Source organism: Arachis hypogaea, chromosome 19 (genome assembly GCF_003086295.3).
Source record: "Arachis hypogaea cultivar Tifrunner chromosome 19, arahy.Tifrunner.gnm2.J5K5, whole genome shotgun sequence".
Lineage (NCBI taxonomy): Eukaryota > Viridiplantae > Streptophyta > Magnoliopsida > Fabales > Fabaceae > Arachis > Arachis hypogaea.
Window position 1 is genome coordinate 131,215,946 of NC_092054.1, and position 72,089 is coordinate 131,288,034.

At 33.6% G+C, this 72,089-nt stretch overlaps 1 protein-coding gene across 3 annotated transcripts; it reads left to right on the forward strand.

Annotated features, from left to right (window-relative positions):
- The first annotated feature begins 20,878 nt into the window (after positions 1–20,878).
- On the forward strand, positions 20,879–33,248 carry LOC112775605 (TNF receptor-associated factor homolog 1b). 3 transcript variants are annotated; one of them, XM_025819355.3, is made up of 13 exons: positions 20,879–22,150; positions 22,862–23,085; positions 23,535–23,646; positions 25,143–25,231; positions 25,404–25,472; positions 25,555–25,687; positions 26,651–26,809; positions 27,413–27,761; positions 28,196–28,308; positions 29,407–29,557; positions 29,823–30,295; positions 30,381–30,582; positions 31,618–33,248. In XM_025819355.3, exons 2-13 carry the CDS (start codon positions 22,908–22,910, stop codon positions 33,004–33,006), a joined length of 3,417 nt encoding a protein of 1,138 aa, XP_025675140.1. In that variant the 5' UTR covers positions 20,879–22,150; positions 22,862–22,907; the 3' UTR covers positions 33,007–33,248. The 3 variants fall into 3 exon arrangements, with proteins under 3 accessions (XP_025675140.1, XP_025675141.1, XP_072084864.1); XM_025819356.3 differs by having other exon boundaries at positions 21,981–22,150; positions 22,905–23,085; XM_072228763.1 differs by having other exon boundaries at positions 22,006–22,150; positions 22,862–23,148.
- The last annotated feature ends 38,841 nt before the right edge of the window (positions 33,249–72,089 follow it).

A 72,089-nucleotide genomic window follows, 5' to 3' on the forward strand; every position in this document is an offset into this window, starting at 1 on the left:
TGTTTGGCTCCTCATCACCACTTTCTGAAGGGTCATTATCTATGATTTGGGTAAAACCATTATAAACATCCTCTATCATTTCTACCATATCATCACCCTTAAAAGTTTCTTCTATACAAATAGTTTCTCCAATAGGAATGGGTGAGTTTAATAATTCCCCATGACAAAACCAAGCGTCATATGATGGCATAATACCATTAACTACAAGGTGATCATAAGCCATTGCCCGATCCACTAAATAGTGTAACACACATTTCTTACAGGAACAAGCAATTGATTCTCCATTATTATGATGAAAGGTATGGTTTAAAAACTTTTCTAATTCCTCTAGATACTCTTCACTAATTCTATCACATTGCATCCGTCTTCTATTTCTATAATTGTCCATGATCCTTCTATAGATATTTTATATCCTAATTAAAATGAATAAATTAAAAATATATAAGCATCAAACATCAAAGAGCAGGAAATAAGGTAACTAGTCTCTAACATAGGCAAATAGAAAAGCTAGTTAATTATTACTGACCTTAAAATTGGCAAAAATCTGAATTGTGACTGCTCAACTTTGGCATAAGCTGTAAGTACAATTTTTGGTTTTTCTTTTTAATTAAGCTGGGGATTTTTTCTCATTTCTTTCTTTTTCTTTTACTCTTCAATCTACAAATAATTAAATCAAGCAAGTTAAGACATGATTAAATAAGAAAATGGGTTCAAGACTCAGCACAAACACTCCAAATAATCTATAGAAATCAGCATAGAAGTAGAAAATAACATAGGTAAATAGAAATCATCATTTTACAAATAAGTATGTGTTGAACGAATACTGAGCAACAATGTATAGAAAGAATGTTGGCTTCCTAGAAAATATTCTCAAAACAATGCCGAAATGAGGATAGCTTACCAAAAGTTATTAAAGTTGAAGTATAAAAGTAAACAATTTATCATAAATTTTACTAAAAGGTATACTTTAAATATAAATATATAACTTCAAAGGGGTCAATCTGAACCCAACCCCCTCAATAATTTCATATAAAAAAAACCATACAAATAAAGAGGAGAGAGAAGTCAGACCAAAATCAATTAAGCATCATTCGTTAGTTTAATAGATTATTAGGGGGAAAAAGTTAAAATCACCTAATAAATTGATATATATGGTCCAAGTAATAAAATTTTCAAAATTGATACTTATTACCTTTTTTAGTTACAAAAATTTACCCTTACTTTTGGACAAGAAGGATTAGAACATTCTTATTATAATTATTTTTTAGTTATATTTCTATATATTGTATCTAACCATATGCTATACATTATATATATCATTGATAAACTCCATTTTTAGGGTTTATCTTGTGTTGAATTTAGAGGGTTTTGTCAACTTTTCTCCCATTTAGTCACTAAAATAGCATGATTTTGTAAATTCTCCTTTAATTATGCTTAAGAGTGAAAACATGTTTTTTATGTCTTAAAATAGCTAAATTTAATTCACCTTGATTCCATTAGATGCCTTGATATGTTTGTTAAATGATTTCAGGTTTAGTAGGAGGCAAAGATTGGATTGAGGGAATGAAGAAAAAGAGCATGTAGAAATGGAGAACTCATGAAGAAATGAAGGAATCGCAAAGTTGTCAATCCTGACCTCTTCGCACTTAATTGATCATCACTTGAGCTATAGAGATCCAAATGAGATGGTTCTAGTTGCGTTAGAAAGTTAACATCCGGGGCTTCAAAATGATATAAAATTTGTCATAGTTGCCTGCGTTTAGAGATGCGTACACGTGATGTACGCGTACGCGTGGGAAGCTGCACGTGACTTACTAAAGGCAACTCGTGGCCAGCAATTTCTGAAGTATTTTGGGCCCAATCTAACTCATTTCTGATGCTATTTAACCCAAGGATTGAAGAGGGATGAACCAAGTAGTTAGTTAATTAGTTTTAGTTTAGTTTTCAAGAGGCTTTAGTTAGTTTCTAGAGAGAGAAGCTCTCACTTCTCTGTAGATTAGGGTTCTTAGTTTTAGATCTAGATCTACTTCTTCTTCTCTTCTAGTTTTCCTTTTCCATCTTTAATTGTTCTCTTGTAGTTGTAGAATTCTTCTTCTCTTGTAGTTCTCTTGTAGTTCTTTGTATTGTTAGTTGTAGTTTATGAACTTTTTGTAGATCTACATTTCTTCTTCAATGCAATTGGTAAGTTCTTTGTTGTTTCATAATTGTTTTGCCTCTCTATTGTTAATCTCTTGCTCTTGTAGTTGTAGATTCCTTTAATTCTTGCAATTAATAATGTTTGCCTTTATTGCCTTCTATGTGTTTGTTAAAATATTTCTTCTAGTTATGAGGTAGATTTTGTTCCTCTTGGCTTTGGTTGAATAATTGGTGACTCTTGAGTTATCTAATTTCTTTGTTGATTGATAATTGGAAGTTGCTAATTGACTTGAATGTCACTAAAGCTAGTCTTTCATCTAGATTTGGCTAGGACTTGTGATATCAAGTTAATTCCTCCACTTGACTTTTTTTCATAGTTAGAGGTTAACTAAGTGGGATCAATACACAATTCTCATCTCAATTGATGATGATAACTAGGATAGGACTTCTAGTTCTCATACCTTGCCAAGAGTTCTCTTAGTTGTTAGTCTATTTCTTTTGCCATTTACAATTCTTGTTTCTTATCTCAAAAACCCCAAAAATACTTCATAGCCAATAACAAGAATACTTTATTGCACTTCCGAGGGAGAACGACCCGAGGTTTGAATACTTTTGTTATTTTCATTGGGGTTTGTTTTAGTGACAACCAAATTTTTGATTGAAGGAATTGTTTGTTGGTTTAGAACTATGCTTGCAACGAAATTTTATTTGTGAAATTCTAAACCACACACACAATTTTTCTCTCATCAATCATCATGTTGATTAATACAATTTCTCATTAAGTGTATCTCCGACTTAACACTATAATTTATCTAAAAGACATAATAAATACTGGTGTAATATTATTCATTTGTATTTGGAAATACACCTAAACTCTTTTTTTCCTAAAAATCTTTAATATATTGGTTTATTCTATTTGTGATATAATGTTAGTGTATAAAAGTTTACTCTAATATTTGATTTAATTCTTCTATATTTGTATATGCTAGTCGGTAACTAGTAATTCAAATGTTATATATATATATTAAAAAAATTACGGTAGCTAATGGAGTAGTGAAGAGAGTAGAGATTTCAGTATATATTGTTGACAACTGTTACAACCTTCCTAATACAATAAGAACTTCACATTAGAAGAGAGCAAAAATTTCAGTATATAGTAGATCATCAAGATTACAATATAAAACACTTTCAACAAAATATAAACTTAGTAAAACCAATAATACCAATTCTTGTAAGCTACTAGTATTAAAGTACACAATCAATATTCAATCCTTATCACTCGTTTTAACTGACTAATTAGACATTCCAATTATAAAAGTTTGGCTCCAGCCATCTCAACCTTATTGGATGGCAAAAGCATAGTCTTTATTCTGTCTCTTTCTTTCTCGTTAAGTTCCTAAATTCCAATAATCATTCTTGATCTCTCACTCAATTACCACTTTTCTCTTCTTTTTCTCTCTCTTTTTTGATCTTGAAGGTATTTTCTACCCCTAACACCGTAGCTATTAAGAGAACCTAATAACAATTGCTTACTAAAGGATTTAAAGCTTGGTTCTTAGCTTGGAGAGAAGTTCACTTACAACTGCACCCAATCTTTATTAATTACTCACTCACTCTTTGTTGGGCATTCAATTTGGCATATACAAACTAAGAGTAGCATCACATCCCTTAAACATGCCTGCCCAACAAATATGGGGATCAATCAATAAATTGTTTCTTCCCTGAATGAATTTTAGTCACACTATATCAAAAATTACCTGTTCCTGTAAAGCCTCTCTCAGATGAGATACAAGGCTAGCTCTAGATGATTCTATAGCTGTTAGTTGCTCAATGCAGTCCCTAAGTATGGCATTATGTCCCTGGAGTTCATCCACTACTGCAGATTCATAGAATTGCCCTACACATTAAAGATTAAATAAGTAAGGGATATTCAAATAAGATGAAATCAACAAGACTCCCATTAAACACATTACCTAATAGTCTACTTACATTACAACTAATACACAAGCTGTTTGGATGAATTGGTGATTTGACAAAGTTAAATCAACTAATAATCTACTTACATTACAATTCTATTTATCTTATAGAAAAATCAATTATTTTTATTTATAATTGTTTAAGTACCATAACTTGGCACTTTGCCAAAGAATAGTAAAGTGGCATAATTCATACTAAAAGAAAGCTGAAGAGTCAAAGGCAAAGCATTCCCATAAGGCATTTATCGATTTATTGTCTTGAGGCAAGATGTATCAATACCTCACTGAAAAAGATTGTGGACATTCTCCTTATAAATTGATTATTCGTGCAAAGCACTCGTAGTAAAAATTAAATGTTACATTTTAAAAAATAAAAATAACCTCCCTTACCTACTAGCTCTAAAGAGTACCAAAGACAGACATCTTGCTAATTTCTTAACAATCTAACTATTCACCTCTTTTAGCATCACACATAGCATGTTAGATAGTTGAGTTTTTGGTCTTTTAAAGTTATCAAAATTGAGCAGAATAGCAGAAAGGATACCTCACCTTGAGATCCTAACCCAAAAGACAAAACCAGGGATCTTAGAGAAGGGTAGCACCATAAATAGAAATTGGTGTTTATCCCTTCTAGTGGCTCACCTACTACCTTCAACCTCTCCAAACATAATTAGACTACATAAACTAAGCACTACATCCACATAGTATAAGTTCCAAACTAACAATATTCATACTTAAAAAATAATGAATCAAGAATAATGACTTAACCAAACACTTGGCAACACTAAAAAAGTAACAATACATCAAAGAAATGACAAAGTTGAATGAACACACATTAAAACCAAGAAAAATCCGCTAGATTTCTAACCTAAAACACTCAAACCAAGCTCGTAAGCTAAAAACACACATCCAAAGGCACATTAATCAGGCATCATCTGAATTGCAGATTCCTTAAATTGAAAATAAAAATAAACCAAATGACAGTTCAATTGACGACACATAGCTTCAGTTGCACACACAAGAATTAGCATTAATAGCAAAAAACTAAATTCGAAACTTAAGAACTGGAACCGCAAGATCTAAAATAGTGAAAATAATGTAAGAGAATGAAATGAAGCAGTTGTAAGAGAGAGCACAGTAGATCGAAGCTGCGAACGAGTCAACTCAACGATACCTGAAGGAGTAGATCGGAGCTGCAAGAAGGATCTGAGTCAAAGAGCGAGTTTGTAAGCCCTAAATTGAAAACCAGAGAGAAAGATAAAAAGTGATGGGTATGAGCCTTTGCTTGATCTGAACTGCGGTAGCGAGGGCGGCAGCGACAGCGACGGCTACGACGAGCTTCGGCGGTAAGCTTAGGCTCTCTTCTCTAAGACCTCTTTCTTTGGATCTCTTCATGCACAGTAAATCCCCTTTCTATGGATTGTAATTTCTCTGAATCTCTTATTTCTTTAATTTAGATAAAAAATATCTTAATAAAAATAATACTAGCCATAATTCTATGGCCACTAAAACTTTTTTATTAAAAAGGTAGTGATAGTAATAATAATTGTCATTACAATATAATTTTAATAAGAATGATATTGGCCGTAATTTTATGGCCACTAAAAATTTTTTACTAAAAAATATTTTTTTTGTATTTATTAATGGCAATAATAACAATTGCCATTGTAATATATAGTAATAATGGTAAATATATAATTGCCGCAAAAAGATAACTTGAATTAAGAAATTAGTGGCTATTATATTATTGCCACTAAAAGTTTGTCGTTAAAACATATTTTTCTTGTAGTGTATAAATAGTTGCACCTAATCGCTCCAATGCTTGCACTTGTGTTTGAATTATCGAAAACCCGTATGAGATGTAATAGTCAGTCTCAGCCTCATTATTCCGCAACAAATGCATCCACTGACAGAAGTGATGGAGAAATTCCTTAATGCTATAGCAAGATTTTACAAACCTAATAACTTGTGAATGTAGTGCCTCACACCTTGATGTAGTTCTCAACCTGGCAAAGAACTTGCCTCTCATATGAGTTGTGGCCACATATCTTTAATCCCATAAGTGTTATCGACCTACTCCATGTCATTAACCCCAAAACTATTAACCATTGACGCCCACCACTCCTCAAACTCAACAATCTCATAATCGCCAAGCATACATTTCCAAAATTATTGGGTAAACCTGGGGTTGGAGACATTGGCTGTGGCATTTCTTAGCAAATGCCATCCGCACAACCTATGGTGCACATCTAAAAAGACCCTTTCAATTGCAAGTTTCATAGCCTTAGCACCGTCAATTATCACAACATCTGGTCGTTTACCATTCATTGCTTCCACGAATCTCTGTAATAGCCATATGTAAGTTCCTTCTCCTTCATATGCCATAATTGCACTACCAAAAACTATTGTTGGAAAGTGATGGTTGACTCCTGAGAAAACTACCATCAGAAACTTGTACTTGTTTTTCTTGTAAGTTGCATCAGAAGCCATAACATCACCAAATTCTTCAAAGTCAACACAACTCTTCCCGTCCATTCAGATTAGGTGTCGAAACACACCATTGTTATCCACCTTGTAGCTCCAGTAAAACTTTGGATCTAATTTCTTCCGCTTCTTTAGATACTTCAATGTTTTGGTCACATCATCTTTTTTATTTGGTTGTACATGTTTTTTCTTCGAAATCTAACATTCTTAAAACCAACAGATTGCTCTGCAAAATGCATATATATTTGGGTTGTGGAAATTTCAGCATCTTTTACGTCGTTCATTCTTCGAATCTTCATCAGTCATTCTCCTTTGCGATCTCAACATCTAGCTCAAAGTTGGGGGCATTAACTCATGATTATGTTCATTTTGAAATAATGTTTTATACCACCAGTCCCTACCAACATCTATGTGGACTCGCATTTGTGCTACACACCCACACCTAGTCTCTGGCTTTAGAGCTCTCTTCCTATTTGTTTCATCGACCCCTCTAAAAATACGAAATCCTTGTCTCGAACACAGAAATATTTGCCAGAGTATGCCTTGTCAATCTCACTTCACCCGACCTTGAACTTCTGAAAATCCATTGACCCTCCCAAATGCATTGTAAAAGGCCTAGGTAACATCAAAGTCTGAAAATACATACTTATTAGCCATATTCACGCTCAAACTTACGAAATTAACCCGACCGATACTTCATGTACTATTCAATAACAGGTTTTCAACATCATTGCCATCACTATCAACTAACAATTCCTCCATTTCCTGAAAGACATTAAACAATAATAGACCTCAACATTCTAAACATAATTTCAAACATTAATAAATCTCAACATCCTAAATGTTGGAACAATCCAGCTAAAAAGATGTACCTCGGCTGAAACATTTTCTATTTGATTATGCGATGACTCTCCAATCATATCAACCATTTTATCAAATGCTATATTTATGCATACTATTATAAAAAAATATTTATATTTACGAAATGATAAAAGATTTGACATATTCACAACTATGAAAATAAGTATCATATGACAAAAATAGGCATAAGACATCAATAAATGAAATCCAACATTCTCTTCTTCAAATACAAAAATAATAAAAGATAAAACAATTACAAATAAATCACAATGATATATCACAAATAATAAATTTTTACCAACACAACAGTCACACTTCCAAAGTACAACAACCAAGTCACACAAATAGCATAATAACAAAGCATAAAAACAACATTCAAGAGTCTATATTACTATAAAACACATTCCCATGTTGCTTTCCTTTCTTCCTAGCACTCTACTAGAGATTTGAATGCTACTCCACTTTCATACTATTATTAGCTTCTTGCAATGACTGGAATAATAAAATTATTATTCTAGTAAATATTTCGAAAAAAAGAAGCTTTGTATTATTCAATATTATTGTATTTTTCAAGTTTAAAATACTATTATAATGAAATGACTTGAAAAAAGAAGAAAGAAATAAAAAAGTAACATAACACAAGTTCTTAAACTTTAAACCAAAATATGACTCCGAAATAATAACAATATAACTACATCAAAAAGAAAAAACTAACTCTATTTTTATTTTTCAAATTTTGAATGTAGAGTAGATAACCAACAATAAATTTAGCAATGTCACATAACTAAAGACGTGGTGGAACAAAAGTTTTACTTAATGAGAAAAATCTTAAATGTCACAAGAATCCAACATAAAGAGTAAAATACATTTTTTATATAACTTAAATGTTAGAGACATCTAAGGGAAAGAATAAAAAAGGTTATGAAAATGAAAAATTTGTAACAAAAATGCTAGAAAAATCCAAGTTTAATACAAGAGGTATTAGTTTATTAAAGAGATAAAGAACAAGGTTCTGAAAATCGAACCGGTCATCGAACCGCTCTAGCTACTGGTTCACTGGTTCATAGGTTCAATCGGTTCGACCGTAGTTAGACCGAAAAAACCGTTTTATAATAAAATAATAAATAAAATATAAATAAACACATGAAAATATAATTATAGTCTAATGTAAACTTTAAAATATCATTTAAATTAAAAGTACTACATAAACCAGAATATTATAATCTCATTCAAATACAAATTCAAAAGTCAAAAAACAAAACAACCAATCAAACATAACATAGCAACATCAAAATAATCCAAATTTATCATCAATCATCAAAATCCTCCATAACTTGCTGCAGATTTGCGTCATTGATATCATCACCTTCATTTCCACTACTTGGACCAGAAAAAGCAAGTGGTGCAGCATAAAATGTACTACTACTACCACCACCACCACCTTGATCTAAATCAGCATCAATCTCATCTAACAAAATATAACACATTATCAATAAATTAAAGATCAAAATATAATGCTTTGTCATTTTGTTAATAATTAAATAAACATTGAAGAACCAACTAGAAATATTATATTGAATCCATCTATACAATGATTCCCATAAGGAATGGGGAATGATAAGGAATTTCATTAAGGAAAGAACTGGAAATGGAGAAAATACCTTCCTCCTTTCAGATGTCAATTGTGGGAGAGTCAACCTTATAACTTCACCATCATTATTTGGAGTCATACCAACATCAGAGCTAACTATGGCTTTCTCAATAGCCTTCAAGCTGAATGACAATACAAAGGACCAGGAGTTCATTAAGAAATACTCTACACACAACATATACATGTGATTGAAGAATGCCTCAAATGAGATTGTATGCACTAATAAGCACTTCTCGCTCAAAACTAATATAATAAAATCTACAGAGTGTACATGAAGTAACAAAGACACATAGACCATAACAAAAATCCCTTTACTGTTACAATAACATGGATAAGATCAAATTAATGTTTTTGATCTAATTCAACAATAATCAATCATTATCCTTTATCATGGATAACTGCACAACATACCTTGATTTGTCATATGGCTGTACCATAAGAGAACTGGCATCAGGGGTGCTAATTTGAGCAATGCTCTTTAAGCTAACTGGACTTCCATAGTATTCCACCTAGAAACATGTTATAAAATTGCTCATCTACAGAAAGAAACTATTGATGAATACATTGATATCTAGTTCATCGTATAAATAATGCATTATGGTATAAGCAATGTGGTGGGTTGGATCAAAAGTACAAGTTGCCAATTTGGTGTGGCAGTTTCCTCAATGTAGGTTCCGTAGAATTGTTAGCAATACTAAATAACAATGTGACAAGCAGATGAAGTACAAATGAAAAGTAGTCCACCAATCCAAGTCAAATGTTGGAGAAAAAATGAGAAATGAGATTGATCAATCAGAGTTCACAGTTTCAGAGTTCAATAGTTCATCATGTCACAAAATCAAAGAGCTACTCAATGAACAGAGTTCACAGTATCAGAGTTCATCACAGTATCAGAGACTCAGAGTTCATCATGCAATAGTTATTCAGCCTTTCAATCAAACAATCATAAGTTCATAACCAATTAAAAGTTTAAAACAACAATTACAGTTAAAAAAAAACTTTTAAAGAGAGCAGAGATTGTAGTATCGTTGTGAAAAATCCAACTCAACCGGGGTTAGTCAAGGGGGAAGATGGGGAAGATGAATGTACTTACCTGCTCAATCAATTAAGGAACGAACTAGATCCTTCAAGACAGAGCACAGAGCGGGACAAAGAGCACGACGGTGGGGCTAACGCGGTGGACAGAGGCGGCGTGGGGGACAGTGGCTGCGCGATGGAGGAACAAGGCGAGACCCGTTGCAGCGACGACGGTGGCTTCGAAGTTCGAACAGCGACGACGATGACCGGCAAGCAAGGCGGTGGCTCGACGGAGCAGGTGTGGGAGTGAGGGAGGAGCTCGAGTTGGAGAGGAAGGAGAAGGAGGGTCGCGTGAGTGAGAGAGTGGCAGAGTGCTTCGTTTGGATTTTGGGGAGAGGTTCACGTAGTTAGGGTTTCCCGTTTCCCACAATCATCGAAACGGCGCCGTTTGGTGAACTTTCTTGAAAACTGGCCGGGTTCCGGTTCGGTTTGACCTACCGGTTCTCGGCCGGTTCGACGGTTCAATAGCGATTTTTGAATTTAGCGGTTATGGCTTCTAACCGAACTGTCTTACTCATCGGTTAACAGTTCAACCGGTTCGACCGACCGATTCGAACCGGTTTTCAGAACCTTGATAAAGAAAGAAGAGCTCCTAGAATTACAATTCTACAAAATTGCTAATTATATATTATAGAAGAGCTCCTAGCATTACAAGGGGTATTAGTTTATTATATCACTATATGAGTTTTCTTTCAATAGATTAGAAATTTGCGAATGCACATACCAAGAAAGTTGGGACTTGTCTTGCCACAAATTTGTAACAACTCAATAAACAGTAAATCGGATAAGCCCTCAATCTTAGTTGTTCCTTTATATCTATAAAAAATTGTATAAAAATGTTATAGAAATTATAAAAAAGAATTAGACTTGACAATCTAACGTTAGCCTTATACAAATTTTGAGCAAGCAAGATACTAGTTTGAACACTCCCATATCACAAGAAAATCAACCATTCAAAGTTTCATAATCATTAATTGATCAAGAAAGAAGAGCTCCTGTTAACACAATGCTATAAAATTTCTGATTATAAATTATAGATTATAGAAAAAACCCTAGAATTACAATCGTAGAATTGCGAAAGGTATTGGTTTATGGCATTACTAGAATTTTATTTTAATACATTATATATTTGTAATAGTACATACCAAGAAATTTGTGCCACTGCCACAAAGTTGCAACAACTCAAACAACAAATATGAAAAGTCATCAATCTTCAATTGTCCGGCTATTCCTTCGTGCCTATAGAAAAATTATATAAAAATTTTTATAGAAATTATAAAACTAAATCAAACTTGACAATTTAATGTTAACTTCATAAAAAAATGAAAAATATGAGCAACCAAAAGACCAGTTTGAACAAGACATATTCACACTCTCATACCAAAAGAAAATCATAATTTAAAATTTTATAACCAATAAATGATAAAGAAAGAGGAGCTTCTAGCATCACAATTCTACAAAATTACTTATTCTACACTATAGAAGAGCTCCTAGCATCACAATGGGTATTAGTTTATTGTATCACTATATGGGTTCTCTTTCAATGGATTAGAAATTTGGGAATGCACATACCAAGAAAGTTGGGACATGTTTTGCCACAAATTTGTAACAACTCAACAAATAGTAAATTGGAGAAGCCCTCAATCTTAGTTGTTCCTTTTATGTCTATAGAAAAATTGTATAAAAATGTTATAAAAATTATAGAAATTGAATTAGACTTGACAATCTAACATTAACCCTATACAATTTTTGAGCAAGCAAAATACTAGTTTTAACACTCCTATATCACAAGAAATTAACCATTCAAAGTTTCATAATCATTAATTGATAAAGAAAGAAGAGCTCCTATGAACACAATGTTACAAAATTTCTGATTAAAAATTATAGATTATAGAAGAAACCCTAGCATTGCAATCATAGAATTGCGAGAGGTATTGATTTATGGTATTATTAGGATTCTATTTTAATACATTATATATTTGCAATAGTACGTACCAAGAAATTTGTGTCACGCTCTGCCACAAAGTTGTTACAACTCAAACAACAAATCTGAAAAGCCCTCAATCTTCAATTGCCCGGTTATTCCTTTATGCTTGTAGAAAAATTATATAATTTTTTTAACGAAAATTATATAACTAAATCAAACTTGACAATCTAATGTTAACTTCATAAAACAATTCTGAGTAACCAAGAAACCAGTTTGAACAAGACATATTCACACTCTCATACCAAAAGAAAATCACAATTTAAAATTCCATAATCAATAAACAATAAAGAAAGAAGAGCTCCTAGCATCACACTATTACAAAATTGTTGATTACAAATTATAGATAATAGATTATAAATTACAAAATATAGATTATAAAAGAACTCCTACCATTATAATTCTAACCTTACAAGAGGTATTAGTTTATTCTATCACTACTTGAGTTCTCTTTTAATAGATTACAAATTTGTGATTGGAAATACTAACAAAGTTAAACACACTATGCACAAAGTTGCAACAACTTAACAAAGCACAATCGAAAGCAAAATCCAAAAGATAACAATAAAAAAGATAATAATTATTATACAAATAAAATTAAAAACATAGACATGTCAAACAACAATGGAAGAAAAAAAACCAACAGTACGACTTGAGAATGATATAGGTAGCCGCATCAAACTCAACAACGAGACAGAGAAAAATAAAAGACTAACGTCACAGCAACAAACAAGAAGAGGCGACACTAATAGAAAGAGAGTAGCATAAATGGATAAAAACCTAAGAATAACCTATGTAACCATTTTTTTCTTTTTGTTGGGTTTTTGATTGTCCCATGCCCAAAAATATACCCTTTTTCTATTAGTCCCGAAACATATGGAATTTGCCAATTTCGTAAAGAAAGAAGAAAACTGAATATTTATCTTTTTCATAATAGTCGTGTAATCAATAATAAATGGGAGACAACTGGAGAGGATTTGGAGCATGAGCCTTCCACCGAAAATTATAGTGGAGCTAAGGAGAGACTCCGACACATCAAACTAGGTTTCTTAGCAACCGTTCCAATTTGGGGATGGTGGAGAAAGGTACCTAGGGAATCAAGGTGTCTTTGTGTCTCCGGCATAGGTCTAATGGAGTCGGTTGGCCATGGACGTCGTCATGTAAGAACCATGATGGCTTCATGGAGACAGGGTTTTTCTCCAGAATCGGTTTTACATTTGGAGTTAACCGGCCAATAATGGTGACGGACAGGTGTCTCCCTCTTTCATGGCAACGATTTCTCGGACTTGGAAGGTCATTCATGGCAGAGGCGAAAGGGGGTGGGTTCAAGAGCGTCTAAATCTGTCGCCGGCTAGAACAATAGTGGAAGCACCGCCAGCAAACAGTGAAGATGTTTGAAGACATCACATCGGCAATAACAGAGTAATGGAGGAGTTCTATCAAGTTTTCCTGAGTACTTTTATGGTGTAAAGGTCGTACTATGTTGAATGAGGAGATTAGTTTTTTTTCTTTTTGTTTGGTCTATGCCAATTTGTTTGTTCAGCCCATGACAAAAAAAGAAGAAAATAATAACAATGGTAAATAAATTTAATTTACCTGATAACTTTTGATAGTAGGTTAACTTTTAATTTAAAGAGTGCTGCACTCTCTAGTTTGTCTGTAATGCACTAGCTTTCGTTATTAAATATTAAATTAGGATGATTATACAAAGAGAGAGCGCTCTGTCACAGTAAATTTTAGAAAGTTAGATTTAACGACGTTTGTCACGGCCTTGGACATACTCCAACGCTACCGTGCCGGCACTCGGACTTACTCAACCTCTTGAGCTAAGATTAAGTCAGCCTAACCCTCAATATTTAGCAAGAAAGCTAAGATCACAAGAGAAAGGAAGCTTTGGTGGAAAGAAAACTTTATTATTCAAGTGTTTGTTACAAATGATTCACATATAGGTTATTCTCTCGCAAGATCTTAAACATGGTTCGTAAGTGTTCTACATGTTTCTCCAAAGTATTGCTATAGACAACAATATCATCCAGGTAGACCACTACAAATCGATCAAGATAAGAACAAAAGATCTCGTTTATCAAGGTACAAAAAGTCGCAGGAGCATTCGTTAAGCCAAAAGGCATCACCAACCACTCATACGATCCATACCTCGTGACACATGTAGTCTTAGACTCATCACCATTGGCAATCCTCACTTGGTGATATCCTGACCTCAAATCCAGCTTTGAGAACCACTTTGCTCTACCAAGTTGATCAAACAAATCAGCTATCAAAGGAATAGGGTATTTGTTCTTGATGGTTACCTTGTTAAGTGCTCGATAGTCGATGCATAGTCTCAACAAACCATCATGCTTCTTTTAGAATAAGATTGGTGTACCATAAGGTGCCTTCGATGGACGGATGAACCCAGCATCTAGCAAATCCTTCAGTTGCTTCTTCAACTCCTCAAGTTCTGGCGGTGCCATCCTATAAGGTGTTAAGGCAGGCAGCTTTGCTCCTGACTCCAATTCAATCTTGTGGTCCACCTTCCTCCTAGGTGGTAGCTATTTTGGCAACTCGGAAGACATCACATCTTTATTTTCTTCAAGAACTTTCTTGATTTCAGGAGGAACGTCTTCTCTTTCAGATGTTGACTCCTCTTTTAATAGAGCCAAATATGTAATCTCTCCTTTCTTAAACCCTTTTCTTGAGTTGCATAGCAGAGAGTATCGGTGATCCTCCAGCTTTAGAGACTGTAGGGACCATGCATGGAGACCCTTATTCCATGACGCATACTATGTCGTAGTATGGCATAGGTATTATATTTGTCTTCCTTTGTAAATCAATCCCGATGACTATTTTGAAATCGTCCATGGGTGCTACTGAGAAATCCACAAGACCCTTCCAAGAATCAAGAGTCATCTCAACCCCTTTTGCTACTCCCTTAAGAGGTTCACCCTCGGTATTCACGGGTTTGAACCAGCCATTCCTTTCGGTAATCTTCAACCCAAGCCTCATTGCTTCATCAGGCGTGATGAAGTTGTATGTAGCACCAGTGTCGATCATAGCCATGACAGGTTTTTCATTGATAAAGGCTTTGACATACATCAAGCCTTTCTTTTCTGCGGTGCTTGCCTCTTTGCCCTTTACAGCATTCATGAGTTAGATAGATCCAACACACTCATTTACTTGAGTTTGGACCTCTCGTTCCTTAGCGATAGATGCCAGAGTCCCTAGCTTGGGACAGTCCTTCATTTGGTGTGGTCCCTTGCACATGAAGCATCCTCCTTTGGGAACAAAAGCCTTCTTCTTTTCCTTGTACTCTTTCTTTGAAGAGTATTTGATTGCGGAATTTATACCCACAAACAAACCGGCAAGTGCACCGGATCGTACCAAGTAATACCTCAGGTGAGTGAGGGTCAATCCCACGAGGATTGAAGGACTAAGCAACAATGGTTGATTAATAAGCTTAGTTAGACAAGCAGAAAATAGTGTTTTGGTGTTCAAAAGACATTAAACAATATAAAGAATATTAAATGAGCAAGTAAATAAGTTGGGAATAAAATATGGAGAAGGCAGTTAAGGCTTTAGAGTTATCTATTTTCCGGATTGATTTTTCTTATTAATTTATTTTAATCATGCAAGATTTAATTCATGGCAAACTATATGTGACTAGACCCTAATTCCTTAGACCTTCCTAGTCTCCTCTAAAATTCATCAACTGCCAATTCCTTGGTCAATTAATTCCAATTAGAGGGTGAAACTTAATTCTAGTTTATATGCCACATAAATCCTAATCACCCAAATATAAGAGGATTATATGTCACGTATCCCGTTAAATCCAGATAATTAAAATTTAGGAGAATTTGTTTTCAAGCTATTGTTCAAGTAAAGAGCTTTTCCAAGTTATATAAAAACTCAATTAGAAAGAGGGTCATACTTCCGTTCCACCCAAATTCATAAGATAAAGAACGAAAACAATTCTTGAAATATAAATCAATACATAAATTAAAATAAAGAAAACAATAGAATCAATCTATACAAATAGACAGAGCTCCTAACCTTAACAGTGGAAGTTTAGTTGCTCATGGTTCAGAGAGAAAAATAAGGATTCTGATAAAATATATTTTGGTAGTTTGGAATGGAATAATGTTGTGTTGGAACTCCCCTGTTGGAATCCCCTTTTATATCTAATCCTAATTAATTTAAAATCTATCTTCTAAAACTAAAATAATATCTTTTCCTATTTTTAATAAAAAATAAAGTTTAAATCAGAATTAATTAAAGCAATTAGCATGTCTTCAATTGATGGATGGGGACCACTTGCTTCGTAGGGTCCACGCCTAACTTGGAGTGGGCATAACCATTCTTGTGTGAATCTCCCTTAAGTCTCTGCTATCCCCTGGCTCTAGTCTGTGTTTCTGGACCGAAATGGGTCAAAACTTGGCCTGAAATCGCCCTCAGCATTTTCTGCATTTTTTGCATGCCGCGCATGTCACGCGTACGCGTCAGTCACGCGTACGCGTCGATGGTCTTTTTCGTGTGTCACGCGTACGCGTCAGGTACGCACACGCGTCGCTGAGCAACTTCGCTTTTCACGCGCACGCGTCAGTCACGCATACGCGTCGCTCCTTGCTGGTCAGCTCCTTGGTTTCTTCTCTTTCTCTGCAAAAACTCCATCAAATTCATCCGAATGCTACCTAAAATAAACAAAATTGCACAAGACTCAAAGTAGCATCCATAATGGCTGAAAGATAATAAATTCTTGATAAAACTTAACAAATTAAATGCAAATTCACTAGGAAAAGATAGGAAAGATGCTCACACATCAGTATTTCCCTTCCTTCTTGGTTGAGAAACTCTTCCCCTTGTCTCCCCCACCTTTAATAGAACTAGGTTTAGAGGAAGACTTAGTTTTAGAGTCTCCTCTATGATACTCAGTGAGTGATTCGGCCACCACGATGGCCTCATCGACATCCTTAACATTACTTCTTTGTAGTTCTTGCTTTGCCCAAGGTTGGAGTCCATCAATGAAGAAGAACAATGCATCCTCTGATGCAAAGTTGGGGATTTGAAGTGTGAGAGTAGTGAACTCCTTTACATAGTCGCTAATTATACTCTTGTGCTTCAACTCCCTCAATTTCTTTCTTGCTTCATAGACCACATTCTCAGGAAAGAATTGTCTTTTCAACTCTCTTTTAAAATCTTCTCATGTGGCTATATTGCAAGTACCCTTTTCCATATCTACGCACTTTCTCCTCCACCACAAAGTAGCATTATCAGAAAGGTAGAGAGCTGCAGTGCGTACCTTTATTGCTTCTTCGACCACCCCTTGGCCTTCAAAGTACATCTTCATTTGCCATAGGAAGTTCTCCACCTCTCGAGCGTCCCTCATGCCCTTGAACTCCTTTGGCTTTAGGAGATCAATCTTTGTCGTCTCCCTTATAATGGTTGGTCGAGATTTTGCCTCCTCGAACCAAACTCGAACTTCCTCAAATAGCTTCAAGGAATTCTCAAGTTTCTTTTCGATTTGGAGCATGCTTTCTTTAAAAGTATCTAGTTCTCCTAACACGTGAGCCTCGAGGGTCTCCTTGTCATGTTTTATCCTTTGGAAGAGCTCATCCATAGAGGATAGAATATTCTCCAACATAGAAACTCTCTCTTCTAAGAAGTTAGAGTCCTTACCTCTAGGCTCACTTGAAGAACGGGCCTTCTTGCCTCCCCATTGAGAAGAAATAGCGTCCCTTCCCCTTTAAGACTCAACATGCTCCATGGTTACACTAGAAGCCATACCCACAAACCACTTGTGCTCCCTCTCGAACCTTGCTCTGATATTAAATTGTCACGACCTTGGACACACTCCAACGCTACTGTGCCGACACTCGGACTTACTCAACCTCTTGAGCTAAGACCAAGTCAGCCTAACCCTCAGTATTTAGCAAGAAAGCTAAGAACACAAGAGAACACAAGAGAAAGGAAGCTTTGGTGGAAAGAACACTTTATTACTCAAATATTATTACAAATGACTCACAACGATTCACACACTAACTCTCACCCCCCTATTTATAGCCATCTACCTCCTCAATGGATGGTTAGGATTAAATATAATCATCTAGAACCTTCAATACAAATATCTATCATATCACAACTTTATAAACACTTCTAGATTATTCCATATTACTATTCATACTTCTATATACATCAATACTCTTCTAGAATATTCCATGATCTTCCAGAGTCTTCTAGAACCCTCTAGGATATTCCAGAACCTTCTAGGACATTCTAGAACGTTCCGAAACCATCTAGAACATTCTCAAACACTTCAGAAAACTATACAAATGTCGTTAAATCTAACTTTCTCTTGTGTTCTCTTGTGTTCTTAGCTTTCTTGCTAAATACTGAGGGTTAGGTTGACTTGGTCTTAGCTCAAGAGGTTGAGTAAGTCAATAATTAATCTTGTGATGGATATGATTATGTAGAATTACGGATTTGATTATGAACTTGATTATGTTTGATTATGATTATGATGAATTTGATAATGATAATGAGTTTGGTTGATAATGATTGTTGATTGGCAAGGGCGTGGGTTACGTCCCACTTGCATGGCAAGGTCGTGGATTTTGTTCCGCTTGCGTAGTTATCTTGAGATGTGAGTTTTGATTGTAAAGTGACAGGATACTCTCCCACTGAGACAAGTGGCAAGGCACTTTTCCTCTGAAACCAGCTTGTGATAAGCTTGGAATGTTTCTTTTAGGGATGTGGTGGGTTGTTTTGCCTATATTCTCTCTGATTGCAAGGTGACAGGGCACTCTCCCTCTGAGATATAAGACAAGGCACTCTCCCTCCGAGATAAAATCATACCTCCAGTAGAAAATGTGACAGAACACTCTCCCTCTGAGACTGGCTTATGATAAGCCCGTATATTTTTCCTCTTGGGAATGCGTAACAGAGAGACAATGTCCGGGTTAGTTACCGGATGTGTCAGGTCTGGCACTTTAACCAACACTTGAACTAACGACTAGTAGAATAGGCATGCATCATACTGCATTTGTTTGAAATTGCTTGGGTATACATAATTATTTGGTTTACCTAATTGATATCCTGTTAACGGCTACTTATACTACTTGTCATAATTGTTCTCTATGTGTGATTGTTTGATTGTCTGTCTGATTACTTGTGAATGCCACTTGTTGGTTCGAATTATGGTGGAGTGTGGTGGCTTGTAAGAAATTGACGATTATGATTGTTTGAATGTGGAATTAATTTTGGGCCGGAGATCGTGATTAATTAATTTAGTTATATCTCTTGATGTGTTGTGGTGTATTTTGGGCCGGAGGCCATGATAGGTTGAATGTGAATGAATTTTGGACCGGAGGCCATGGTTGGGTAAGTTATATCCTTTGGTGATGTTGGTGAAATTGATATGTTGAGATTGAAAGTCTTGTAAATGATGTATGTATGTGTGATTGGGATGATTAATTGTTAGTTTTGGGGAAAAGATTGATGCTTGGCGAATTAATGATTAAAGAACTAGATGGAGTTAGGAATAAGACAAATGTTTAGAGAATAAGATTAATAAGATAAGCAATGATCACTGCTGAAAAACACACACACACACACATCTTTTTATAACAATTCTGAAACTCTACTAAGACGTGTGGTTATGTTCTTACCCCTTACAGTCCTATCTTTTTCAGGAAACGAACGACTATGAAAATTTTACTGAGGCTTTGGTTGTACTTGATTTGTTTTAATATCTTAGATATTTTTCCTCACCTTTGTTATCAATATTTACATTTTTGTAAAGAGGGATAAGAGTTGTGAATGTAATTACATATATATGTAATATTTGTATGTTTCTTGTATAAGTTATTCTTGTGAATGTAAAGTGTGTGATAATTTGAATGTATGTATGTCCATATAAAAGAAAAATATTTCCGATTTTTCAAAGAAAAGTCGATAATTTTTTTAGGTAAAGGCTCCTACTTACTATTATATATATGAGTTATACCCCTTCCCTTGCCCCTATCGAGAAATAGAACTAACTAATATTAAATCTTAAGCAAAAAAGGCAGTGGGAACTAGAATGAACAGTGCAGTAGCAATAAATATATATATATATATATAGAAGTCGTTGTAATATCATCGTTATCAGCGTGGTGCAGCCAAAAGCGTGACATTCTAGTAGTGAGGGTGTTACATTAAGTGAGGTGAGTGATTTACTTTACTTGTTAAATGAAGAAATTGAAGAATCCAACCTACGGTAACTCTTAATGTTAGCTTCTTTAGTTTCATCCCTTTGATCTAAGTTGTCAAGGATAATTCTTTGAAGGTCTAGTTGAAAAAGCTCTTTTGGCAACCTAAGTTGCTAAAAATAGATTTCTTAAAGATCTAGTAGAAAAATTCTATATTTCTTCTTATTTTTGCTGTGTTTTTTATTCCTATTTATTTATCTTATCAGAGAGGCACTGAACATGAGCGCATTATGGAGGTGATGGATCTGAAGTTGGAGGCGATCTAATTCTCCATCCCTCAACTTCTCTCTGATTATAATAGGAGCCACTCAGCCGTACACAAGTCATCTATAGAATCAAATTCTGGAGTCGACAATTTCTCTCGTCCTTGACAACAAGGAAGGGTGAGTTTCGATTTACCAAAATTTGATAGTTTCTGATACATTGAGTTGAATCTTTTCTGTCGATCAATATTTTAATTTCTTCAGAGTGCCAAAAGAAGACCAAATCGGTATTGCTGCCATCCATATGACTAGCATGGTCATTCCTTGGTTTCAGATGTCTCAACATTCAACACCATTTGTTCGTTTCGCTCATAGCCTCAACTCAAAGTGTTCCATAGAGATCAAATTTGGGAACCTCACTTTTCGAATCTCCACACGAATTGATCTTTAAGCTTCAACAACAACGTCCAGTGAATGATTATTATGTTGACTTTGTTATTCTTGTTAATCGGTCTCATATTAATCTATCAGATACTTTAGGGAGCAGCAATAACCGATATAATAAGTAACAGATTACGCAATGATAGTGCAGGAGATCCAACTTCCTCCATCAGTCCTATTCTCTCTCACTTTACTATAAAGGATTTTTTAATTTCTATTTTGGTTATTTTGATCATTTTGATTTTAAAATTTTAAATAAGGTTTTGATAATTATAAAGTAAACTTTTTTTATTTTGGTTTTTCTAATATATTTTCTATGGTGCCAGGAAATTTTAAAACTCATAATTATAGTCTTCACCATTAATTACTTCATTAAAGAATAAATTCACAAATTGAATGTTAACTTATCATAAAAATTATATATTTATTTAAAGAATTTAATTTTAATATACAATTTAAAATATTTTATTCAGTCGTTAAATATATTTTTTTTTGAATAACTATTTATGTGATTCATGTAAAAAATTAGTTATTTTTATTGACGTGACGCTACTAGTAATAGAATGTAGGTGTAAATACTAAAATTCCATTACAATTAAATTCTTATTTAAATAAAAAATAGTGTATTTTCCCTACGCAAATAAAATTGAAACCTAAGAAAAATTACAAAAGCCAAAATCATGCGAGAAACTGAAAGTGGCGGCTGTGTAGTTGTTGTTGTTGTTGTTTTTTTTTTTAAAATGCAATGAAAAATAAAAAATGGAAAAACTACTAAATAGGGACGAAAAAGGAAACCCGTGTTCTTCTAATGCAAAAGCCTATAAGGAAAGTATGGAAACAATTGTGATTGAAAGAAAGAATAAAATATTTATTTTTCTTTTTATTATCTGAAAAAAAATATAATTTTTAATTAATTTATTTAATTTTGGGGTTTGTTTTGGGTTATGCTTTTGCTCTCTTTCTTCTCTCTCTGTTGCTGCTGAACCTATTTCTCTTCTCTCTCTCTCTTCGCCTCTCTTTCTCTCTCTCTCTCTCTCTCTAAAATCTCAGGGCTCTGATTGCGCCCTTTTGACAAACCTCCGCTCTTCGATTCCCAGGTTTGTCTTCCACTCTTCACATCGATCCACTCATTCTCTTTCTGTTTCACTCTTCAATTTCCCTATTCTGATCATATTATCCCCCCTTTTTTTTTCATTCTTTTTGTTTTTTTATTTATTCGTGTGAATTATTGCCTGAGATATTCGCTTTCTTTGCAAATGTTTGTTTTGGCTGTGAATTTTCGGTTTTTGATTTTTATGCTATTTTGCCTCATAGAGGTAGTTCCACCATCGCGTATTGTTCAGTTGCTTGATTTTTATTTTAATTAGGATTGTTTTAACTATTAGTTTGATTGAGTATTTTTTGTTTTTGAAATTTTTTATTTTAGGGTTTTATTTGATGTTTGGGTTTTTGGCTGAGTTTGCCTTTGTGTTTGTGTTTGGTTTCAATAATTTTGAGCTGAAATTGGGAAGGTTGGTGTTGCATTAGTTTAATTGATATGAGTTCTGAAGAAGAGAGTGTTATTGTTTTTCTGGTTCTTAACTGGGAGAATTTAAAATTGGATGCTTAATTTGTTCTTTGTTGTCTTAAATTTTCCTTGGCAAAGCATCTTTGCCTTTTTTTTTGTTGGTTATGATTTGATTTTAAATGATTTTTGTCATGCCGTTAGGAATGGATATACTTACTACCAACTGTGCATCATTGTGTCTGATAAAATAATGTGGGGTTTTAGGGGTTGATTTGGGTTTGTTTATTTGATTATTTTACAGTGGTTGTTGTAAGCGGAGATTTAGTGGACTATTTCCTGATCAGGGAATGGCTGGGGTTGTCAGTGAGGAGTCTGGAGTGGGAAAATCTGCGGAGGGAATCTCAAGTGGGCAACGGTGTCAATCTGGGGATGCATTGGCAGAGTGGCGATCATCTGAGCAGGTTGAGAATGGAATCACGTCTACCTCACCTCCTTATTGGGACACTGATGACGAAGATGATGGTGGTAAATTTCTTTCCTCGGTTTTTCCCCGCACACACACATGGCTGAGTGAGCTTTAGGGGGATGGTAATTATGTTATAAAGAATACTTCAATTAGATGTCATGTTATGTGACAAAATCTCATTCCTTTTTCTTTTGGTTAATTGGTTGACTTTAGTGGTTTGGTTAATTATTCAGTTTGTATGAAAATGTTTGGTAACAATTTGGGTCTTGCACTAATAATGAGACATCATGTTATGTGTTGTCACTTAGATACACTGTTAGCAGTTCTGCTTGTCTCTTAGTAAGTTTTGTAGTGAGATTATTATACCATCAAATTTCTCAGACCTTTAAATCGGCTGTTAAACTTTCCAAGTGCATGGATGTGATTATACTTTGATTATCGTTGTTAAAGTTTCTAAGTGAATGGATGTTATTATATTTTGATTATTGTTTTGGTTTTCATTGTACAGGACCAAAACCTTCTGAACTGTATGGAAAATATACATGGAAGATAGAGAAGTTTTCTCAGATTACCAAAAGGGAACTTCGCAGTAATGCCTTTGAGGTTGGCGGCTACAAATGGTATGTTCCTTTAGATAGACTTATAGGACTTGATCACTTTTTTTTTGTTATTTTGTGCTTTAGACATTACTGTTTGCATTGTTTTGATCAAAACCTTCAAACCTATTTGTATGTTAGATCTTGTTGGTAACAATTATAATCTTGAGCAAAGGATGAAATCCATATTGTAAAATTCAAAGGATGGGATTGGGCATGACAAATGAGTGCCACCCTGTTTTGGGCAAATACTTTTAGAGTTGCTCCACAAGTTACAAACAAGTTCTGTGGCTGGTTATCTCTTTTGGTAAAGCCTCGGTATAGGAATTTAAGAATGACTAAAGCCAAATTTTAATTCAAAGGATGGATGAGATCCTTGAAGGAAAACCGGAAAATGTTGCTGCAAAATACCCGAAAATATGAAGATTTATTGGATGAAACTTGGTTAGATGTTGCTTCCATTTATTAAAACCTTTTACCTAGTACCTCAGAACACCATTGCGACATCACCAGAAAGTAATGGATAAGAGAGTGCAGTGCCAGACAGCTGCTTCTGCAGAGGTCCAATAGCAATTCTGGTACCAGAAATAGCCCAAAAATGCATCAATATTCAATGATGGCAACAGTCAAACTCTAAGGCTTATAAGATGGGTCCTCTACATGCACCTTCTCTTGTTGGACAGACAGTGGCAGGTCTTCAAATGTGCAGAAGCTTGGTGAGGTGTTTAATGCCACGTGGGAGACCATGTGAAGATGCGTCTGTAGGAAACGAAATGTGCAGGAGGTGATGGTTTTGTTGGTGAGGTCGATCGCCTGAATTAGGACTGGAATGGTGGCCGATGGCAAAGAAGTGTTGGAGACTGGTGGAATGACACGTGACACAGGTTCAAGGCTGCTGGAGTGATGCATGGTAACAGCTGGCTAGAAAGAATGCTGGAAAAGTTGGCGGAAAGGACACCAGGGTTAATAGTGCATTTTTAAAACAGTAGCTGTGTGAGGAAAGTTTTAAAATGAAGACTAGAAGCAAGATTGAAGAAACAGGTATAAAGCAAAGATGGGATAGATTCTTAAAAATATAAGTTTCAAATGATTGGAACCTGGCCATAGAAAGATGCCATGGGTCACAATTGTTGGTACCGCTTTGATACCATGTTAAGATTATGAATTTTAGGTAAGAGTGTAGGTAAAAAGAGAATAAAGAGTGAATTAATGGAAGTTTGCAGGTGGTGTGAAGTGTGATGTGTAAAATTACAAAGCATCAATCCCCCATTTATAACAACACAAACTCTAATCCTAATTAACCAAGGGAATAATCATGAAAGTTTGCGATATTCTAGATATATCACAGGATACTCTCTATTTCTAACAGATGCGTTAATAGAATTCAAGTCTTTGATGTACTTTTGGTACATACTAACTAATAAATTTGTTTTGTTTGCAAAGATGGTCCATATGACTTGCTAATTGCTTAATACGTAGTGTCGATTTTGTTGACTTACTCATCCTTTGGCGTGTGGCAGGTATATTTTAATCTATCCACAAGGTTGTGATGTTTGCAATCATCTTTCGCTGTTTCTGTGTGTGGCTAATCATGATAAACTTCTTCCAGGTTCAATTCACAAAACATATAATACATATAATTTTGTCAAAACAGAAAAAAAAATCTCAATTTGTTTTTATTTTTATTTTTTTTGAAGATTGTATCATTTTGTAGTTTCACTTTCTGTGTAACTGGTTCCAGATTGTTTCGCTTATATTCCCTTTTCTTTGGGGTGATACAGGATGGAGCCATTTCGCGCAATTCACAATTGCCGTGGTCAACAAAGACCCAAAGAAATCAAAATATTCTGGTTTGCTGGCTAATAGTTGCTTTATTACTACTGGAGTTTACAATTTTTCTATCAGCATTATTGAGACACTTATACCTTCCAGATACGTTGCATCGATTTTGGAAGAAGGAGCATGACTGGGGATGGAAAAAATTTATGGAGCTTTCCAAGGTGTATGATGGATTTGTTGACACTTCTGACAATCTGATAATAAAAGCTCAAGTTCAAGTCATTAGGTATTCTATACGTAGTTTATGTTATTGGAATCTTTCAGGTTCAAGTTCAAGTTCACCTCCATCTTTTGTGCAGCTTTGTTACTGTGCTACTGATTAGTGTTTGTCCACAGTTTTCAACTTTGTTTTCTAAAAATATATAGAAAGAAGAAATTTTTATATAGGTTATAGTTGTAATAGTTAGAGTGATTGCTCAATATCCCTTTTAGTAAATTGAGAACCAGCAAGAAACAACACTGGTTTTGTGATGCAAAATCTCTTAAGCGAAGTAGGGCCTACAGTAGTTCTTGTCGTTATGTAATATTTGTGGCAAGGCTATATAAAGCCTTGGATTTATATGTGGCAACCTGTATTTCCATTATGATGATTGATGCACAGAAATTTTAGACTTCTACTCTCCATAGGCCTTTTCAATGTTATTTTTCTGTCACTTTTTGGGCCTAAAATTTGTGTTAAATGTTATCTTGTCGTGTTTAAGATATTTTCTGTTAAAATATTGAGTTGCTATAGCTGTGTGGATTACCTTTGTTAGCTTTAATAAAAATATGATTGCTAAACAATTGAAAGATGGGAAAGAAGAAATCAGATCTAACTTAGAGAAATAAATAAATCATGGATGCTGCATAATTATTATGAAAGATGACAATGAGCACACATGTAGTAGCAGTTTGAAACCAATTATAAACATGTGTTATTGGTTTGTTGATGCAGGAGAGCGGTATATATTGTTGGATGAAAGGCCTTTTTAATATATTTACTCCTAAAGTCCAAATGACAAATTATTCCCTTCTAAATCTCATACAAAAAATGATAGGATTTCAAATTATATATAAAAAAAGAAATTTCATGACGTCTGGGCCTCTGGACAATGAGAAATGTAAACCTTGTTTATTTAGTTTTTATTTTGAGCTGGAGCTTTTGGTTCAGATGTGTGATCTTATTTAACTTTTTGTTTCTGATGCATAGGGAGAAATCAGACAGACCTTTTCGTTGCCTTGATTGTCAGTATAGGAGAGAACTTGTTAGGGTATATTTGACAAATGTAGAACAAATTTGCCGGCGCTTTGTGGAAGAGAGAAGAAGCAAGCTTGGGAAGTTGATAGAGGATAAAGCTAGGTGGTCGAGGTACTTTATGCTTTGCTACAAAAGTGTCATTCTTGTATGTGTATAATCTGTTCTGTAACTTGTCACACTATGTATGCCATTGTCCTTATGTTTTGTTCTTTCTCCATATTGTCACCTTGACTTAATAAAAGTCAGGGTTATTAAATTATTTATTTTTCACAGTTTCTGATCAATAATAATATTTCAAAACTTGAACTGAAGAACCATTATTTGAGTTGGTTTAATTCCCCTTCAATCTCTAAATTCAAAATATCATTGGCATGTTGGGAGGGAAAGCATTCAATCCTTGAAAGTGAAAAATGTTTAATGTATTGGGAACGGATAGGAAGGTAGAGATGAGAGATGAATACTGTAGAATCAAACCTATTCAGTGACCATTTTTTATGTAGGTAGCCACCTTCATGGAATCTGAAATATATACCATCTCATCATTGTATGATCTATTTAACTGTCTTTGTGCCTCCCCCTAGTAATTTTTTATTTTGGGAATCTAAACTATTTCCCTATTTAATATTGTGCATTCATTCGTTGACACTTCGCTAGACCTTTAAGTTGCAGTGTTTCATTTGATTAGCTGATCATACGGTAATTTGTTACATTCAGTTTCTTTGCTTTCTGGCGGGAAATTGACCAAAATTCTAGGCGCCGCATGTCGAGAGAGAAGACAGATGTAATTTTGAAGGTAGTTGTAAAACACTTCTTTATAGAGAAAGAAGTCACGTCTACGTTGGTTATGGACTCTTTGTACAGTGGGCTGAGGGCTCTTGAAGGCCAGACTAAGTGCAAGAAGGCTAGGGTAAAATCGCTGGATGGTGAAGAAATGCCAGCACCAATTATTCGTGTTGAGAAGGATATGTTTGTATTGGTGGATGATGTTTTACTGCTACTAGAAAGGGCTGCTATAGAACCACTCCCTCCTAAAGAGGAGAAGGGTCCTCAGAATCGTACAAAGGTAAGATGTTGGAATCATGTTCATGAAAATAACTATGGAATTATCTGTTGATAGCATTAATGTAGTCAATCCATGATTGAAGGGCAGAGCAGCTGGCCCAAAAGTGCTAGTTATAGCATATCAAGGAGCTGCCTCTATATTGACAATAGTGGTTATAATGCAATGGATTTATACTACTCAAATGCTAAAAACTAAGTTGAATTTATGTTGGGATCCCCCTTATTTTTCTACCAAATTTCTGTAGTTCACTTACGGGTATTGATATATCTCCTTTAATAATTAATGTAATGTTTAAGAAGTAAGTTTAGCATCGATAGAGCATTTAACAGCTCTAGAGGTTATGAGCACGAAGAAGGATATGGATGTGATATAGTTGGGCTTCATGGTTTTAGAATCCATTTCATTTCTTAGAGAACTTCTTGCCTAATTTGTAGGATGGAAACTCGGGAGAGGACTTCAATAAAGATTCTATAGAGCGTGATGAAAGGCGTCTCACAGAATTGGGTCGTAGAACTTTGGAGATATTTGTCCTTGCCCATATATTCAGGTATTGTGTGCTTTTAAATACCCATAGCCTTCTCTCTCTCTCTCTCTCTCTCTCTCTCTCTCTCAGCTATTTCTTGTGTTGGTAGTTTATAAAGGGTAGCTTGGTGCACAAATATTAGAGAAGGGTAATGTAGGCATTCCAACTTGATAAATGCATTAGTGGTTGGTTTCTGATAGGGAACAGCAAGGCAAAGAGTTGAAAGTGTATTCAAGAGAAAAAAGGAAAGGTAAAATAGGTTGCGTTTGGTTTTGAGAATAGGACAAGACAAGACACTGAGAACATGACACAAAAGATAGAGATACAGAAACTAGTGTTTTTTTTTAATTTGTTTGATGATAAACTGAATATAAGATAAAACAAACAACAAAAAGTTCGATTTACCTTCATTTTTTCCTTCACACAAAATTTAGAATAAAAAATAGAATGATAAAAGATGTAATTATGAAAATTTGATAGAAATCACAAAAGAAAAAATAAAAAAATAAGTTGTGTCACTGTCCAGTGTCTCTGTGTCCTTTCCGTCAAGAAAGACGCAAAATACACTAATTCAGTGTCCCAGGACACTATCTCTATCTATGTCTCACTTGCCAAATACGATTTTGTCTCTGTATTCATGCCTTAATGTCCCCTCCTTGTAAACAAACACAGCCATAGGGAATGGCTCCTCAAGCCATGTGGGCTAGAGCGTAACTAACTTTGGTGAGCTGAAGGCCATAGGGGGCCCTTTTGTGTGGAGAGATTTCTGTTAGAGGAGATATAGGTGTCACGAGTGAGGTCAGAAAAGGGTTAGGTTTGGATTATTCTAGTTTTGGAGTGGGAGAGCTACTGAGTGCTCTGAATTTGGCTCTTGAGCATTTTGGCTTATTCTGAGAATTTCCATTTATCAATATCATACCCTTCTTTCTCTACTTTTCCTATCTCTGTATTATTATATTCTATCAGTGTCACAGCTTGACTCCGTGACCTTGAAGTCACATGGAGACAACTCAACTGTTGCTCCAAAGCTCTCTTTCTTGTGTTGGTACTTGGTAGTTTATATGTATGTATTTATCATCCGTTGATTAAGATATGCTGACTCCTACCTATCGAACGTTGCAGCAATAAAATTGAGGTTGCATACCAGGAGGCTGTTGCACTTAAGAGACAGGAAGAGCTCATCCGGGAAGAAGAGGCTGCATGGCAAGCTGAAAGTGATCAGAAAGTAAAACGTGGTGTCGGTGAGAAGGAAAAGAAGTCAAAGAGAAAACAGGTGCGGGTCTCAAGGAGACATTGTCAAGGGATCTTCATTTCAATGAGTCTTGACCTTCTATTTTCCTTCTCCATGCAGCTAACTTTGGGTTTGAAATAGTTCATAATAATAAAAGCATCCCAAGATATCTATTGCAAAACTGGCAGATAACTTGCCCAAAATAACTAACCCAACCTTAAAGGATGTTAAGTGCATTTGGTTTATATGAGGAAATAGTTGACTTTGCTTTTATGGCTGACAACTAGACCACTTTTTTTCATGACAGGCGAAACAAAAACGGAACAATCGCAAAGGAAAGGATAAAGGGAAGGAGGAGAGGACTGCTTTGGCTCTTAATGGCAAGAACCAAGATGACAATGATGTTGATGAGAAAAAGGATTCTATTATGGATGAGCCTCAAAGTCTGTCTGAAAAGGCTGATGCCATGGAAGATGTTTCTGATGTGTCTGACTCCGTGGATGCCGTTGTTGAGGTACTTCAACCTGATTCAGAAGACAGAGATGCTAGTCCTGTTAATTGGGATACTGATGCATCTGAAGCTCATCCTCCAACTGAGGCTAGTAGCAACGGCATAGGTGTTTCATCGATGCAAAATGGACTGTCTGAGAAAAGGAGCAGTTCAGTGATAGATGATAGTTCTTCAACATGCTCAACTGATTCATTGCCATCAGTGGTCATGAATGACCATTACAAGGGGAGCCCTTTCTCAAATTATAAAGCCCATAAGTCACCTAGCAGGTAAATGTATACATTAAACTTTTAGTCTGGATTGATATCAAGTATGGTTGGTGTCTTAACCTAATTTGGCACCTTTTATCTGTAGAGCTAAGAACCATGGTAAAGCATCTTGTGATATTGGTAGCTGGACAAATGAAACAGATGGTCAACCATCTGGTTCTGCCACAGATGCTGTGGGTATTCACAATGAGTCTGGAAGCAGTAAGGTTCGGGAATCTGAGTCCAAGGGTACTGTCATCTCCTTGCGGGACCGGTTAAAGTGGGCTGAGCAACATGTTGTAAGAAAGGTGGTCCAATTTCCATCCCCGAATCCTTGTAAAATTATTAAGTGTTTCTTGCTCTCTGGTTGGTTACATATTAGAATAATTTTTACTTGATTCTTCTGCTGAGATAGATCAAAAATAGTTTGCGCTTTGATTATATTTTGGAGAAGTCCGGTAGTATTCAAGATAACTGAAAACCTAGGAACTGTTTGGTCTTATTTTCATTTTCAATGTTTTTTTTGTGAAAAAAAAAAAGAAAACAATAAAATATTGAATACTGTTTTCTGTTTTCATTCAAACTTCACAAAATTTGAATTAGAAAATATTGAAAACAAAAGAAGAAATGAAAACACAAACCAAAGTACCCAAACAAGCCCTTGGTGAAGTTTCTATATACCTACTATGTTTATTGTTTGCATCTTGTTTCCATCAGCTGCCATGTGAGTGAAAACTTTATATTTCCTGTCTTCCCTTGGGGATAATAGATGTGAAATAAGAACGGAATGCTGTTATACATTCTTCTGAAGAAGGAAAAAGTAAAATTCTGACACCTTGTGTTCCTTACGGTACTAATCCATGCAGATATCTTTATCCTATATGAAGATATTTTTATCCTCATTATTTTTTCCCTTGGAGTTGTTTCTTGGTGCTCTTTGCTTCCTATTCATTTGTTTGTTATTTTTATTTCTAGGATTCTTAAAGCTTAACAAGTTTAAGCTTGAGGGAACGTTGTAATGTTAAGTTTATTATTAGTCTTAGGTAAATGCTCATGATTTGTTTTACACTTTACAAATTTACCTATGAATCAAAATGATCTGGATTTTGAAGGTGGTGGATATCATGTTTGTACATGGGAGTAAAATTTTGGTTAATTTTTAATGTTCCCTGTAAAGATCATCTTTTCCCTTTTCTTTTCCCCCTAATTTTTTTTGGGGATAAGCCAAAATATCATAGCATATCCAAAAATTTTGTATTTGCTCATTTGATGTTCAATACTTCGTATCTCCATTATAACATTTTTTTTTCTTGATGTATGGTATTTGCTTTTCTAATTGATAGGAGGAGGATGTTGCTTCACTGCAACAGAAACAGAATATCAAAGACCAAGTTGAGACAGAGAGACCTGTTGACAATGAAAGTCTACGGAAAGAGAATATACCAGCAGTGCCATCCTCACCATTAAGTCCCCTTAGAAACATATCCTCAACTGTTCAGATGAAGTCAGAAGAACACAAGACCAGCGCTACTGTAGATCCTGTTCATATCAGGAAAACATCTTCACCTTTCTCATCTGCATCACAAGCAACAACTGTGTCCAAAACCGAGACCCTAAAATCTTCAACTGCAAGTGTGAGATTAACTGAAAGATCTGTAGCACAACTTTCCGTGATGTCAAGACCTTCTAGTTCTCCTTTAGTTCCTGGTCCCAGGCCTGCAGCTCCTGTTGTCTCAATGGCTCAAACAGCTCCTCCACTTTCACGTTCAGTGAGTGCATCTAGTCGGTTAGGTCCTGATCCATCACCTGCTACTCACAGTTATGTTCCTCAATCCTACAGAAATGCTATAATAGGGAACCCAGTGACTTCAACAGCTGCCAATCTGACCCATTCCAGTTCCTCCAGTTCCACAGTGAAACAATCTTCTGGGTTTTCTCAACCGTCCTCCATGGTATCATCACCGATATTTTTACCCCAGGGCTCTGATAGAATGGGCACTAATGCTGGCCAGACAGGTTTGCCCTTTGGCATGGTTAAACGCGATGTATTACATAATGGTCCCCAGTGGATGGAAAATTCTCAAAGCGAAACAAGCAGAAGCATGCACTATGACCAACCTTCCGGGCTTAATGACATTCAAAACCACCATGACTTGTACAGGCCAGTGCACAGTAGATCTATGGGTGACATCTTGACCGAGTTCCCTGCCTGCACATCTGGCCGTCAGAACCAAGGATTGTTAGTGGATGAGTTCCCGCATCTTGATATCATAAATGACCTGCTTGATGATGAAACTGGTGTTGGAAAGTCGGCAAAGGCAAGTTCAACATTCCAGTCTCTTAATAGTGGGCCACACTTGCTTAATCGACAGTTCAGTTATCCTGGGGACTTGGGTGCAGATGATGATTTTGGATCCTCAACCAGTTCTTGCAGGTTCGAGCGTTCGCTGAGTTTCCATCATCATGATCACGGATTTCAAGGAGGTTATAGGTCGTCTAATGGGCATTTCGATTCAATGAGAGATTATGTTCCACAAATGAGTACTTCTTACGTCAATGGGCAGGTTGACGGGGTGATGCCTAACCAGTGGCAGGTGGGCGGATCTGATCTGCTATATCTAGGTATGAGGAACTCGGATAATGATGGTTACTCGTACTATCCAGATTACTCAAATGTGGCATCTGGTATCAATGGTTATTCCATATTCCGGCCGTCAAATGGTCCTACTTAGAGAGGGAAAAGAGGATGGAGAGTGTCCAGAAATGAGTGGTCACCATCCAAATGGAATAATGTATTTGGGGGGATTTGTTGGTTCTCTTTTTAGATTGGAGTGAGGTTGTGATCACTTCATAAGCAAAAACATCTTGTAAAGAGTGTTTCGGTTATTTGTTTCCAGCTTTTGTTTATGAAATTCATACGTGTCTTGGTTATCTGGGATTTATCATTTATGGATGAATCATTATGAGGTTTTTACCTTCGGAGTTCGGAGTACTTTGGTCATAGTAAACCTAAACAGCGGGAACCATGCATCTCCACGTTTTAGATGCATGCTTTCATAGTAATTAACTCAGGTTTTGCTAACTGGTGCCACAATAGAATTCCGTAAAATCAGATTACTAGTTAAAAGACTAATAATGGTAATTGTGAGAGATAATTTCGAAACACAAAAAAAGTCATGCTCAATAAGTTGTATTGTTTGGCAGGGTAATGACTTATTGAAGAGTTGTCTTTTATTAAAAGGTTGTGACTTATTGAAGAACTGTATTTTCTCAAAGGAATGTTTCTTTTTATGAATATACTAAATACATGAACTCAGTATCTATAAATAGAACATCAAACTAGCAAAACAGAATATAACAATTTATCCTCAAATTTCAAATCTTGAAGGAAGAAACTATGCTAAAGAAGATTATGGTACAACAAGAATAAGAAATAAGTGATCAGGAGTTGCTAGGACTTAGGAGTATAGGTTTTTTTTGTGTGTGTGTTTTTGGGTTTTAAAATATTAGAATCATTTAGATGACTTCGTCAAAAGGTTGAATGGGTGAAATATTTTTGAGTGCTCTAGGAAATGCACGTGATTGGTTTTTTGTAGTTGTAGGCATCTTTTTTGGTTGATTCTTGTCTTTGTCTCGCCTCGTTTAGGCTCGAGTGTATGAACTATCAAAAAATAATTATTTCTATCTTAACACACTCTGTATACATAAGAAAGAATAAAAAATATCATTTTGTCAAACATCATTAGTGTTAAATTTGACTGTATGAGTACAAAAAAGGTCAAATATTTTTTATTATATTTTACAGAAAATTTATCAGTAATTCATTTTATACATCATAATTGGATTGATGAGGGTAGATTAATCAATAATCCATTTTACACATCATAATTGAATTGGTGAGAGTAAATTAAACTTAAAAAAGTATCTGTGACACACACCTTAAAAAGTTTACACAAACGCTTTAAAAAATTAGGTTGTTATATTCTCTATTTTTTTTTCTGGTTACAAATAGTTACATGGTTCTCATCTCGTTAACAAATCCCAAGTTTTCAATCCAAGATGCTCACAATAATCTTGATCAATTTTACATTTTCAATTTAGGTAAACAGTTTAATTAAACTCCTTTTGAAAAAATAATTTAAACAATAAATGATTATATTAAAAGTAACTTATAAATGAGTTATTTTGTGTTTAGATTTTTAATGCTAAAAGTACTTATTTTAAAAAAAATATGATAAAAAAAATTATTATGAGAAGTCATTTTTTTAAACTTTTTTATAAATTTTTAAATAACTTTTTAAAAAACTATAATTTAATTTTAAAAATTATACTAGACATTAATATTACTATTTTTTATAAATAAAAAATTTAAAAAAATTACTTTTAAAAGTCCCAAACAAACTATGAAAAGGACATTGATATGACATATGTTGTTGATAACACCGTCATCCCACCTTACAAATTGTATTAGATAGTGCTTAGTGCACTATGATCTTCTGTCTAAATTAGCCTCCGAGTCTTCTTGGATTTTATTCAAATTTCAAAGTCACTGTCTTTGCTTATTTATGACTATCGGCATTCAAAGCGCACTTAAATGACTCAGAACCTTGTCATCAATTCTATTTCCGACCATTTAAGCACCTAGACTTGACATTTTATTTTCTTGCGTGATCTAAGGTTCAGCTAGCTACGGTTTTTTAGAACATGTTTGTAATTTTGAAATAGAAAAGTATGAGGAGCCAATAGAATATTTGTACAATATATACAATGGAGGTTTATGGAGTATTAGAGATATAACAATTAGTACTACTTTTTTCCATTATCTGAAACTTTTAGGATGAGTAGTATCATGACATGGTATTAGAGCGCTAGATCCAAAGTTCATTGTCTCCCTAGCAGAATCTTTTTGAAATCTACAAATATTTTATTTTGTATTTGATATAAAAAATATTTATTCATATTTTGTTCTTTTAAAAAGTTAGAGGTATTTATTTTAAAAGATATTATAAAAATTTAAATAAGTTTGTATTTTTCAAAGTTAAAAAATTAATATAATTTTATAATTAATAGATATTTATATGTATTCTTATTTTTATTATATTTATGCATTAAAAAATTATTTTAAATGTTAAAAATAGTTTTATTAAATATTATTTTTTTAGTTTATACTTATTAAAAGTAATTTATTTTTATTTACCAAATATAACTATTATAACTTTCAAAAAATTATTTTTAACAAGTTAAATTTAATTAAACTAATTTTAAAATTTAATTTTTTTGTCAGTCCACACCAAAGTTCTTCAATTTATTATTTTCAAAAAAAATAAAAAACTAATATATTCATTTTAAAAATATCAATCTATTTTATTCTTATATAATAACTATTGCAATAGATTATTAACCAATTAGCTGCATTTTGAGGGTTTTGAAGTAAATAAATCAAAAACTCAAATCACCTGGATTCCCTAAATTGAAATTAATATACATATGTTTTCTTTTTATATTATTATATATTATATAAATTGTCATAGTGTTATTTAGATTTATACATCATTAACCGTGGGAGGGTTTCACAATTATTTATATGTTTCTATGGAAGAGTGTGAACATTTATGTATAAAGCTAAATAATATCCTAATACGATGTATATAATAATATTAAAAATATACATAACTTGTGTAATTAATTTCGATTTAGAGAATTCTAATAATTCAGATTCTTTTAAAAAAATTTATCTACGTAAAAAAGCCATATTTATATAGTAGAAACTTAAACGGAATAATATTCTCGATTTATTTTATTAGGTTATATATGAGAGCTCTAAGTCTATAACGGTCAATTGAGTGCATTAAACATCACTTGGAAGAAACATTTTCCATATACAGGAGAACTGCAACGGTCAATTGAGTGCATATCCATCGCCAGGAACGGATTGGAGCTTTGGGGAAATGAATCCTTTCAATTTTTTTTAATAATTGAGAGAATAAATATAAAAGAGAGAACAATAAAAGGTTAAAGATCATATTTTACACTTTCAATTTTTTTTAATAATTGAGAGAATCTATTTCTAGAAGTTTGGTTGGTTTAAGATTTAGGAAATAAAAATTTTATGTAATTTAGAGATTTTATGTGTAGTTATTTTTAGTAATACGATCAATTTAAGTTTTAATTGTTTCACATATTAATATTTTTATTTAATTAATTTAATATTATACATTCAGACTTTGTAATTTTTAAATTAGTTTTTATTTATTCATTTTTATATCTATTTTAAATTTTTTATTTTTAATAATATTAAAATATCAATATATTTAACATTCATATAATTATATAAAAAAATTAATAATAATTTAATGAGATATATAATAACTTGTTAGCTAAAACACATTATAAAGATACTATATTTTATAATTTTATAGAGTGCTATTAATATTATAATAAAACTTTACATTCAAGTCATTTAACCAACCAAGTTTACTCAAGTTGCTCTAACTTAATTCAGCTCCACGCACCATTATTTGTAACTAACTTTTAACTTAACGCATGATTATATATAATTGCCTTTTCTATGTGGATTTTTTTTTTCAAATTTTCTCAGTGTTTTCTGCGTTCTCTTTCTTTTCTGCGTTTTCTTCATTTACGATCATTGCTCTTTGATTTGATTTGAAAATTTGGATCAATTTTTTTTTAATCAAGCAGTGAAATCAAATTTGAACAGCTATTTCGTTTTCGAAGACAATGAATGATGCAAGTTCAGATTGTCAGTTGAACCATGGTGAATTGGATTATTATTTGAAACAAATTAAGTGGATGAGGTTTGGTTCGATCCTAGTTAATTTTGTTCATTAGTAGTTAATGCTCATGTAGTTGAATAATGTAGGAGTTTTGAATTGTTGTTCGCTAAATATGTTTTGTTCCTAGTTTCGATGTATTTAAAAAGACATTTTAGTTTAGTCTGGAACTGTTTTCGATGTTTTTCAGTTTCTCTGTGATGTTAATGAGTAGTTTGTGCCAAAAGTTAGGATGACATTTAATACACTTGAAGAAATTAAAAAATTCTACAAAGATTATTCTAAACTTGCAGGTTTTTCTACAAAAATTCGGAACACAAATAAAAAGAAAAATAAAATTAAAAACCAATTGATTACATGTAGCAGAGATGGTAAATGAAAATCGAACATATCTCCCACTTAGAAGACAAATTCCTTAGCTGGATTAAATTGTCCTGCAAGAATTTATATTCATATATTGAAGGACGTTGGTATTTGGATTATTTCAAAGGTTGTTTTGTATCATTCACATCTGTGTTATCCAAATCAAGTAGAGATGCTTACACAACACAGGCAGTTAAGCATGTTTGTACGCCGTACAATTGAGAATAACAACGAAGCTGGAATTAGACCAAGAAAAACATATCAATTATTTGTGGCACCAACAAGGGGTCATCGTGAATTAAGTTTTATTGAAAAAGATGTAAGAAATTACATTACGAGAAAAGTCCGTAATACTCCGAACTATGCCAAAGAATTTGGAAAATACTTATTAAGAATAAAAGAGAAGAATCAGAATTTCTTTTTCGAGCTTGAACTTGAGGTTGATCACTCAATCAAAATTGCTTTTTGCGCTGATGCAAGAAGCAGGGCTTCCTATGAGTATATTGGAGATGTTATTTCGTTCGATACCATTTATAATACAAACATGTAATTTGCTGTTCTGGTTTATGTGTTTTGTGAAACAACTTTTGGTACATATGATCTTTTGTTTCTGTGTTGTTGATTCAGGTATAATTTGGTTTTTGGTTCTTTTATTAGTGTCAATCACCATGGTCATTCTACACTTCTGGGATATGCTTTGATAAAAAACGAGGATATTCAATGATTCAAATGGTTGTTTAAATGTTGGCTTCGTTGCATAGGAGAAAAGGCTCCAAAGGCATTCTTACCGATCAATGTGCATCGATGCAAAGGGCTATTGAGAGTTGTATATCCACAACCATTCACAGGAGATGTATTTGGCATATTTATGAAGAAGATTCCTCAGAAATTAAACGGCTACAAGAGACACAAAGAAATTGAACAAGAGACGAGTCATGTTCTTTGGAACTCTTTTACAAAAGATGCATTTGATTGAAATTGGAATGATTTCCTTATGAAGTATAATGTTGAAGACAATAAGTGGCTTTTAGGTAAGGGTGTCTTTATTAGAATTAACTAATGCTGTTATTTTTAGTGTTTGGATTTTTATATGTTTTGCTTGTTTAATAGAGGTGCCAACCTGTTAATTTTTTGGTGCATTTTATTTCTGATTCACGTATTTTATTATTTTTTAGAGCTTTTTGAAGATCGTCATTTATGGATCCCAGTTTATCTTGATCACCACTTCTGGGTCAGGATGAGAAGCACACAAAGGAGCGAGAGCATGCATGTATTTTTTAACAAATTTATTACGTGCAACAGCTCACTGATCCAATTTGTCAAACAATATGATAATTGCCTAGGAAATAGAGAGCAAAGAGAGAGAAAATCTGATGCTGCAGATTTTCGTAGTGTTATACTGTGTGCAACAAAATCGTCAATAGAAGCTCAATTTCAGCATGTGTATACTCACGAGAAGTTCAAGCACAATTTAGAGGAAAGGTGAATTGCATCACAAGATTAATATATTCTGCTCTAGGTTTTATAGCATATAAAGTTGTAAAACAGGTTTCAAACTCCACATTCAATAAGTTTGAGGTTACAAACGATGCGGTATCACAGGAAGTAAAATGCCAGTGCTTATTATTCGAGTCAAGAGAGATATTGTGCCGTCATTCTCTGAGCAGGCTTTGAGCGAGTAGATAAAGTGGGATCAAGATATATATATTAGAGCGATGGAGTAAGCATGTAAAGAGGAGGCACATACATATCAAGAGCAGCCATGACAAGCCTTTATTGGAGCCAAGAAGCAAGAGATTTAATGATTTGATTTTTCAGTTACACAATATTTGTGAATTTGCATAGAATCTGAGGAGTTGACAGCGATAAAGAAAAATATTTGTTATCACACGAAGCTGCTTTCTTGGATGATATTAATGACCTTTAAAGTCCGCCTCGCATGAGAACATGAGGACGTCCCAAAAATAGATTGGGATCAAATATCGAAAAACAAATTCCAAATACATCAAAGAAAAAGAAAAAGAAAGTCCTAACAGAGGTAAAATTGATGTGTTTTAATTAGGTAAAATTGTCTTTGTGCATGTTAATAGTTGTGCTAATATATGATTTATTTTTGCAAATGAACCTTTTAGATGGTGGATCAATGATGCAGTCAAACTCCAGCTTTCATCAAGGTCAAATTATGAATTATCAATTCAGATATTCAAGGGAATAAGATAGTTTTCTCGGTATTTTTTGGAATTATTTTCAGTATTTTGTTGATCAATTTCGGTGCATTTTGTGTAATTTTTTAATGAAAATGAGGTTAACTTTTAATATTTTTCTGTCTGGTTCTATTTACCATGTTACGGTGAGTTTTGAAATTAATTTTTGTTTGTTCTTGATATTTTAATCTAATAGTAAGTATTATCTTCAGAATTGTGTTGTGTTATGCTAATCAATAGTAAGTATTAGTTTTTAAATTACTTTCCGCAATCACTTTATGGTTAATAGTTTGAGGTGTAATTCTGTACAAATTTTGGTGCAGGTAATTTTTTTTCAGTATATTGAAAATAATAAGTGTGAACATAGATTCATTCAGATTAATATAACTGCAATACAGCACAGACAAAATATTTAAAATTTATCAAAAACTTTGAAATGAATATTTACCAAAGCATTATTTGTTTTAACAAAACTATACACACAATTCAAAATAACATTGAAGAGAAATTGTTAATAGCTTACATTACATTACAAAATCTATTGACTTTCTTTATTCCTTGATGTAAACCTACATTAAGGACTTGATAATGCAGCAGATGGCTTGAAAAGTCTGATGGCTTCAGATTCTTCAATGACTTTATCTCTTAATTGATTTATTTCGTCAAAGAGAATGAGTGAAGCATATTTGAGTCAGAAACGATCAACTTGTTCCTATAGTTTAAAGAAATTTATTTATTAAATTCTGTTAATTTAGTAATAGAAAATTATCTATTTTTGATGATATTTACCTATTTCTAATTCTTCCATGCATATTTTTCTTTTTTGATCTTTTTGGATCAATTATCTCCAACCATTTCATCACATATATTGTACAATTCCAGCTAAAAACAAAAATGAAATAACACATTAAAATTATATAGCAACAGAAAACATAGTAAAATTTATTAAATAGAAAGATTGATGCCTTGTTTGCTACCCACTGATGTTAAAATATGGTGCTACGACGCCCTCATTGTTGTCTATTAAAGGTTTTGCTCCGACAAACACCATCATTTGTGATATTATCAAGCCCTAAAAACCAAAGAAAGCCAAATATAAGAAGCTCTATATTTAACATCCAATTGTACCGAAATGAATAAATGATAAGGTCACACAAACAAGTACTAGAGCACCTTATTTCAAACTAAAGTGCATTGAATTTAAATAATAATAACAACACATAGAAACAAGAGAATTTATACAGAAAACAAAAATATGTATCACATAAACAACTTACAACAAATTTATTAATTTTTGTTCTAGCCTCAAAAGGAGATTTTTCTATGATATGGGTCAAGGACATGAAATTTTTTGTTTCGAATATCCGTAATCCATAGCCACTAATGGTCCGCATAATAAACTGGGACAAACATCTAAAATTTGGCCAGAGAGAATAATATTTTAGTCTAAGTGGTACCTAATGAAAGAATTATTTAAGCAGCTTTAGAAATGAAAAATTACAAATAGATAGGATGCAAGCTTTTTCTTGTCTAGAAATGGTAGGTACTCCTTATATTTATCAATGTGGAAGGGATTGTTAGTTTTTAGATGAATGTGGACCTCCTTATGTTTTGCCAATATGATATTCTGCAAAATTTGAATAACACCGAAAGAACCAGTTTTAGCACACGGTATATTTTTAAAATGAACCGAAAGTTCAATGGTAGTAGAGCTTATCACAATATCAGGTGGGACACTGGTGCGCGTGTACGCAAACCCCCACACTATTTCGTACAACAGCAACAGTACCAGCAAGTGCACTGGGTCGTCCAAGTAATACCTGAGTAAGTCAGGGTCGATCCCACGGGAATTGTGGCTTGAAGCAAGCTTATAGTTGTCTTGCAAGTCTTAGTCAGGCGGAATCAGAAGGTTTTATGTTGAATGTGCAAAGCATGTGTTTTCAGAGATAGGAATAGATGATAGGATTAGATTGAGAGTCGGAGTTGCTTTGTCTTTCTGAAGTAACTCTGGTACTATTATCTTCTTTGCTTGTGAATGGTCTTCTTCTATGGCAGCCTGTAAGTGATCAAAGCCACGCCAATGGTCCTTGATCTCCTCTGCTACAGGTTGAACACGTCCATGGCCAGTGGTCGTGATATTCAATCTGATGAAGGGTGAAGCGCATAGCAGTCCATTCTCTTTGTGATCCTACTCAAAATGCCATAGACAAGGTCGAATCTTCCGGATCAAAGAACGCTGCTTCTTAGATCTAGCCTATATCACGGAGACCTTAATCTCCCCAGAGATCGGCTGAACTGGTGTCTCGAGAAGTCCCCAACAAAATCGTGGATTAACCATCTGAGAGATGTATAATCATAGCTATTGGCTCATGCTTTTCTTCCAGGTACTCACACGAACCCAAGTAGACGCGGGTGTTTATCAGGCACGTTCGTCTTAATGTGATGAACAGAGCCAACTTGTCAGATCAACTTGTTCATCACGATGAAGATCGGAATATACATCTTAGAGATAGATCAAACATGGATCAAAGAAGAATAAATAGTACTTTTATTAATTCATAGGACTCAGTAGGGCTCCTCCCCTCAACCTAGTAGGTTTAGAAACTCATACTGAAAATAAAAACAATGGAAAATGTGTGTTCTTTCTTGGTTTACATGAATAAGATCCCTTTAAATACTAAACAGATGACTAGTAAGGGTAAAACAGTCTATTTAGTGCTAAAATCCACTTCTGAGGCTCACTTGGTGAGTGTTTGGGCTGAGATTTAATGAGATCCACGTGCTATGAGGTCTCTAGGACGTGGAATGCCAGCTAGGGGGTCCTCTTTGGGCCTTTGGATGTTGGGATCTGCTCTTTGGGTGCTGGACGCCTGGAAGGGTGCAAGAAGCTGGTGTTGGACGCTAGTTTTTGGCCTTCTAATCCGAAGCAAAGTATAGACTATTATATATTGATGGAAAGCTCTGGAAGTCAAATTTCTATATCCGTTGAGAACGATCTATTTAGACCTTTTTATCTCTAAAAAAGTTCTTCCGAATGCAGGCAGGTCAGATCTGGACAGCATCTGCAGTGCTTTCTCTGTCTCTGAATCAGACTTCTGCTCCAGCTCCTCAATTTCAGCCAGAAAATACCTGAAATTTCCCAAAAATACAAAAACTTATAGTAGAATCTAAAAATGTGATTTTAACACTAAAACCTATAAAAACTTAATGAAAAATAAACAAAAACTACTAAAAACTATATGAAAGCGATCCCAAAAAGCGTATAAAATATCTGCTCATTAGACACAATATATGAGTTCTTCATATCTTTTAGATTTCTTCCTATTCATAATTAGACGCAATGTAGAGACCACTTATGAAAACAAAAAATCCAAACTTATTACATATATGGCACCATAACTCATAAGAAAATCATTAATGTTAATTTAGGATTGCCAAATTTTCTATATATGATTCGGCTTTTAAAGATGATAAGTGCATTCTAGTTTCCTCCAGTTGAGCTTCATGGTCCAGTTTGAATATGATTTCTCACTCATTAGTGACATCATCTCTGTAAGTTTTGGTATATGTGGCCCAGTGATAGTATTTCTTCTTAAGTTTCTCTGATATTTTCTTCTGCTTTACCGGAGTTTTGAACTTCTCAAGAAAGCTCAGACTAGGCTGCACATTTTCTCATGAGGAATTTTCCTCCCTAGCATATTTCAGTGTTGCTGCAACCCCAGTATCTATCACCTCAACTAATTTTTTAAATTCTTCTACCAACATTGGGCTATCTTGAGATTTTTCTATTTTAGCTAGTGGTTCACCCTCTTGGATAATTATAGCTTCATCACTTGATTGACTAATACCAAGGTTAAAGGATGGTGCACCAAAGTCATTATCCAATGCAGCATTAGCAACCATCAACAAGCTAACTTTCAGATCTCAAGCCGTGAGAGGACTACAGGATACACCGAAATAGTTTAAGTATTCACCTAAATTATTATAACAGAAATGTATTAATTAGAACTTACACATTAGGAGGAACTTTGTGCTAAATTTTCTTTGGTAGAGCTTTCTCAGGAGCTTCTTGATGTGGTTCTGGAGAACTGCAGAATGAGATATAAGATTTTTCAAAAAAGCACCAAAAAATATTTATGCAACAATAAGGAATTTAACTAGAACTTACGCTTTAATAGGTTCTTGTGGCAGAGATTCTTGCATTGGAGACTGCGCAGCACATTCTTGTTCAGTATGTGGAGGGCTGGAGATAGGGGTTTCTGTTAAAGGAGCAATTGCTTATAGTGGCACTCTAATGATGGCAAGCAATGAAAAAATTAATACACAGTAAACATTAACAAATTTTGGTGCAAACTATTAACTCAATGATTATAAAAGCAAACTAAATTGGAAAAACTCACATGTTTAGTGGTTCAAATTCTGATTGAGTTTGTTTTCGCACCACAAGCATTTGATTATTGGGATCAGTCCCAAGATTAATAGTTTCACTACTCATACTAAATAAAATTCAGTATCATTTATGTCAATAAAATTAAATGAAATAAAATTAAGTCAATAATATAGTTGAATACTTTACTCACTTGTCAAATTTTGATGAATCTTTCATCCTTTGCTGCAGTTGTAATTGTTTTTTTTTTTTGTTGGTTGTTTAACTAGGACATCTTCTAATAGGGTTGGGAGTGTGTTTTCCTGTAAGTTGAATCTGAAATATATCAAAATTATGTCAAAAAGCGCCATAATAATTGAACAATAACAAACTTTTGCTGTATGTGAACTTACATAGGTCGAAGTTGCAAACTCTTCTTTTTTTTTTTTTGCTTTTTTATGGCATTTTTTTTCTTACAAAAAATCTTAGAGGTTTTTTTTTCTAAAAAAAAGATATGAAATTAAAGAGATATTATCATAGTACAAGAAATAAAGAAATGGTAAGAGAAAAAGAAATTACATAGGATCATTTGGTGTATTTTTAGATCTTTGAAATCTTCACTGTCTATTAAACACAGGATCATTTTTACTCAATAGATTTACAGGTGGCATTCTAAAGACAAAATAAACATTATTCAGTAAAACTAGAGTAATTACATCAGCTTTTAGAAAATTTTAGAAAAGAAACAATATAATATATCGAATCTTATATTTGTGAAGAATCATAGTGAGCTTCTGTTGAGTCGTACCCACTTTCTGGTTGTTCTGGCCGAATAAGCTTTCTTTTTATTCACAGGTGTGGCCTTTTTGGAGTATCTTTGGTTTTGGCCTTCATCTTGAAAAAGAAAAGAATCATCAGGCAAATAAACATAATAAATATTGAAAAAAAAACCAAAAAATAACACATATATTCTGTAGGCTTATCATTTTTTTTTCTTTGCCCTTCTTTTTGTTTTTTCTTGGATTTCTTTGCTTCTGACAAACATACAAAAAATTCTGTTTATAAATAAAATTTTTATTAAAAAACAGAACTTAGTTTTAGAATAATAGTTTTTAAATTTTACTCATCATCATGTTCAGTCTTTGATTTGGAAGATGAACCCATAATAACGTGCTTTTTCTTTTTGGATTCCATCCTAAAAAAGTACAAACACATGAGATAAATAAACAGAATAATATTTAGAAAAGACAGTAAAAAGTAACACTTATATCTTTGCCAATCTTTGGGGTTATTTTATTTTCTTCGGTGTCTCCTCAGATTCATATTCAGAATCAGACTCAAACTCAGAATCACTTTCACTTTTCGAATATGAGTCCAATATAACAGTCTTCTTCTTTTGTTGCTTCTTTTTTTCTTTGCTTTTTCCTTTTTTTCGTTTTTTATTAGTCCTTCAGCTCTGCTCTTCTTATCAGACCCTAAAGTAGAAAGATATTTAATTAGCATATTATATTTCAAATAAATACACCGAAATTAAAGGGAATAATTTTTGTTGAATTACCATTTCATTCTTCGCTTCACTTTCTATTCTTTTAACCAGCTTCTTCCTTGTCTAACGTTGCACTCACGGTGGTCTAGAAATTTCATCTGCCGGCCTATTCTTGTATGTGAATTCATGAAAATATACGATCATCAATGCAAAGAGGCAGCCATCAGTTACAAATTTGTTTTCTAATTTATAACCTTTTATGTCTTTGATGATGAAGTTGAGCACGTGAGTGGTCCAATTCCATTCTTGTATTGTGTCCACATGAAGAATGGGTGGCATGTGAACTGGAGAAATTTCGCTTATTGTTGTTGGCAATAAGAAGCACTTTTGGATGAAGATGATGAATGTCATCTTGAATTTTAGCTAATTTTCTAGTCCGTCAATACTCATGTCAATAAAAGACTTTGTCAATTGTGACAAAGTACAACCTTTGAAGTTTTCAATAACTTCCTTTTGCTCTTCATTAATTTCTTTATTTACAATTTTATTTGGATAGCATTTCCCTACAACAGCAGAAAAAATATTTCAATAACACAGAAATAATATGAAAAAAATACCAAAATTTGATTTACAAAATAGATTTTTACCAGATGCATTCAAGCCAAGAACATCTCCTATTTTGTCAAGGGTGATGTGGATTACACCATACCACGTGTCCAGTGTGCTTTTATACAAATCAAATGAATATGCCAATTCTTTCAGGAGCCTATGCGGCACATTTAAGGTTGGGATATGCCTCATATCAGCAAATCCCAATTCTTCGACAATAACTTTTTTGTCATCGCTCATCTTACTTAACATATCAGAAATAGATCTTATGGAGCACCTCAAATCATGAGTTTTCTGTAAATAAATAAAAATTATGTTACATAATTATATTTAGGGAAAGTAGTAAATTGGTCCCCTACATTTGGACGTAATCCTATTTTGGTCCTTAAAGTTTAAAGTGTCCTATTTGAATCCAAAAAAGTTTCATTTTGCTTCAATGTAGTCCCACCATGAGGTCAAAGTTAAATAAAAAATGGAATGTCATACATGACAGCAATACAAGAACAAGGTCGATAATCTGGAGAACAAGTATAAGCTCCAAAGGCACAAATCAACTGTGGATGCATCAATACATTTATTTATCATTCTTCTTACAATTTAAATGAAATATTTTCTATAGAACTAAAGAGAATGATAAATAAATGTATTGATGCATCCACAGTTGAATTTGTGCTTCTAGAGCTTGTACTTGTTCTCCAGATTATCAATCTTGTTCTTGTACTACTGTCATGTAGGACATTCTGTTAATTATTTAACTTTGTCCTCATGGTGGAACTACATTGAAGCTAAATAAAATTTTTTTGGATTCAAATAGGACATTTTAAACCTTAAGGACCAAAACAGGATTACACTTAAACGTAGGGGACCAATTTAGTACTTTACCCTTATATTTATAAAATAGAAATGGATTGTTTTAACATATATATGCTTACTTAATATTTTGGTCCTTTTTTCTTTGTGGTGCTCCTCTTAGCAACTCTCTTGATTGTCATTTTTTTTGTAAAGAAAAAAAATTAGGTTATAGGTAATAACAACACCATGTGTCCCTCAATTCAAATGAAATTCACCAAAAGTCACACCAAATGCACCGAAATTATTTCTTGATTATATCACAAAATCTCAATTAAAAAAGACATCCAAATCAATCAATCATGAACAAAATGACACCAAAATCACTACAATAACATTCTATGGGCTAATTACAATAAATCCATGAGCAAATCTCTCAAACTCAGTAAAAACATGCAAATCTCTCAAAAGTAGACAATAACTACATGCAAAACACTGAAACATATACAAAATGACACCAGAAATACTACAATAATATTTTGGTGCCTAGTTATAATAAAAAAGAGGAAAACAACACCAAGTGCACCTCAATTCACATGAAGTTCACCGAAAGTCACACCAAATGTACCGAAAGTATTTCTTGATTACATCACACAATCTCAATTCAAAAAGACATCCAAATCAATCAAACATTGACAAAATAACACCAGAAATATTGCATTCTATGGGCTAGTTACAACAAACCCATGAACAAATTCTTCAAACTCGGTTTCAAAACATGCAAATCCTTTAAAAATGGACAAAAACACATGTAAATCACTAAAACATGCACAAAATGACATAAGAAGCACTACAACAACATCTTGTTGCCTAGTTACAACAAAAAGAGGACAACAACACCAATTGCACTTCAATTCAAACACAATGCACCAAAGGTTGTTACTGACTACTACACACAATCTCAGTTCAAAATATGCAAACACTCAAATATGCAGAAAAACACATTAAAATACATCAAACACATGCAAATATAGGTTAAACTATACAAGAAATACTATGTTATATTTTTACACTAACCTAACACAGTTATCACTAAATGAATAGTATAATAAGAATAGTAATATGTACTTTAATGCAAGAACAACAAAATGAATCTACTAAATAAACAGAAATATGATTAGTAGTATTTCGCGATCGAAAATGTGAAAGAAAAAGGTGAAAAAAATGGACGATTAGTGAATAGTACATTCAATAATCTTTCGTATTTTATTTCAGTGTTTCTTGGTGAAGATTTCGAACGTAGCTATGTGATTTCCTTGAGTTTTTGTGAAGATTTTGAGAGATTTTGAGCATCGTTTGAAGTTTGATCATTTCAGGTTTGATCGAGGGAGAAAAAGTGTTATTCATATTAACCTTCACGCTACTGAACAGTTGCACGGGCGCGTGTTTACACGTTCTTTAATCTGAAGTTAATTTTTGTTGGACTTGGATGGCAAAAAAGCTTTTATGTATAGCACAACTGTTAATATTATTGTGCTTTTTTTTTTATGTAATTATCATGTCAAAATAAAATTATTAAAATAAATATTTTATGATTTTTTTATGCATTGATAAACAAATTTTTTGTTTAAATTCAATAGTTATATATCATATATAAGTTACTTTTATTTAGTGAATAAAATAACAAAAAAAAAGATAATTAAAAATTTATCTAAAATTTCATCACTTCGTATTAAAATTTCTAAATCCATTACTGTCCATCATCGGTCGAAAGACACTACAAGAAAGTCGTTAAGTACCGTCAGATTTATAGGTGGATTTTTTTAATAAATCCGACGGTATAAACCTCGCCGAAAAATACTTACCGGCGGATTTTAGAGTCTGACGCTAATTTTCGTTGGATTTAACGACTGAATATATAACACAATCTGTTGGATATTATTGTTAGATTAATCCGACGGTAACGTTGGTGCCATATTATAAGTATCCATGTCATTTTACTGTTGGATTAATCCGACGAAAATACCAACAAAAAGTTTTATGGATATTTTTTTTAAAAAATACCATCCATAAATTTTGACGGTATTGCCCACGGAATTTTTGTTTTAAAAAAATAGTCATTTTCTGTCCATTTTTATCATAGCCTGATAATAGGCATAATGGAAACAATGTTAAAATGAGATATCAAGCATAAAACATAAAATTACAGAATGATGGTAATTGATATATCTGAAACAATGTTAATTATATTACATTCTTCTCAAAGTTTGGTAAAGAAATATACATATCATAGAACTATATTTATATTAACCCTATTTAGATTCATCATCTTCTTCCTTTGGTTCACCATCTATGTCTTCCGAGGTAGTTTCCTGATCATTGAACTCATCTTCCTCTTGTTCGTCCACATCGACCTCGTCTTCTTCTTGAAGATTGTCATCCTGTTGTTATAGTGCGTCGTGATGTAATCCAAGGTCAATGATATCTTCATCCGTGGATGTCGAGCCAAGGGTAATAGGCTCACCGGTATCAACCACCATTTTCGAAGGAGTTAGATCATCAATCTAGTAAGGTTCCTGACCCTCTGTCCTATCATCAGACTCAATCCGGCCTCTTGGGTTAGTCTTAACCACAACCACCTAACTAGACTTGCATAAATCCAGATAAGACAAAAAGTACACTTGTCGTGCATTTTGAGGTAGAATAAAGCGATCATAGTGCCTATATTTCCTGGTTACATTAACTTCAGTGATATCATAATCTTTGTGCTTTCATGTTCCTTATTGCGAACTTGGATCATACCATTCACATTTAAACACACACATACATTGTATGCAGTGCGACAGAAATACTCTAATTCAATTATGTTGTGCAACACACCAAACCAATCAGAGTGAGCCCACCTGAATCCTAACGAACCCAAACTCCGGTGTTATCTATTTTCTTTCCAATCGACCACTGTAAGGTATGGAATCGATATCCATTAACAGTGTACATCAGGTAGCTAGTGCCCTTATTCATTGGGTTTTAACTAAGTACAACTAGTTCTGAATCTGTTGTGTCAGTTAGCTTCACGCTGACGTATTCTCTGAACCAACGTGAAAAGTTGTTCAATGAGGTATCAAGATTTTCCTCTTGGAATAACCTGTATAATAGAATAGGATAAAGAAGTTTTGATTAGATTAAAAAGTTAGAATGTTACTAATTGCAATATTTACGAGGACTTAATAAACTCACGAGTTACGATGAAATCTGGTCACAGTTAAGTAGCACATGCAGATGCACGACATCGATTTCCTTCTGCTCTGACCAGTAGTCACTGCCCGCATCCATTGCAGCTCCTTCCGGAGCAAAGATTGGGTATGTTGCCGATGATGATTCTCCCCTCTCATCGTTTCTTGTAACCCTTTTTCCACGTGACTCAACATGAGGCTGAAAATAGAATGAGAAAAATGCGGATGTTTCCTTAGTTAGGAATGCTTCGCAGATAATGCCCTCAATCCGAGTCATATTCTTCACGGTGCGCTTGAATGAACCAATCATCCTCTCAAATAAGTACATCCACTGAAATTGGACTGGCCCACATAGTAGTGCTTCGAATAGTACGTAGACTGCTAAGTGTTCCATAACATCAAAAAAGGATGGAGGAAATATTTTCTCTAGCTTACGAAGTATTATGGGAATATTTTTGTTCATGATTGTGACATCAATAATACTAAGTTTGGTTGCAAATAACTCCCTAAATAACTCACTTATTTCTGTGAGGGGTTTTCAAATGTTGGTGGGAAGTTCTCTGAACGTGACTGGAAGCAAAGACTCCATGAAAATGTGACAATCATGACTCTTCAACCTAGCAAGCCTATCCTGTGATACCTTTGCACACCTGCTCAAGTTAGAGGCAAAACCATCAGAAAATCTCAATCCCCTAACCCACCTACAAACATTTTGTCTCTGCTCCTTTGTTAGAGCGAACACCGCCTTTGGTTTAGCCCACCTCCCGTTATTAAGTCTCCTTAAGTCCAAATTTGGCTGCCTGCATATGTCTATCAAGTCTAACTGTGCCTTAATGTTATCCTTTGTTCGTTCATTTTTCATTACTGTGTGCATGATATTATCGAACACGTTTTTCTCAATGTGTATCACATCAAGACAATGTCGAACTAAGTTATCTATCCAATAAGACAACTTCCAAAATATTCTCTGTTTAGTCAAATTATGCTCCCTACCATACCTCGGAGGTCTCAAACTGGCCTCTTCGTGTTCAGTTGTATTCTTTTTGAACGAGTCCCTATTGCGCCAAAAAAGATGATCAAAGTCAAAGAATCTTCGATGGCAGTCAAACCATGAATTCTTACTATCATTCAGCAACCAAAATGTCTTCATATTCTCCATGCAAATGGGGCATGCCATTCTACCCTGAATGGACCAACCTAACAACATGTCGTATACAGTAAAATCGTTAATGATCGACATTAATGCAGCCTGTAGTTGGAAGTTTGTCTTCATCAAAATATCATACGTTTCTACATCATCAATCCACAACTCCTTTAACTAGTCCACAAAGGGCTACAAGAAGATATCTATTTTGGCCTTCGGATTGCTGGGACCAAGTATGATACAAGTTAGGAACATGTATGGGTCCTTCATGCACATTTCAGGACTCATGTTATACGGTGTCATGACTACAAGCCAACAAGAGTACACGTTACTAAAATTGGAATTTGGTGCAAACCTGTCAGAGCATAAAGCTATTCTAATCTTTCTCGGCTCGCTCGCAAATATAGGATGCACCCCATCAAAATGCTTCTAGGCTTTTCCACGTGACGGGTGCGTCATAATTCCATCATCCCTCTTATTGTTACTATGCCAGGTCATGTGAGGGGCCGAACCCATCGATGCATACAATCGTTTCAGCCTAGGGATCAAGGGCAAGTAATGCATCCATTTCATCAAAACTCTCTTTAACCGGCGTTTACCAATCTGTTCTCTCTCCACTTAGAACCTCGATGATTTATAATATCTGCATTCAGTTAGAGCTGCATCCCTCTTGTAATACAACATACACCAATTCAACCAATAATTAGTTTTTAATGAATTTAGACCCAATTTCGAAACTAGCTTCTTTATTTCGTAGTAGTTTTTGGGGATGCCAGAGGTTCGACAAGTACCATTCTGTTGCAAAGGATGGCCCACTTATCAAAAGACTCTTGCATATGATTTAACTCCGACTTAATAGTCATTATTCTAACACATGCAGAAAACTCTGAATGAATGCAACCCTCAAACAATAGTCTCGCAGTAGATTCTAACAGATGATAAAATATCCTTGCCTCCGGGTTAGGCTCTTCTTCATCCACTTCCAATTCTGTAACATCTATTTTATCAAACAGCATCTCATTGTATCTCTCTTAGTTACCCTCTCAAGTCATGTCTTCCAAGTTTAGATCTCTTTCGACCCGAACCCTCCTTGACCGATAGTTGGATCTATTCAAATTGGATGCAGACCTGTTAATTCCCTATTCGTCAACTTCTCCGTGCTCCGCCCACATTCAATATCCATCCTTGAACCTGTTAGGGTAAAGGTGAATCGTTATATCCGCAGGTCCTAACCACTTAGTCAACCGATACTTTTCACACGGACACCTAGATACCCTTTCAGATCTAAACGGTTTCATGTTGAACATATGCCCGACAAATGCGTCAACCCCCTCAAAGAATTTAGGTTTTAATCTTTCCGTCTACTGTTATCTCTATCATACATCCATAGACGATGACTTGGAATCATATTGAATCACACACTCTAGAATTCAATGAATAAGACAAAATTATTAAACTTTTTACAAAATCTGGCAAAGCATACCCTATAATTAGAATCTTCTGCAAACCAAACAAGTTTTAAAACAAATCACATGAAATTTTGGCAGAACTTTTCCTTAATTCAGAGACATCCATCAAATAAATATAACAATTTTCACAGTAAAAACAGCTGTATGCATATAATAGAACAAATACAAATTCAATAACATATCAAATCCTAACCATTCTAGTGCGCAATCCCTTGTAACTCCACAATTTTCCAACAAACAAAGATTTTGAGAAGGCGCCTCTACGCTACCTTCTCCTACTTCTGTCCTAAAACGCTATCATAGGAAAAGTAAGTTGAACATAAAACTTAAACAATTGATTATAGTTAGAGATAGAAAATCTACCTGAAACACGGATGTACAGAATACGGAAGAAGCAAAATCCAATTAATCTCAGAAAAATATCACCATCCTAATAAAAAAGAAAACTTATTAAACTTACAAGATGAAACTAATGAATTCAACAAACTACACAAAGTCATCCACCAACAATGTCGAACATTCTTAATCTTACCCTACTTAACCTACATTAATAACTTAATTATAATTTTTATTTACGTTAAATTAACATAAGAAATTCTAATCACAAACTTCATTACCCTATTTTAATCAATTATTTGATAATAAAATACCTAAACAAAACCCAAGACTCACAAAAAAACCTGGAAAAAAAATTAAAAACCACAAACCAAACCATAACCACAAACTCCGTTACCATAATTTAATAAAAAATTTAGTAAAATACCTAACAAAAACCTAAAGTCACAAAAAAATATGAAAAACGATGAAAAAACTATACTAAATCCTAATTACAAATTTCATTACACTAATTTAATCAATAATTTCATAAACTATTTAACAAAAAATCATAAACTCATATAAAGATCTTAATGAAATTAAAAAACTATGCCAAAATTATCTTTTTTTGTGGCTGCAGGATGTTGAAGGCATGGTGGTACCAGGAATGACGGCGATACTGACAGTAGTGACTACCAAGAATAGCGGCGACATTCCCAACCTTCCCAGCGGTGACTGACAGTTCCAGCAGCGAGAACGTCCAATGGCGACACCAATGGCTCCAGCAGGTGACGGCGATGCCGACAGCACCTCCGCTGACGAGATACCATGAGAGGAGAGAGAGAGAGGGCTTCACAGAGGGCAAAGAGAGAAGAGAGAGATTGTATTCGGACAAGTGAGGAAGGAGGGTTCGCATTTGAATTTTAAACCAATGTTAAATCTAACGGTAAATTAGTCCAATGCAACGTTTTACTAAAACAATTTACCGTCGGCAAAATTTGACGGCAAAATCACCGATAAAGTTGGCGCCTATAAATCAATATTTTGCGCCACTCATTACTGTCGGATTTGGCATTAGAATATAAAATTTAAAGGTAAATATTTTAAAAAATCTAAGTCGCCTTGTATTCGACACAAAACCAAACATTAAATTTGCCAGTAATCAACGCTGTTAATTCCGACCATAATTTTAACGATTTTAAGCATTTTTTTTGTAGTATGAATCATTTTTTATAAAATAACAGATCAATACAAACTCACTATGTGGGGCTCCACAAACACAAAGTGTGATTTCTGAAGCTAAAACACATGCAATTCTCGCTCATTAGGGTCTAAATAGTTTTTGGCTTTTTGTCCCTAGTATCTTGTTAAATTTACTATATTATATGTAACCTTTTGGATTTGATAGCGTTGTCTTGGATTGGGTGCAATGACAAATGTTTGACTCAAAATTAAAGACCTTTCATATTGTTGCTAATTACCTCTATATTATTTTTTGGGTTAAATATAATTTTGGTCTCTAAAATATTAGTTGAATTTTTTTTCTGTTTTCAATCTTTTTTCGCACACAAATCATTCCTAAAATTTAACTTAGTTTTAAAATCGTTTTTATTTTAGAGACTAAAATCGTACAAAAATAATACGTGACAGAAACAAAAGCAGAAATGAATCGTGAATAACTTCTTCTTCTTCCCTTTTCCTTTCTTCTTTTTTTCCTTCTCCCTTCAGAATAATAGAAATACTCTCTTTCTTTTATTTTTTTCTATTTTATAATTTGTTTATTATGGGTAATTTAGTCTAAAATTTTAATATTTAAATAAAAAATAAAAATAATTTTAAAATTTAATTTTAAATCTTAGAGATAATTTTATATACAAAAAAAAAGTTAAAGACGAAAAAAATTTTAATCTATATACTTTAAGAATTAAAATGGTACTTAACCCATATTTTTTCTTTATTTTTATTTTTTAGTTTACGTTAACAACCTAGTAGTCTTGTATTACACGTACCTTACTTCATCTAATACTCTCTTCAATTTTTTTATTTATTGAAGATTTTGATGAAATTATTCTGCTTGATTACCTCTATCTCTATAAGCCGTAAATACGACTTGAATAGAAGTCACAAAAGGCATCCAAAATATGACTAAGACTTTATTATTTCTAATTTTCTATATTATGAGTTGACACATAGATGGTACACGTCCATATTTGACTCAATGACTCATGAGAATGAGCTATATTTAGGGAAAATTAAATCTTTCTTTTGGGGGCGGGGAGCTGTGTTTTAACTATATACGCACGTTTGTTAAATAGACTTTTTAAATTTTTTTATGTATTTAATATATTAAAATTATTAATTTTTAAATTGTTTTCTCACAATCTACTACTTAATATGTGTTTAGGGTATAGATATGTTAGGATTATAATCTTACTAAAACAATACTGATGAGCAGGATTTTTTTTTAATTTGCGTTTTTTGTCTGAGAACATAGTTAAAGATATTGAGTGACGGACTCAAAAATTTTTTATAATAAAAACAAAAATATACTAAAGTAAATTTTATTAAATATTAATATATTTATAATTTGAAAGACACAAAAAATATTTATAATTTAAAACTATATATATATATATATATATATATTAATAATTTTATTTATATTTATAATAATTAGGGTAAAAAACCTATATGTGTTAAGGGGGTTAAAAATTACCCAAATAAGCCAAATGAAATTTTGATTCATGAATCCGCCAAAGAACAAATATATGTAATTCGAATCAATACGATTCAAATTTGATTTCAATGTAGTTCGAATTGATTTAATTCGAATTAATCCCAAGTAACGTGCCTAAGTAATTCGAATCAATATGCATCGATTTAATGAAGCATAGTTCGAATTGATTCAATTCGAATTACTAGCATCAGCTGCTACTTGATTCGAATTATATATATATAGTGCGAATGAAGTTGATTCGAATTACTATGAAGCAGAGCTCTATATGATGTGAACGTGAGTTGCTCTCAATAGAGGGATCAGATGGCTAGTGATGATAGTTTTCTAGTGTTGGTTCACCACAGAGGATCGATTAAGAGAAAAACTCGATCCGGTGTGAAGTTCACCGATAAGGATCCTCTCTGTATTATCGTGAGGCCTACCACGAGCTATGATGACCTTGTTAGCTCTGTACTGCTAAAGCTTGGTCTGGATGGTCTGAAAAGGGTTAAGAAGTTTTTCTATCGCATTCCAACGACGGTGCTCCAAGATACCGTGAAGTATGACTGTTTCACGATCGAGAGCAATGAGGACTTGCAGGTCATGTATCATTGTCGCCGGCAGTTTCCCGAGGTGAGGACACCAGAGCTGTTGGAAAAGTTGGTTGATGTGGTATCCAGCTCGGGGGTTCGAACCGGAATACGCACACTTTAGCCACGGTGGCCGGTTCTAGTTCGAGACCTGCCGTTGCTTCTTCGCCTCCCCTTCGTTCACTGTTGACCTCAGGGGCAATGTCGGCGACGAGGTTGGTACAGGAGAACATCTTCCGACCTCATTACATTGTGCTACACCGGCTGGTGTTGGAGACAGATTGTTTGATGATCCAGATGACGATGATGTTAAGCCGGATCTGATTGCCGATGACAGTGGCGATGACCTTGGAGCGAGTGACCCGATAGGGGCCGCTGGTGGATCTAGTTCTAGCACACAACAGCACCCACCCCATTTTTTATCATTGGACCTGGATGCCATGAGGCAGGATGGGCTTCCTGGGCAAGCCGCTGGATTTGGCACTAGAGATGCAGACGGGTCTGCTGGTATGTCAGAGTTCCAGGTTGGTCAGCAATTCCAGGATAAAGATGAGGCCCTGTTGAGTGTGAAGACTTACAGCATCCGCCGAGGGGGTACAGTACAAGGTAATTGAGTCTGACTATCGCCGGTATGTGGGAAAGTGTTCTGAGTTTGGGAATGGGTGCACATGGTTGATTTAGTTAAGTCTCCGGCAGCGCAAGGGCATCTGGAAAGTGAAACGGTACCACGGACTGCATACGTGTCTCGCCACCTCTATCTCCAGCGACCATAGGAGTTTGGATTATCATGTCATATCGACATTCATTAAGCCAATGGTGAGGGCTGATGCATCCGTCAACATCAAGGTGCTCCAAAATGCCACGGCCGCCCACTTTGGATTCAGGCCGACGTACAGGAGGGTCTGGATGGCGAAGCAGAAGGCTGTTGCCATCATCTATGGTGACTGGGATGAGTCGTATAACGAGCTCCCTAGGTGGGTGTTAGGAGTCCAGCTGACCATGCCTGGAACGGCCCAGCTAACTTCACGACATGTCGGTTGGCCACTCGGCACATGCACCGATACAACCATGCTAGTGCCGCCGACCCCCAGCTATAGCCACCCATCTCCTCAAGCCGAGCCACAAACGGTAACCATCTGATGTGAATACGATTGCCGGACTTGTCGGCAAACAGCTGGGTGCCCAACAACATCATGATATAGGCACGGGCAAAGCGCCTGACCGTCTCCTCATCTGCCCCCTCGGGGCACTCTCCAAAGGTCTCCTGGAACCAGGTGTAGTTCATTGCGAACTTCTGTATCTGGTTCGCGGGAGGTAACACACCGAGCAACTCATGGAACCACTGCCACGCTGGCCTGCCACCCTCTATGTATACGTGAAAGTCTGTCAGGCAACCACTGACGTAACGTCCATCTACTGGTAACCCCAACTGATAAGCGACGTCCTGAAGTGTGATGGTGCACTCTCCGAACGGCATGTGGAACGTGTGTGTCTCCGGACGCCACCGCTCCACGAAGGCACTCACAAGGGGCTCGTCCAATCTGAACCATCTGTTGTTCAGTCTCGCAAGATGGTATAATCCGGCTATCTGCAAGTACGGAACGTACCTCTCATCTAGTCGCATCCCCTGCTGTCGCCGCATGCTCGATATGCAACGCCGGGGCTGGGCATTACATTGACCACATAAATATTTCGAATTACAATACCACTAACAGATAAAATTCACGACGTAAACAATTAACATATACCACTGGCAATAACAGATATAGTCAAACACTAACAAAATTTCTTACGAAAACCGCAAACATAGACCTTTTCTGGAAAACACATGCACAAAATAATGGTGGTAAACCACTAGCAAAACCACATACTAAAACCGCATGCAGAAAATCACTAACATAATCCACTAAAGAAAACCACATGCAAAACTACTCAATTAACCACCTCCAATACCACCACCTGAAACCGCTAACATAAACTGCTAAGAAAGAACCACCCTAAACCGCTAACATAAAGCACCAAAAAAACCGGAAACAAAAACACTAGAAGAAACTGCATGCAATACCACTAGCCCAACCCACTAACATAAACAGCCAATAAAACCGCATGCAAATCAGCTAACCCTAAACCACTATCAATACCGCTATCAAAAACCACTAACATAAACCAATATCATAAACCACTATCAAAAACCACTAACCTCGTCGTTGATCACCCCGGCGATATGAGCAACTCCATCCAGTCGATACAGCCTTCCCGGATCGTCTCCCATCGCCTGACTTTGCCGCTCCACTCTTTCTCGAACCGATTTTGGGTCGTTTTCTCTGGAATTTGGTGGGGTGTGAGAATGGAAAAGTGATTCGAATGACCTTGATTCGAACTCCTTATATAGGCTACTCCCTTGTAATTCGAATTATATCGTTTCGAATTACTACTAGTTTCGAACATTGAGTAATTCGAACTACCTTAAAGGCTCCATTCCCTACTAATTCGAATTGATTCGATTCGAATTATATGTTTATAATTCGTTACATATCGATTCGAATTACGTGTTGCGAATTCCTTCGAGTAATTCGAATTAAATCAATTCGAACTACGTTGAAATCAAATTCGAATCGTATTGATTCGAATTACATATATTTGTTCTTTGGCGGATTCATGAATCAAAATTTCATTTGGCTGATTTGGGTAATTTTGAACCCCTTGGCACATATAGGTTTTTTACCCTAATAATTATGTATAAGAGTTAAAATAAAAAGTATGAATTAGAATTCAATTAAAAATTTAGTTTTTTTCAACTAATTTCAATCAATATCAGTCGATTTTTTTAAAATTATGTTATTTATCTTAAAATTTAAATAATCCTCAAGTCTAAAAAAATTGAGAATTTTTATAATTAAAAAATAATTAATATTGGATAATTAAAAGTTAGTTTCTTATAATTTTTTTATTATTTAATATATAAATAATAATTTTTTATCTCAACCAATTTTTAAAGGAAAAAAATAATTTTTTTATATTTAAAAAACTAAACATCAGTTTAATAATTAATTAATTAACAATTTTAAAAAAATATTATCACTATTTATAATTTTTTTTATTTTTAGTTTTGATACTAAATTAAATTTAATGCAATTATAATTGCATATTAAATTTAACAAAATATTTCTTTAATATAATTCTCAAAAAAATAATTTATAATTTAATATAAAAACAAAAATAATATAATAATAAAATTAAATATATTTATTTATATATAATTATTATTAATTTTTTATCATCTAGTGAGAATAAGTGCCCTTTCTCTCTCTAACCTAAGTCCGTCCTGGAGATACCTGCGAAAATTTCTTATACCTAAATCAGAAAAGATTTGTGTATGGTAAGTGTAAAATAGATAGATCATTTATTTGAGTGATTTGGGTATTTATAGGCAAATTAAGTAGCAAGACTTAGGATTCGTTTGCGAAATTTTTTCAAAAGTTATTGTTTTAGATTTTTAATTTATGAAAAATTATTTAAGAACTTTTAAAAAATTAAAAAAATTTGATTTTTTTAATTTTAAAAATTATTTTATTACTTTTATTTATTATATAATTTAAAATAAATATTTTTATAATAATTTTTTAATATAAAATAATTAATTTATTTATAAGTTGTTTTAATATAAATTTTTATGTTTTAAATTTTTTTTAGAAGAATTTAATTAAATTGTTTATTTCAAATGACTAATTTTAATTATTTAAGGATAACTTCTTCATTAATGGTGGGTGGTTATTTCCGTGTTGTTGGGAATGGTTATACAAAGTTAAATAATTATATCTCTATAATCCACGTAATCAAAATAGTGGAGAGGAAGTTTTTACTTGTTCTCTAAAGTTATGTTTGGTTGAAAGAAAATAGATAGAGAGAAAGACAATAAAAGAGAAGAAAGAAAAGGAAAGAAATTGAGTAAATTTTTATTCTTTTTAAATGTGTTTGGATGAAAGAAAAATAAAAAAAAAATTATAAAAAAATATTTTTATTTTTATATTATAAAATATATTAAAAAAATAAAAAAATTATTGAAAAAAAAATTAGTGAGTCCCATCAATATTATTCCATCTATTTTTTTTCTTTTTTTTTTCTCTACTAAAAAAAAATAATTATTTTTCTTTTAATTTCTTTTTTTTCTTTTTCTTTCCTTTCATTTTTACCTCAAACAAACACACCTTAACTCGGGTTAGACTCCGGTATTTGAACCCGCTGGCCTCCTTGATATGCCAAGTTGACTTTGCTCTTTAGACAAGGGACATTTCTCTTCTTTGAACTTGTAGGAACTGAGCTTGTTTCGTGAGTCATGGTACGAACAATATGTCTATTTTATGATTAATAAAAACACAATATGTTGATCAGATCCAAGACTTTAGTTTAGTGGTTATGATTTTTTCCAAGTGTATAAATGGATATGTAGTGTGGATAAATATGATATTTTAATGCCTAAGGTTGAGAATTATTCAACCCACCTTCTTGAAATTTTTTTTTATCAGTTTTACTTGTGAATAATAACATTTATTAAATATTTAATTTAAGTGAAATTTTGAATTGAAATTTTATAAATAATATATATAATAAAAATATTTCAGGAGAAAAGAATATATATATATATATATATATATATATATAGAGGCAGATTTAAAGGATCTATATGTCATGACCCTCTAAATTTTTAAAATTTAAAATATATTTAATATAATGTGTAAAACTTTAATAACATACTTTTTAGTTTAATGGTTAAAAAAAATATTTTATACTCCAACACATGATCCTCCTAAATTTTTTATTCTTTTAATTTTTTTATCTTTTTTGTAATTTTTTTATCTATTATTATATAAAAATATTTTAGTTTTTATAATAATTTCTAATTGAATGTAATAAAAAAATATATACATAAAAATAAATTAGATTAAATTTTATTTTTTATGATATTAAAATAAAAATATATTAAGTAAATTATTTATTAATATAAATATATCTTATATAATATAAATAAAAATTAAAATTTTATGAAAAAATAATTGATATAAATAATTTTTTAAAATTAATTTTAATTTAAAATAATATTAAAATATATAATTATTTTTTTATTAAAATTTTTAATTTTAATATGATATTTTCAATTTTTTGTTTTCATCCCCTTCTTTATAAGATTTCAGGATCCGTGACTATATCTATATAGTAGTTATGATTAAAGGGTGTATTATGTATAGATATTAAATTCGGTTTAGATACATAAGTCACGGTGGCTTTCTTTTCAGGCATTTGCATGGTTGCGTGTGCGATTGTGTTTGCATGACAATGCAAAAGCCCCGTGCCTTGTTGGAAATTCCCCCACCAAGGCTTATTATATATTATTTAGTTACATTAATATAAAAAAAATTAAAAACTATTATAATGTACTATTTTTAATAATTATTTTTAATTATTAATTTAATTTTTTAATTTAATAATTTAATCATATATTTTAATTTATATTTTTAAATATTAATAATTAAAAATAATAAATTTTTATGACGCTGACATCCTTCTTAAATCTTTAACATAATGCTCAGCTTAGAATTCTGTTTTGTATGAAACAACATTCTATATAACCATAACGTCATCTCACAGCGGTTCTAAGAAACTTCTCAAACTTGACCATAGCACTTATATTCCTCCATCTACTCAAACAAATATTCACAATGAATGAAATTAAGTAATCAATTCCATGTGTTAAATACGTTAATTTGTCCAAAAAAGAAAAACAACTATCTACACTCCTTTTTTGATTAATTATAGCTCGATCTATTCAATTAGGCTACTATATCATCAATTACTTTGGATAAAAATATAGAGAAGAAAATGAAAAACTGTGGACTCGCTCTTCAAGTGGATCAAAAACTCTAAACACCAAGAATTCCATGCATATGACCAATTCAAATATATGAACAACTAAAATTAAATATCTCCATAGTCAATGTTAAGTATCTTAGTGTGTCCAAAGAGGATATATATCCTATTTATAAATAAAAAATAAAATCTAAACATAATGAAAAAATTAATCTTATATCAATCATACTGTTAAAAATATAATTATTTATATATTTTTTTATCCGTTTTAAATTTTTAAAAAAAATAATATTCAAAACTTTTGTGACTGAAAAATTTAAAATATAATCCTGATTATCCCATAAAAAAATCAGCCTAGAAAGTATACAAAATTTTTAAGTAAACTTAGACAATATTTTAAACATTTTATAATGTTATTTGATTCTAAGTTCTAGCAGTCAAAATCAAATTTTAAACTATATCATGAAAACGTATCAAGTCAGAGAATTAGGCACATCAAAAGTCACTAGCTAATAATATAAATAGCAACATCAAACGTGAGATATAACTCACTACTATTTCTCTTGCAAATAATCAACTAAGTTCTTAACAAACCATGATGAGGGTTCTAAAGGTTGTTTTAGCATTGTTTCTTCTTCTTTCTATAGTTCATGTTCAGCCAAACCAAGCAAGTAGGGTTATGAATATGAAGAAGCAATTAGGGCAGATGCAAACCCTAGACAAGGGTCCTACCCCGCCCTCGGGGCCGTCGACCTGCACATCCATCCCCGGCAGCGGCGGCAAAAATTGCCCGCCGGTGAATGAAATGAATGTTGCTGGCAACGTTATTCGTCCTCCCCGTAGCGGCTTCGCCTTCAATTAGGTGTTTCATTAAATCAACAATGAAATATTCTTTTAATGAAGCAAGGAAAGTACCATGATGATTATTATTCTTGGTTACATAAGCTTTGTAACTAGAAATTATTATTGTTTTATTTGTTATTTTTTCATTTGTTTTTGTTGTTGTTGTGATTGACGATGATAGTTTCATAATTTATTTTATTATATTCTTAATGACTTAATGTTGGATATATATATTTATATATATCGACAAGAAAAATAAAAGGCAAGCGTATACATATTGTATGGTTTATGTAGCTACTCTAGTTCTGTACTATTAAACTTTACAACGGAATAATACACCATTATTTCTTATATATGTTTATTTGATTAAAATGATCTAATTTATCTCTCAATAATAACTTGCTTAACCTCACTTTTTTTATTGAATGTATGTCGAGGCTTGCATGATTTTTAATTCAAATATTTTTATCGGTGAAGTCAAATAAAATCATCTTTAGAACTCCTTGGCTTTATATATATATATATAGGTGTTGTGGATAGCAACATTCACTCAAAGTAATTAAAGGTTATTATTCTCAATAGAAAATGCTAATATTCACTATTATAATTAAGGTGAAGATTTATGATTTACGATTAATCTTCATCCTTATTGGAAAACTTTGGAAAAAGTGTATAATCCTTTTGTTATTATTTAAATGAATAAGATTTAACTACCTTGTGTTTTAAATGCATATATTAAAAATATAATAATAAAAAAATCTTAATGTTTTTAATATATTTAAAATATTAAAAAAATTCATTTTTGTGATAATTTTTATAAAATATTTTTTTATAGTATGGTTAAGCTTTATCTTTAGGATATAAGTTAGCAAAATTCAAATGAATAATGGGGTTTAAAAGTGTACAAATATTAAATTATACAAAAATGTTATTTGTATACTAAAATTAACTATTAAAATCACTCATCAATATATTTGTATATAAATATATATATAATTTAATTTATTTTTAATATATATTTATATTCCAACATGTATTTTATAATAGTGATTGACTTTTGATACCTGATTTTAGTATACACTTAATATAACTCTAAATTATAACAGATATGAATTTGCATAGTTGCGTGCGCCCTTGTGTTTGAATGACAAAAGCCGCGTGCCTTCTTGGAAACTTGCATGACCAAAGTTTATTATTATTATTTATTATTATTGTTATTATTATCATTACTACGTTAATTAAGTTTAGCTTAGAATAATATATGTAACTATAACTTCATCTCACTGCAACGTTAAGAAATTTCTCAAACTTGACCATAGGAAATCATTCCTCCAACTCAAACAAAGACTCACAAAGTCACAATCAATGAAATTAACTAAAGGTTGCATTCCCCCACCTTAATTTGTCAAACAAAATCATCAATCAATATATTGGGTGCATGCAAATCCTTTTCTTGATTATATAGCTTCGTCTATTCAATTATGCACGCAACTATATCATCAATTACTGTACTCTGGTACGACGGCAAGTTCTTATTTGTCATTTGTATATATTGAGATTATTTTTATTAGTAATATATTTTTTTTTGTACATATTTGTTAATTTATCGGAAAATAAACAAAAAGTTTAATTATTTTATTGGTCCTTATAATTTTATCAAAATTTTAATTAATTATATATATATATACGTTTTAATTAGATTTTTATATCGCTTTTAATTTTATAATTAAATCTTTGCCAATATAACAAATATTAGAGTTAATGAAATATGTTTTCACAAATTGAAAATATCTATAATTAAAAATCAAATTAAATTTTTGATCATATATTTTTTAAAAAAATATTTTATTAATTTTAATATTTTTGACATGAAAATGACTTAATTATAAAATTAAAAATAATAAAAAATTCAATTAAAAAGATATATATAAAAATTTAATTATAAATTTAATAAAATTATAAAAACTAATAGAATAATAAAACATAAATAAAACTATAGACTTATGCTCGCGGTGAATAGAAAACTTCTGTACTTGACAAGTTTCATGAAGGCTAGCTAACAAGGGATACCGGAATGTATAAATATTTGTGGAAATTTTGATTATAAAAAATACGAAGAATTTGAATTTTTATCGGTGAAAATGTAGAAAAAGAAAACTACTTGTAGATAAAAATTTAATAAAGATAGTGTTTCACTTGATTGTTGGTAAATTTGATAAGGTGTTGAATTAAGTTTGTATCAAAATTTTAATTTAGGGAGCAGATACGACTTTTTTGAAAAAAATGGGCTCAACTCGAAAATTTTTTAATGTTAATGTCAAAAATAAATTATGCAGTAAAATACAAAAAAAATAAAGTTAAATCAAATAAGGAAAAAAATAAAAAACAAAATTAAAAATGCTGGAAGTACAAAAGAAAATAACAAAATGAAAATAAATAAATTGAAATAAAAAATTCAAATAAATAAGTAAAAACAAAATAAAGACAAGGAAAAAATAAATAAGTAAATCAAACCATAAAGGAAAGAAACAAACAAAATTAAATTTGAAATCAAAGAAATTAAATAACTAAATAAAAAGAAAAAAAAAAACAATAAAAGTTGGATAAGAAAAGAAAATAATGAAATGAATAAAGAAAGAAAATTGACTACAAATACTCACTTGTATTTGTATTTTGTGATTTTTCGTTGCATCGTTAGGACTGAAAATTTTTGCAAGCTTTATGTGACTGTGAAGTGTTCTACGTTGAAGTCTCTCAATTCTTTCAAACTTTTCTTATTTATAGACGGCAGAAGTAAACTGCAGAATGCTCCTCTCTTTTCATGATCTAATGTAAATCCCGGTCAAACTGTAATTAATTAAATAATAAATTAAATAGGAGCGAATATGGTTAGAAAATTTAGCAATCGGAATTTGATAATTTAAATATGATATTTGGACTCAGTGGATTTTTCTAAGTCGGAAAATAGTTTTCTGAATAAAAATGCGCACTGAAAATTTGACCGGCAGTACTGGTTGCGGTCTGTCCGGTATTGTGGTTGAGAAAATTAATTAGAAGTGAATAATTTTAAGAAATAAGAATTTATAATTTGGGAAGATAGAAATATTTAAAATACGATTTAAAACTCTAATATTAGAGGTTTTGGCCCAAAATTAGGCCAACAGACTAAACCAAGTGAACTGGACCTAAGTGGGCTCAAGACCCAACATATATAAACATTATTTATGAGCATTTCAGCTCATTTAACCTAGGAAATAAGAGAGGAGCGCAGCTATGGAGAAAGGAGAAGAAGAGAAAAAAAAAATTCTAACTCCATCAAACTTCAAATCACCATAACTTTTGATCCGGAACTCCGATTGACGAGCCGTTTATGACAACACGTCGCTCTTCTCATTCTCTTCGATTCTATCTAGTTATTGTGGTGAGTATTTTATTCATCTCTGCCCATTTTTTAAAATTCCTCACTGTTACACGTTTTTGGATAGTTAGTGTTAAAATCTTGTGATTTTGGTTATTTAGGGATACTCTAACATGGATTCTAAGTGGGTTCTATCCCTATTTCATATGGGCTGAGGTAAGAAGTACTCAAACCCTTGTGATTTATCAATTTCATGAACCCTAGATTGATTATAAGTGTGAAAATTGATTATGTTAGAGTATTGGTTAGTTTTGGTGCACAATTGGGAGGTTGGTGTTGCTTGTGAATCTTTGGTGAGACTTGGAGTTAAGGGTTGGTGGAGACTTCCAAGAAGAAGCTCAATTATTTTGGCTACAAGAGGCACGGTTTATGTTTCATTTAAGTACCGTGTGGTGTGATGAGAATTCCTTGGCTAGATGCCCCTAGGATTAAGTTGGGATTGTGGAAATAGTTAGTACTAATATGCATAGTTGATATGTAATGTAAATTAATGATTTGGTTGAGAATTGTGTAAATTTGTATGTTTGGTGTGTTGAGGATTTGATGAATTGGATATTGAATATTGGTTTGTGGAATATGCATTTAAATTGTGAATTTGGGCCGGAGGCCGTAAATCTTAGGCCGGAGACCGGAAAGAGGTAAGGAAGGTAAGTTGATGTATGTATTGTATGATGATATAAGAGATTGGATGGATTTTAGATATTGAATGTGTGAATAATTGGTTTGATTATTGAATAATAAGGTTTGTGGAATTAAGGTGTGGAATTTGATAGTTTTGGGTGAAATTGTGTAGATGAGGTAGGTTTGGTTTTGGTTGAATGTAATTATGTGAATGTGGTTGGGTTGTGATCATTTGGATGAGTGGAAATAAATTTGGCTTGTGAACATTGGAGAAATTGGTGACTTCTATTTTTGGATAAAAACTGATTTTTGACCAACTTCGGCGGTCCGTAACTTGATCCACGGAGTTTGGAATTCTTCAAAATTGAATTTTTATGAAAGTTTATTTAACGATCTTACCAACGGTTCAGAAATGGTTGAAAAAGAAATTTTGTAGAAGAAGTTACGTGTGTTGGAAGTTTGGGGTTGAAAATGTAATTCTACAGCTTTTTAACTTAGTAAAATTTTTGGTAAAACGTACTTCGACGCGCACGCATGGTCGACGCGCACGCGTCACTCACGATTTTTACCCTCCCACGCGTGCTCCTGGCCAACGCGCACGCGTCGATGTATTGATGCAAGTGCCCAATAGAAATTCCAGAGAGTTGCGATGGTATTGTGATGGTTTTGTGCGAAGAGCACAAAACGCACCCATGCGCACGCGTCACTGACGCTCACGCGTCGTGCTATCTTTCTACTTCCCATGCGTGCACATAGACGACGCGCACGCGTCATTATAAATTTTTTGCTTCCAACACGTGCGCATGGGCAACGCGCACGCGTGACCCCGTTTTCACCCTAAAGCTGATTTTGAGTTTTCAAAGCCGAATTTCAGACTTCTAAGTCTTCATTCTCACCCTTTATGTCCTAAATTTTTATAGTATGTCTAGTAATGAAAAGAAGCTAGGACATGTGGTAACTTGTGGATGAAGTAAAGTGAGAATCAATGATGATTGTATGAGTTGCTGAGGGTGATGATGGAGGTGCGGTGTATGCCATGAGTCGAAGGGCTGTATTTAATAATAATTATTGGCTGGTTATGGGTTATGTTATGAGCCGGATGGCTTTGATAAATATTGATTTAGGGCTGGAAATGAAAATATGGCTTTAAATGATTGTTTTATCTTGAGCTATCTTTCTTGAAAGTGCGACCTCAGAGAGATGAAGGAAGGTGAGGATCCCCTTCCTTGTTCCTCCTGGTATTGTAAAATCGCCCCCAGCGAGATGGTGGGAGGTTAGGATCCCCTCCTTGGTTCCTCCTAGGCATATGAGAACGTAACTCCTGGGTAAATGCAAGGGTTGTGGTTGCGCCCCACTTACTCCAGGTTGGTTAGTATAGAGGCTCCCTGGGTGGACGCAAGGGTTGTGGTTTCACCCACTTATTCCGGGATATGATGAGATATACTTTCCTGGGTAGATGCAGTGGCATTGATCCACTTCCTCCGGGATGTGGTGAGATATATGGTATGCAAAATCGTGACCGTTCATTCCTTGGTAACGGTGTCAAAAACTTTATACGCACATTCATAATCTTAATTCTTTGTCACAACTTCGCACAACTAACCAGCAAGTGCACTGGGTTGTCCAAGTAATAAACCTTACGTGAGTAAGGGTCGATCCCACGGAGATTGTCGGCTTGAAGCAAGCTATGGTCACCTTGTAAATCTCAGTCAGACGGATTCAAATGGTTATAGAGTTTTAATAATTAAAAGATAAATAAAACGTAAAATAAAGATAGAGATACTTATGTAATTCATTGGTGAGAATTTCAGATAAGCGTATAGAGATGCTTAGTTCCTTCTGAATCTCCGCTTTCCTATTGTCTTCATCCAATCCTTCATACTCCTTTCCATGGCAAGCTTTATGTAGGGTATCACCGTTGTCAATGGCTACTTCCCGTCCTCTCAGTGAAAATGGTCCAAAATGCGCTGTCACCGCATGGCTAATCATCTGTCTCGATCATACTGAAATAGGATTCAGTAATCCTTTTGCGTCTGTCACTACGCACAGCACTCGCGAGTTTGAAGCTCGTCACAGCCATCCCTTCCCAGATCCTACTCGGAATACCACAGACAAGGTTTATACTTTCCGGATCTAAAGAATGGCCCCCAATAATTCTAGCCTATACCACGAAGACTCTGATCGTAGATCAGGAGGCTAAGAGATATGCATTCAAGCTTGTTTGCATGTAGAATGAAAATGGTTGTCAAGCACGTGTTCATAAGTGAGAATGGTGATGAGCGTCACATAATCATCATATTCATCATGTTCTTGTGTGCGAATGAATATCTTAGAGAAGAAATAGGCTTGAGTTGAATAGAAAAACAATAGTACTTTGCATTAATTCATGAGGAACAGCAGAGATCCACACCTTAATCTATGGTGTGTAGAAATTCTACCGTTGAAAATACATAAGTGATAATGGTCCAGGCATGGCCGAATGGCCAGCCTCCATAAAGGTCTAAGATAGCATAAAACTGCTCAAAGATCCAAAGATCTCAAAATGATCCAAAGATTCATAATACAATAGTAAAAAGTCCTATTTATACTAAACTAGTTACTAGGGTTTACAGAGATAAGTAAATGATGCAGAAATCCACTTCCGGGCCCACTTGATGTGTGCTTGGGCTGAGTATTGAAACTTTCACGTGTAGAAGTCTTCCTTGGAGTTAAACGCCAGTTTGTAACCTGTTTCTGGCATTTAACTCTGCTTTGCAACCTGTTTCTGGCGTTTAACTCTAGAATAGGGCAGAAAGCTGGCATTGAATGCCAGTTGGCGTCATCTAAACTTGGGCAAAATATGGACTATTATATATTGCTGGAAAGCCCTGGATATATACTTTCCAACGCAATTGAGATCGCGCCATTTGGACTTCTGTAGCTCTAGAAAATCCACTTTGAGTGCAGGGAGGTCAGAATCCAACAGCATCTGCAGTCCTTCTTCAACCTCTGAATCTGATTTTTGCTCAAGTCCCTCAATTTCAGCAAGAAATTACCTGAAATCACAGAAAAACACACAAACTCACAGTAAAGTCCAGAAATTTGAATTTTATTTAAAAATTAATAAAATATACTAAAAACTAACTAAATCATACTAAAAACTATGTAAAAACAATGCCAAAAAGCATATAAATTATCCGCTCATCACAACACCAAAATTAAATTGTTGCTTGTCCCCAGGCAACTGAAAATCAAATAGGATAAAAAGAAGAGAATATAGTATAAATTCCAAAATATCAATGAAACTTAGCTCCAATCAGATGAGCGGGACTAGTAGCTTTTTGCCTCTTGAATAGTTTTGGTATCTCATTTTATCCATTGAAGTTCAGAATGATTGGCATCTATAGGAACTTAGATTTTAGATAGTGTTATTGATTCTCCTAGTTCAGTATGTTGATTCTTGAACACAGCTACTTGATGAGTCTTGGCCGTGGCCCTAAGCACTTTGTTTTCCAGTATTACCATCGGATACATAAATGCCACAGACACATAACTGGGTGAACCTTTTCAGATTGTGACTCAGCTTTGCTAGAGTCCCTAGTTAGAGGTGTCTAGGGTTCTTAAGTACACTCTTTTTGCTTTGGACCTTGACTTTAACCGTTCAGTCTCAAGTTTTCACTTGACACCTTCACGCCACAAGCACATGGTTAGGGACAGCTTGGTTTAGCCGCTAAGGCCAGGATTTTATTCCTTTAGGCCCTCCTATCCACTGATGCTCAAAGCCTTGGATCCTTTTTATTACCTTTGCCTTTTGGTTTTAAGGGCTATTGGCTTTTTGCTCTTGCCTTTTGGTTTAAAGAGCTTTTGGCTTTTTCTGCTTGCTTTTTCTTTTTCTTTCTTTTTTTTCCTTTTATTTTCGCCACTTTTCTTTTCTCTTTTTTTTCGCAAGCTTTTGTATTCACTGCTTTTTCTTACTTCAAGAATCAATTTTGTGATTTTTTAGATTATCAATAACATTTCTCCTTTTTCATCATTCTTTCAAGAGCCAACATATTTAAAATTCATAAACAACAATATCAAAAGACATATGCACTGTTCAAGCATTCATTCAGAAAACAAAAAGTATTGTCACCACATCAAAATAATTAAACTAGTTTCAAGGATGAATTCGAAACCATGTACTTCTTGTTCTTTTTTTTAGAACAGTTTTCATTTAAGAGAGGTGATGGATTCATAGGACATTCATAGCTTTAAGACACAGACACTTAAACACTAATGATCATATAGTAAAGACACAAACATAAATAAACATAAAGCATAGTAAATGAAAAACAGAAAAATAAGAACAAGGAGATTAAGGAGCGGGTCCACCTTAGTGAGGGTGGCGTCTTCTTCCTCTTGAAGAACTAATGGTGTTCTTGAGCTCCTCTATGTCTCTTCCTTGTCTTTGTTGCTCCTCCCTCATAGCTCTTTGATCTTCTCTAATTTCATGAAGGAGGATGGAATGCTCTTGGTGCTCCACCCTTAGTTGTCCCATGTTGGAACTTAATTCTCCTAGGGAGGTGTTAATTTGCTCCCGATAGTTTTGTGGAGGAAAGTGCATCCCTTGAGGTATCTCAGGAATTTCATGATGAGGAATTTTCTCATGCTCTTGTTGAGGTCTATAAGTGGGCTCTCTTGTTTGCTCCATCCTTTTCTTAGTGATGAGCTTTTGAGATGAATCTCTCCATCTCCCATGACTCAGAGGTGGAGGCTTTTGCCTTCCCTTTCCTCTTTCTAGAGGTTTCTCTGGTTTTAGGTGTCATAAATGGTTATGGAAAAACAAAAAGCAACGCTTTTACCACACCAAATTTAAAAGGTTTGCTCGTCCTCGAGCAAAAGAAGAAAAGAGGGAGTAGAAGAAGAAGAAAATAGATGAGATGGAGAGGTGCGAGTGGTTCGGCCAGGGGGGTTTTAGGTGGTTATGATGTGTGAAAAGGAAGGAGTGATGGTTTGAATTTGAGTGGGTGGGTGT

Bases quoted from the DNA above. Each gene is read 5' to 3' on its own strand.
- LOC112775605 (XM_025819355.3), top strand. From the start codon at position 22,908: ATGGCTGGGGTTGTCAGTGAGGAGTCTGGAGTGGGAAAATCTGCGGAG. The intron at 23,086-23,534 runs GTAAATTTCTTT...TTCATTGTACAG, and splicing joins TGATGACGAAGATGATGGTG to GACCAAAACCTTCTGAACTG. The intron at 25,473-25,554 runs GTTTGCTGGCTA...TATACCTTCCAG, and splicing joins AAAGAAATCAAAATATTCTG to ATACGTTGCATCGATTTTGG.